Below are 72,089 nucleotides of genomic sequence, written 5' to 3' on the forward strand. Positions count from 1 at the left end.
CTATTTTCTAATGGAGGTTTTGATGATCATATATGGCATGAAACCTGTTTTTTTGTTTAATCATGTTTTTCTAAAGTTTATTGGAGTATTCCTTGGACATAGATGACAACAAGGCTTCACTCCCAGAAGAGCTCAATACCTTTTGTGTCCTGATGAAGTGTCTCGGTCCAAAATGTTGACTGTACTCCTTTCCATAGCTGCTGCCTGGCCTATGGAGTCCCTCCAGTATTCTGTGAGTTGCTTGGATTTCCAGCATTTGCAGATATCCGGTTGCTTATGCTTGCTTTAATTGTCAAAACATGGAGGCACCTTCACAACTTCCCACAGCCACTGATGACCTTGTGGGGCCGATGTGAGAGCATCCTTCAGGAGAGTGAACCCCCAGAAAGCATCTGGCCCAAACCGGGTACCGGGCCGAATACAAAAAGCCTGTGCTGATCAATTGGCTAGACTGTTGACTGGTATCTCGAACTGTTCGCTTCAGCAGTCTGAGGGACCCACCTGCTTCTGACAGGCCTAATTTGTACCATGGCCTAAGAAGAATGTTGCAATCAGCCTCAATGACTATCATCCAGAAGCACTTTCATCCACTGTGACATTGCTGATGAAGCATCTCAGCTCCTAACCTAAGAAGTGGCTTGGATCCTCTCCATTTGCTTACTGTCACAATAGGTCGACAGCAGATGCCAGTTCATTGGTTCTTCACCCAGTCCTGGACAGCAAAGATGCATATAGCAGGATCTTTTTTATTGACTACAGCTTGACATTCCATAGCATCATCGCCTCAAAACTAATCAATAAGCTTCAAGACCTTGGCCTCAGTACCTCCTTGTGCAATGGATCTTCAGTTTCCTCCCTTGCAGACCCCAGTATGTTCAGATTGGCAACAACATCTCCTCCGTGATCTCCAGTTGCACAGGTGCACCACAAGGCTGTGTGCTTAGCCCCCTGCTCTACTCACTTTATACACATGACTGTGTGGCTAGGCACAGCTCCAATGCCATATTCAAGTTTGCTGATGACACCACGTCAATGGCCGAATCAAAGGAGGTGACGAATGAGCATATAGGAGGGAGATTGCAAATCTGGATCAGCAGTGCCGCAACAACAGCATCTCATTCAGTGTCAGCAAGAATAAGGACATAATTATTGACTTCAGTAGGAGGAAATTATAGGTCCATGATCCAGTCCTCATTGTGGTATCAGAGGTGGAGAGGGTCAACAACTTCAAATTCCTCAGTGTTATCATTTCAGAGATCTGTTCTGTGTTCAGCATTTAAGTGCCATTACAAAGAAGGCATGGTTATCACTTTGACTTTCTTAGAAGTTTGCAAAGATTCAGAATGTCATCTAAAACTTTAACAAATGCTGTAGATGAGTGGCACAGAGTATATTGACTGGTTGCATCATGGCCTGGTATGGAAACACCAACACCTTGTAAGGAAAAGCTTAGAAATTTGAGGTGGATATGGCCCAGTCCATCATGTGAAAAACCCTTCCCACCATTGAACATATCTACATAGAAAAAAGCAGCAACTATATTCCAGGAACCCCACCATCCGGGCCATTCTATCTTCCTACTGCTGTCATCAAGAAGAAAATACAGGAGCCTCAGGACCCACACCTCCAGGTTCAGGAACAGTTATTCTGCCTCAGCCTATTCATCAGTCCCTTGAACCAGTGGGGATAACTTCACTCAACTTCACTCGCCCCATCACAGGACTGTTCTGACAACCTATGGACTCACTTTCAAAGACCTTTCATTTCATGGTCTCAATATTTATTGCTTATTTTATTCTTTTTATTCTCTTTCTTTTTATATAGCAGTTTGTTATTTTTTTGCACATTATTTGCTTGTCTGTCCTTTTGGGTGCAATTGATTCTATTTTCTTGTATTCACTGTGATTGCAGTAGGAAAATGCATTTCCGGGTTATATATGTTGACGTATATGTACTTTGATTATAGATTGACTTTGAACTTTGAACTGTTTTATTTCCACATCAGGGATGTTATTGTTATAAAATGTTTAAACAACTAGTTAAAGAAAGGAATAAAGATTTTTAGCTCACAAGTTTTTGTCTCTTGAACTCTGCATTATGATAGGTCCTGCAGCCTGAGCGATGACATCACTGTTGCTTGTGGCTGGAGGTCTTCTTGAGTTTGTGTCTGACAATGAGGGACAAAAGGAAAGTAAAAACCATTGCATTTTTGTGGGCAACCTCTTTTGACTGCAGGGAAGAAACAAAAGAACGTACCTATATGTAAGCTATTTGGTAGAAGAATTAGAAAGGAACCAAGGGAATTATTTTTACCCAATGAGAGACAATGATGATCATGAACTTTCTGTCTGGATGTACTGTATATTGGAAACAGAAATGCTCATGACCTTTAAAAATACTTAGATGAGTATCCAGATTGTCATTGCTGACAGGGGTATGGAGTAGCAGCTGTAAAGTGGACTTGATCTTTATGGCTCTTTTAAGATCATCATAAACATGAACATTTGAATGGGCGACTTCAATGTTATAAATTTATTTGATTCTACATCTGCAGTCAGTCTTTATGCTTCCCTGTTGACTTCAAAATCTGGACCACCGATCTACACAATCTCCCAAGGTCAAATAGAATCATAGAGTTTGCTTTCTAATTAGCAACTGCCACTTGTAAGATTAAAAACAGATGAAAATAAACTTCCAACTGACAATTTGTTTAGTTTCTTGTCATAAGCTGAATTTGATCTTCAGTTCTTAAAATATAAATGGAAAATAGTCAATTTAACGTTAAAAACACAGCATTACAAACAAGCTCTGGGGGTAATAGACTCTCTGTCAGTGAAGGCAGGTGCTAGTCATTACGTCTGCTTTATTATTGCTCAAGGTGTAGTATAAGAAAATGGGTGATTTAATTTGTGTTGTTTCCAACAGACAAGCTGACTCTTAAGTACCTTAGTTCAAGAGAGCTTGCAGAACAGATGATAAAATCATTTAGCATATAAATAACTGATGTGTTTATAGTTGGGATTTTTATGAAGTTAGCTTTACAGCATTAATTGTGGACTGTGAACATTAAGCTAAAATCTTTGTCTCCAAAAATGCTTTTAGACTCGTGTTGATATCTGAGGAAATATCAATACGTGTGAAGTCATCCAAGTGGGAAAAAAGGGTATAAATGTAGAGAGCACTTTAGGAATGGGGTAAGGGACATCAAATAACCATGAAAGAAACAAGGGTTGAACGAGAATCCATTCCTTCAGCTTCAGTTTCTGGAATGGACTTGTTCGTCTGCATTTTTGGTACGTCTTTATAGTTTATAGGAATTGTACCAGTCTTTTGGAAATCCTTTGCATTTGAGAAATCCTTTATGCTTTGTGCTTTATGTTTTATATTTAAGTAATGATTTTTTCTTTGTGCTTTGGGTTTTAGAAATGGTTTGTAATTTGGAAATAATAACTCATCTCCTTCCACCTCAGGCCACGAACTTATCAATCACCCCTGATGAGTTATTAACTTCAAACTATCTGCATAATCACTCAAACAGTTGAACTGCACGTGCATGTAACGAGGGCTGTATAACTCATCTCCTTCTACCTAAGGCCACGAACTTATCAATCACACTTTCTGGAGATCCAAGATCTGTATGCTCTACGACCGCTGGACTAAGTGTGTAAATGTAGGAGGGAACTATGTTGAAAAATAAATAAATGACTCTGTCTACCTTAGGCCACAAACTTATCAATCATCCCTCATATATTGCCTAGAACAGGCATGATATTTATTAATTTAAGTTAGATTCCTACAGTATGATTTGATGCCTGCGTAGACTTGCCTTGCACTGGGAAAGACAGCAGAGAAGGATTGACAAAGCCAGCAGCTGTATTCAAAGAGAACATATAGTAATTGTCAGCTATTACCTGAATAATATGCATTCAGGGCAATGGTCTAGAATGTATTGCAAATATTGTCGCCTTAGGTTTCAAACATTTAAAAGGTTGAATTGAACATTTGGATTAATTCATCAATCTCTAGCCTAGTTTGGGGGAAGATATGTATTCATTATTTTTATAATAATTAAAACTATCAGCTCTGTGTTTGGAGGATAAGAAAGCCTCTCGCTAGAGTCAAAGCATGTAGATGAAATTTGTTTATAGATTATCCATGATCTTACACAAGAAGAGGTGAAAGCTGCTGGAAGTAGTCAGAAGGTCATATCAATGCTTGTATCTTGTTCCTATTTTCCAAAATGGATGTCCTTTCCTGGAGGAAATGCAGCAGATCCTGTCGCTTCTATGTTCCATGGAGGAGATCTCAGGCTTCAAGACAGGACAGTTTCCAGCATGAAACACATTAACAATAACTTTCACCCCTGTACTGCATTTGCTGTTGTAAAATATCCGTAGCTGGTTCAGAGAAGTCAAAATCAAACACTATTTGATACTGAACTGCAGAAAGACATATTGAAAGGAAGTTTTCAAAGGCACCTTATACAACAACATTTTGAAGGAGGAGGGAGTTCTCAGGTTCTAAAGTCTTTAGACAACTGATATTGATGGTTCAGAAAATCATGCACAGGGCATCCAGCTTCCCTGCAACCAGCTAGAGAAAGAAAGTTTCCTACCGGGAGAGTGAACTTGATTAATGATGCTGATAATCTTGATTTAATCTATCTGTCCTCAAGCATAATATTTGCTTTTCTCAAGGAAGGTACTTCATTTCCATTTACCTCTGATCTATCAGTGTCTCGGCAGCATCCCTGAGAAGGATTATTATAATAGCTGAGTTAAAATGAAATACAATAACTAGGGTTGTTTTCCTGAAAAATTGCAAGTCCTATCCTCAAATTAAAATCAGGAGTTATTGCAGTTACGTTCCCTGTGACTTTCAGATACCAATCAAAATGTCTGCATGACTCTTTAGCTTTCTTATACATTTCTTGAAAAAGAAATAGGTTCCCTGTAGTTCAGGAATATATTTAGCATGACCGGAGAGTGTTCCCCCCCCCCACCCACATTTTTCTGAGGACGCTTTCATATTTTAATCTCATGTTGTTTGCATCAACATTATGTTTATTATGTACCCAGCACAATCTCGACTGCAATCAGACAAAGGAGACAGTCAAAGTGGCCACAAAAATCTGTGGCAATTACTTAGGCTGCTGTTCCTGGAGAGGCTGATGACCATCTGCTGGGATTAGAAGCTCAGAAGACTATTAAATGGCATTGCCCCGGCATGTTAACTCAGAACTTGGATTTCATTTGCATGCAAAGCGTTGTAGAGTAATGTCTTCGAGGAAATTGTCCACACAATCTAAATGAAAGACTTTAGCTTTTCAGCTGCATTGCTGTAATGGAGATCATCTTTCACAAAATATTCATGAATAAGCTTACTTACACATAAAGTCTTCTAATGTACTGAACATTGTGTTGCTAAGGAATGTGAAGGTTATTCTGCACCTAGTTGCTCTGTTCCTGATGTTGGTCACTGAAAACACAGTATCTGCTGGACACTTCAACACTTACATTGATGGATAGAAAAAATATGGAAAAGCACATTGTCCAATTTTTCCACTGTAAAACACTGAAATTTTATACACACACACACACACACACACACACAAAAGGTTTAAGAAGTGTATAATCTTCAAATCAGTGGTGGAAGTAGCTTCTCATGACAAAGTGGGTATGAGTTTTATTCCTGGACAGAACAATGGTGATCTTACCATTTTTCTCTATTTTAGGCAGTTGTGTGGGGCTGACCAAAGAGAATGTTAGTGCCACCTCCTTGAATTGCTGCCCAAACCTGAATGGCACCACGTGTGTTTCCAGTGTTTGTTCTGCAATGGATAAGTGGTGTCGTTTTGTTGTTTAATGTATTACTTTGCCCCTACAGGTTACAAAAGTCTCATGATCACAAACTTCGGTGCAGCAGCAAATGACTTTGGGACAAATATGAAAACTAGAGAGCTGCCATAATTTAGAAAGAAAATAATTAGAGATATGGTCTATTAGAGCAGCAACACATTGTGACTTCCAAACTGCCAGATGAGGAAAACAGTTTGGCAATTCTTTGCTGAAATAGAATATAAAAGTGTTCAGAGTAAGCAAAAGTTCTATATCTAACATCTTGGACACAAGACTAAATCCCACCATCTTATCAGATGACAATCAATTTTATCCCTTTGTCAATCCCAAGAACAAGCTGCTATTTCATATTGTCCATGGATGGAGCAAAATTCCTACCATAAGATTATTTAAATAACCACATTACATTTTAGCATCTAATCTGTAAAACCTCTTCAATATCAAACCTTTTCCTTTTCTCTATTGTCTATTTATTGTCTTGTACAGCTTTGATCTGGAATTCTGGAGGTGTTTACCTGAAACTCATATTGAGACAAGTAAGCTATTCCATTTGAAAAAAGACATGATTTTGATCAGGGTGTTGAAAATAAAGTCATTGCCTGGTCTATGGCAGCAAAATATTTGTACCATGATGTAGGTTTAGAATAAATGTCTTCAGTGCAATACAATTTAATGGATTCAATATGAAGATTTACTTAGCAAAGATTTTCATGAATTCACCTTGAAACCTTGCATTGTCTCTCATTCCTGAAAGTGGACTCCAGAATGAATTTGTTGAAATTTGGACATCTCAGTGAAGGAGCCAGGCTTGTACAACATTTTGGCTTCACCAAATGAATTGCTGAGAATATGGACATGCAGATGTACATATGATGTAGTTGATCTGTTCCTCTTGTCCAATGAGAATGGATGCTATTTAACCTTCACCATAGCTTCCCTTATAGTAGCTAATTAGGCATGCAGTCATAGATCTATGCAGCATAGAAAATGTTCCAATGGCCAAGCACATCCATAGTGAATAAGTTGCCTAATGGAGCTAGCCCATTTACTGTTGGTTGGGTTGAACACAGGGATGTAGAAAAACTAAGCTCATATAAGCTATTTTTGCTACCATTCCTGCTCCAACGTACATAAAGTCATGACTTATGTGCTATCTTAATATCACTCACCTACACTTTTCTTATTTCCCTTAGCATTTAAAAGTCAATCAATTTCAGCCTTGAATGACTGAGCCTTCAAAGTCCTGTCTGGGGAGAATTGCAAAGATTCACCACCCTCTGGGTGTAGACATTTTTTCTCATTGCTAGACTGAAGGGGCAACCCTTTATTTTGAGCTGCCTTTGTTAACTGGCCTAGAGCAGTATTGCAGTTGGAAGTACTGAATGTGATAACATCTCAGATCTCTCTTCAACGTGTCTGGTACTTCCATGGTGCTGTTGTTACCCTTGTCACCTGTGTTTCAGGTCATTTTAATCAATTGGACAACAACCAAGCAACATCACTAAGCTACTGTATATTCCAACAGATTAAAAAGGTTGAGGTATGCATGCATATTCTGTGGAGTAAGAGGATTAACGCAACGTGATCAACAACCATGTACAACAATTTAGTTGTCAAAAATGCAATTATCTATGTGCAGCTGGAATCTAATGCATTGGGCAAAATCAGATTATCAGAAGTTGCAAGAAACAACCTTTAAAAAGGCATTTCAAGCCTCCATGAATTGACTCAGTTCTCTTCAGTGAGTTTTTTTCAAACTTGTTCATGTGAATATGGCTGTTGCTGCCATGACTTGTATTTATTTCCTGTCATTACTTAGGATATAAGACCAGAAGATATAGGAGCAGAATTAGGCCATTTGGCTCATTGAGTCTGCTCCACCATTTCATCATGGCTGATCCAATTTTCTTCTCAGCCCCAATCTCCTGCTTTCTCCCTGTATCCCTTCATGCCCTGACTAATCAAGAATCTATCAACCTCTGCCTTAAACATACATAAGGACTTGGCCTCCACAGTTGTCCATGGAAAAGAATTCCATAGATTCACCACTCTCTGGCTGAAGAAATGCCTACTTGTCCTTGAGAAGGTTATGGTAGTAACTACCTTGAACCACTGGAGTCTATGTGGTGAAAGTGCTGCCAGACTGCCCCTAAACTTAGACACTGCAATGACAAAGGAGTGTTGCTGTGAGCTTAATTCTAAATATCTACTTTGTTGGAGGAAACCTTTGAGTCATGGTGCTCTCAGGCACATGCTGCCATCCAACGTTTCAGAGGTGAGCTTTTTAAAGATTTCAGGAAGTGTTGATCAGGAAGATTTGCTGAGCTTTCGTGTCCTGTGGGTCATAAACATTTCAATCACAATGCTCTGTTGACAGTAGAGAGAAAGAATATCGGAGCGTGGTTATTGAGCTGCTTATACACTCGGTGGTCATTCCCGTATGAATAAAGTGGCCACTGAGTGTGTGTTCATTGACTTCTGCTGCTTATACACTACAATGGTCACTCCTGTACCTAACAAAGCGGCCACTGAGGATATATTCACTGTCTTCTGCTGGTGTAGTCCACCCATTTCAAGGTTCAACATGGCATGTGTTCGGAGACCTTCTTCTGCACACCATGGTTGTAAGTAACATAAACACACAAAATTCTGCAGATGCTTGAAATCCAAAGCAACATACACAAAATGCTGGAAGAACCCAGCATCCATGGAAGTAAACAAATAGTCAATGTTTCGGGCTGAGACTCTTCTTCAGGACCGTTGTAGCAAGTTATTTGAGTTCCTGTTGCCCTTCTGTCAGTTTGAACCAGTCTGGCCATTCTCCTCTGACTTCTCTCATTAACAAGGTGTTTTTGAACTGCCGCTCAATGGATGTGTTTTTTTTGCACCATTCCTTACAACTCTAGAGACTGCTGTGCACGAAAATTCCAGGAGATCAGCAGTTTCCGAGATACTCAAACCTCCCTGTCTGGCACCAATAATCATCCCATGGTCAAAGACACTTAGATCACATTTCTTTCCCATTCCAATGTTTGTTCTGAGCAATAACTGAACCACTTGACCATGTCTGCATGATTTTATACATGGAGTTGCTGCCACATGATTGGCTGATGAAATATTTGCATGAACAAGCAGACATACAGGTGTATCTAAAAAAGTGGCCACTGAACACATGTTCATTTCTTTGTCCTGTATGGGATTAATCTTCTGCAATTATTGTAATTGCACCAATTTGAACATGACAATACACAAGATGACTTGAGCCATGTCAGTGTTGGAGATGATTTGGTAGATCAGCACTATTCTGGCTTACACAAAGAGACACAGCCTTTCTATTGTAGCCTTTTACTCAAGTGGTTCAACTTAATATCAGAGAATGTATACTGTGTGTGTGTGTGTGTGTGTGTGTGTGTGTGTGTGTGTGTGTGTGTGTGTTTGTGTGTGTGTGTGTGTGTGTGTGTGTTTGTGTGTGTGTGTGTGTGTTTGTGTGTGTGTGTGTGTTTGTGTGTGTTTGTGTGTGTGTGTGTGTGTGTTTGTGTGTGTGTGTGTTTGTGTGTGTGTGTTTGTGTGTGTTTGTGTGTGTGTGTGTGTGTGTGTTTGTGTGTGTTTGTGTGTGTGTGTGTGTTTGTGTGTGTGTGTGTGTGTGTTTGTGTGTGTTTGTGTGTGTGTGTGTGTGTGTGAGTGTGTGTGTGGCCTCCGTTGGTCATGGTCAGCCATGGGTACTGTGCCTCTGGTAGTCACTGGGGAGTGGCCTCTCCAGGGCGTAAGCCAGGGCAGAGTTGATATGGAGATCCATCTGTTGCCCATGCAGTGGGACCCCCCTCTACGCTGATGACAGGTCCAAAGGAATGGCGAAAGTCGATACAGTTTGGTGCCAGCAGCGTCGCAGGAGTTGCTGTGCCCGTGCTGCGTACAGCAGTCAGCCGCCTTCGGGACTCCGGATTTTCCCTCGGGGCTTACTCCCAAAGCCTTTCCCGTGAGCGGGTATAGCCGCAAGGCAGCGGAGGTTTGAAATCGGAGTTTTCCCTCTCCTAGATGAGCTACCATCCCTGGTTAATGAGCCCCATCTGCCCGGAGCAACTGGTTTTAAGGCGCAAGTGGCTCGCCTTTACCCCTTCTCCTGTCAGTGAGAACAGCTCCATCGGGCATAAGAACTATGGCACACGTGAAGGCCAGGAGTTGGACCTGGTTGTCAGAGGCTGTTTGAGACGCACGCCATGAAGAGCATTGGTTTAGCAATGGGAGCTCTTCCCCACTACCGCCCTTCGGCTATGACTACCTTTGGAGCCATTTATACAGTATACAACCTGAAATTCTTACTCTTCACAGACATCTATGAAACAAGAAACCCCACAGAATGAATGATAGAAACCTCAGAACCCCTCCCATCGCACAAGCAGCTGCAGAAGCAGAGACACTCTCCCCACTTGCGCAAGAGAAGCACAGACCCCCCAACCCCCACCATGCAAGCAGTAACAAAAGACCCCCAAAGAGACCTTGATCAAAAGAGTCCATCAAAAACTGTAGTCCACGGCCTGGCACTTTGATATCTCAGACAGGCCCTCTCTCTCTCCACTTAGGGAGAGAGAGCTTGCTCCTGCAACAATGAGAGTGGAGACCAGCTACTCATTGTTCTGATGCTACAATCTTCTGCGTCACTTCTCCAAGCACCCCATCTTGGGGCTGACAGGCTCTCACTCTGCATCAAATGAAAGAGACAGAGGGGGGGATCACTTGAGTACAGGGGCCTCCTTCAAGCAGCAGCACACACAGCCTGCTGTCTCAATGTTTCAATTGGCGAAATCAGCAAGGAACCGGGTCGTCTACGCCGCTGCTCCCTGAAGACACATGTCTTCCAGGCCATTCCTAGACATAGCAAAGCACCAGGCCGCACAGCCCATCTGAAAACTCGCTGCTTGCAAAGAACCAGAGGTTGGTGGAGAACATGGACTCCGACAAAACCCCAATCATCTTGAAAAGAAAAGGAAGTCATAAGAGAAGAAGAATAAGCTGTTCTGTGAATGAGTTGAGAGAGTTGCCTCCTCCTACAAAAACCACTGGTGTCATATTGCCTTGCTACTGGTCCAGCTAGTTTTCTCACAAAACAGTAGCTGAGAGCATCTCAATGGCAGTGAACTTGAAGGTGGTAATCCTATTAAATAGCAACGGAAGATGGTTAATCTCTCTTTGATTACTGATGGTTATTACATTGCACAAGTATGACATGAATGCTAATTTTTATTTATTAGTTTGTCCTTGAATGTTGTCTAGGTCCTGCTGCAGAGATGGGCTGCTTCATTGGCAGAGGAGTTGAGAACGGCAATCTTCAATGATCATCCCAATTCCAATGTTATGATAGAAGGAAGATTACAGATGAAGCAACTGAACAGGTTTGGTCTGAGTATACTGCTCTGAGGACCCTCAACAGTGATGAGCTAGGGATGGGAAGAAGCTTCTGAGAGGTACAACCAGCCATTAGAATATTTTTTTCCCTTGATGCCCCATGACCAATTTTGTCCAGTTTTATCCATGAATTCACACTCAGTCAAATACCAAGTGATGTTCAGGTTTCTGTATGATTAAAATACATACAGGTACGTACTCCTTAAAGGCAATGTGTATTGGAATATATATATATATATATAATCACCTCACTGTATATAATATTAATTTATAAAGTATACAGGATTAAAAATACACATGTACACTCTATCAGCAGCGAATTTCTGCAGACTGCACAATACTATGATTAAAGGTACTTGTTAAATACAGACAATGCCAACCTAATAATGATATGTTAATAATGAGATATATGTATGTTTATAGAAATTCACCCCACTCATGAACATATCAAGAAATCTTAGGATAAATCATTAACTGCAGAATTGTGAGGCGCTCCATTGATTAAGGTTGACCACGGATGTTGCATCCCACCTGTCTATGTAATATGAAAGATGGAAACCAGTACGCAGGTCAGGGCAGTACAATATAGAGAGCAAGCTGTTGCCATGTAGCCAGTTCCCCGTTCTCCACGTGGCCAATGACCCCAAAGGAACAGCAGAAACTGACACAGTTTGACACCAGCTGCATCGCAGGGGTTGCCAGTCAGTGTTGAACTCAACGTTGGACTGCCATAGGGACCCCAGCTCCAGATTTTCCCTTAGGGTTTACTCCCGAAGCCTTCCCCATGAGTGGGTAAAGCCGCAAAGCAGAGCAGGTTTGAAATCAGAGTTTTCCTTCTCCCAAATGAATTGCCAACCATGGCTGACGAGCCCAATCTGCCCAAAGTGGCTGGTTTTAGGGTGCCAGTAATCCGCCTTTGCCCCTTCTCCTGTCAGTGGAAATGTTTCCATTGGGCTTAGTAGCTGAGCCCCACACAGCAATTGTACTTACATGCTTTCTAAAGGGCAGTTACAGATGAAGCATTTAGACCAGACTTGGAGTAGGTTATATGGTACCTTCACATATACCCATGAATAAAAAAATACTTCTTTGGAGATGAATGAACAGATACAATATACCAAGAAAGTTATCTCCCCCAGCTCAGAGTGTGAGAGAACCGTGGAATCAGGTGAAACCTGGGTTTTATGCATATCCAGGATAAAGATATAGAGTTATCATATGAAGATTATAATTGCTTTGCTGATCAACCAGAGGCAGTGATCCATATGTATCAATCAGTTTCAGGATCAGCAAGCTGGGCTAAAACTTGACCCACAAGCATTAAAGTGCAGGAAAGACTGGGTGGCCAGAAATGTCCATTTGGTGTGGAAATCATACACGAAAAGAGGCCATGCTTCAGAGCTGATTTGTGTGAAAACGGTACAATAAGATAATTTTTAAAAAGTATTCTTGTCATGGGATCAAATCGATGAAAGAGGTCTTATGGAAAGAAAGTAACTACACTTGTTTTTGTGATGAAAATATGTATCCTGTTACTGAACTGACAGACACTGAGTTACAGGCAATGATATCTAGTCAAAGCAAGGTCAGTAACGTCAAGGTTACAGCACGGCACCAAGTTAGGAATGAGCCATTTATTGTCATTTTCAGGTTTGCATCGCAGTTTTAAATTTACCTGTTTTTTTCTGATAGGTTTAAAAACAACACTATTCTAAACTCAGAAACTACAACTGCTGTAAATTTTTGGCACATGATTTGGCAAATCGTGCTTTTATTTATCTTTTTTATTTATCATTAAACCTCAAGCCATTCGATCCATCTAATCTGTGCTGAGCGATTATTTTGCCTACTCCCATCTTCTTACACCTGGACCATAGCCCTTCATGCCTCTGTCATCCACGTACCTATCCAAATCCTTCTGAAGTGTTAAAATTGAACCCACATCCATCTTTTCTGCTGGCAACTTGTTTCACACACTCACCTTCCTCTGAGTGGAGAATTAACCCCCTCATGTTTCCCTTAAATATTTCACCTTTCAACCCTAAAACCATGACCTCTAGTTCTAGTCTCACCCAACCTCAGTGGAAAAAGCCTGCTTGCAATGATCTAATATAGACCCTTTATTAGGGCATTTAGCCCATTGAGTCTACTCTGTATCCATCTCAATCCCATTCTCCTGTCTTCTTTCCGTAACCTTTGATGCCCTGACTAATCAAGAACCGATCAATCTCTTCTTTAAATATACCCAGTAACTTAGTCTCCGCAGCCATCTGTGGTAATAAATTCCACAGATTCTCCGCTCTCTGGCTAAAGAAATTACCTCTCATCTCTGTTTTAATCCCTGTATTCTGAGGCTCTGCTCTTTGGTCATAGAATCCCCCACTACTGGAAGTATCTATTCCACACCCACTCTATATGGGGCCTTCAATATTCAATGGGTTTCTTCTAAACTCCAGAACCATCAAACGCTCCTCATACATTAACACGTTTGTTCCCAGAGTCATTCTTGTAAATTTCCCCTCCAACACTAACATATCTTTTCTTAGAAATGGAGCCAAAACTGCTTACAATACTCTACTCTGAGTGCAGTCTGATTAATGCCTTACAAAGCCTCAGCATTCCATCCGTGCTTTTATATTCTAGTCCTCAATACTTTTATATTCTGAGGCTCCCTACTAATTTGATTCAGAGTAACTTGTGCAATTTGTTTTCAGCTTTTTAGTCTGCAATTTGAAGAATATTTAGCTCTCAAAATATTTCATCTGGTTTGAAATTGACCAATCTTTTAAACATGGACTCTGGCTGATTCATCCCAAAATAACCTGGTGTCGGTAACATAAATTCTGCATCAAGAAATAATTCTCCATGAATTGTCCATTATTCACGAGACAAAACCTGTGATCTATTATCCGCTGGACAGCAGGAGTAATTCTGTAAGGCAAATTATATTAACCTGTAAGTGGTTATATATGGAATAAGCTCACAAGAACATATTTTAGGACTTTTCAAATCCACTCCAAAGAATGAGTCCTCCGCCATTCAGTGTCAGCCATGGATGTTGTTGTCCTAGCTGTCTGGGCAGTACAACATGAAGAGCAAGCTATTGCTCTTGTAGCAAACTCCTCTTCTCCACGCATCTGACGAACCCAAAGGAATAGCAGAGACTGATATAGTTTGGTACCAGCTTAGAAACGTAGAAAATCTACAGCATATTACAGGCCCTTCGGCCCACAATGTAACCTACTTAGAAGCTGCCTAGAACTTCCCTACCGCATAACCCTCCATTTTTCTAAGCTCCATGTACCTATCTAAGAGTCTCTTAAAAGACCCTACTGTATCTGCCTTGACCACCTTCACTGACAGTGCCCACCACTCTCTATGTGAAAAACTTACCTCTGACATCCCCCTTGTACCTACTTCCATACTTCCAAGCACCGTGAAACTATGCCCCCTTTCTATAGTTTCCACATCCTTCCTGTAGTGAGGTGACCAGAACCGAGCACAGTTCTCCAAGTGGGGTCTAACTAAGGTCTTATATAGTTGCAACATTACCTCACGGCTCTTGAACTCAATCTCACAGTTGATGAAGGCCAACACACTACACACCTTATTAACAACACAGTCAACCTGCACGGTCCCTTTGAGTGTCCTATGGACCCCAAGATCTCACTGATCCTCCACGACAGTGTCGCACGAGTTGCCAGTTAGCATTGAACTCAATGTAGGACTGCTTCAAGGACCCCAGCTCCTGATTTTTCCCTTGGGTTTTACTCCAAAAGCCTTCCCCATGAGTAGGTGTAGCTGGAAGGCAGTGAAGGATTGACATCAGAGTTTTTCTTCTCCTAGGTGAGCTGCCAGCCTCGGCTGATGAGTCCCATCTGCCTGAAGCGACTGGTTTTAAGATACCAGTAATCCCACCTCTGCCCCTTCTTCTGTCAGTAGAATTGGCTCCATCATGCTTAGTAGCTAAGCTACATGTGAAGGCCAGGAGCTGGATTTAGTTGTCAGAAGCTATTTGAGGTGCACACCTTTGGGAGCATTTAATAGGCAGTGGGAGCTTGATGCCATTTCCACCCTGGCTATTAAAACCTTAAGGAACTGAAGGCAGCCCAAAAAGCACTGTCTATTTATTTCTTCATTCATCTCCCCATGTTTCTGTATTTTAATTGGGCAGGCTGCTTTAGTTTGAAACATTTGTCATTGTTCATACCTATTTCAGTGAATCCAGTTTACTTTGAAAATGCAGATTAGAAGTTTGATGTTTTTCACGAGTGTAAATCAAGCTGTGAAAAAGGAAAGATTTCCACATTATGAAACAATTTGCAAATATGAACTCCCACCGGAGTCACAGTTCTAGCAAAGTGATATGAAATTGCTAGTATCACCACCCTAAATGGTGAACAGAGCCATGGAGGCAAGAAGCATGCAGACAAGTCAAACTGTTTTCATATTGTGCTACTGTTCCTGAAAGATTGCTTTCAATAAATTATCCTTTGACTCCTATGGATTTACTGTATCAGAAATGGATTTTCTTGCAGTCAACCAAGTATCTTAAATAAACAAAATATGTTGGATTTTGAGTATTATTTTTTATTGCTTTAGTACAGCTGACTGCCTAGTTAACTGTACTTTGTGATATAATTTGGTCTTCTGGCTTTGTGGAGGTCAATATATAACCTGTGGTCGAGGCCTAGGACACCTCATGGATTGGGCCTCCTCCACTGAATCTTCATTGGAGATGGGTGTAGAATGTTTGTGAGCGTTGGTCAGAGGGGTGGGAACTAAACCTCAGGCAGGGTAGGTGATCAGATGTTTTCAATTCATTAGTGACATATCCAGCACTTATCATCTATCCCTAAACGTTGCTGAGAGACTGATGATGAGTCACTCTCTTGAACTGCAGCAGTGACGTCCAGCGAAGGTACTCCCACACTACCCTAGAGTAGGGATGATGAAGGAACGGCAGTATGCTTCCAAGTCAGAAAAGAGCGTGACTTAGAGGGAAACCTGTAGGAGGTGATGTAGGACCATGGGTCCACACAATACCCCCAAATTTTGGTGTCATCCACAAATAGGTAGGAGGAGAGAGAGCAGTGCGCCACACGTGCGCAGCCCTCCGGTGAAAAATGATATCGTATCCGTTAAATAGGGGCCGTGGACAATTCTGATTTGATAGAGAGGAATGTGAAAGCACAGAGGAACATCTGGAGAAATTTCTGAAACGCTCGTTCGCTGCTGTCGTTACTGCGTGGTCAGGAATCTTACGGAGGGTAGGCCTCAAAATCCCCGGCTTTGCCTGCTGTTGGCGACCGAGATTGAGGTCGAATCGTTCGGACAGAGATGGCGCTCAGTACTCGGTGTCGGAGAGCTGATCAGAGCTTGCAGTTTTCGGATGACTCAGAGACGGATTGTGGTCGGGCATGGCAGAGAGAGTTTTCTTCCTTCTCCTGTCCGCATGAGATGTGGGACATTTGAGAGACTTTGAATTTTTACTGTGCTCATGGATTTCTTCATCAAGTTATGGTATTGTTGCTCTGTTGTAACTATATGTTATAATTATGTGGTTTTTTCAGTTTTTTCAGTCTTGGTCTGTCCTGTGTTTTGTGATATCACACCAGAGGAAATATTGTATCATTTCTTAATGCATGTATTACTAAATGACAATAAAAGAGGACTGCGTGTCTTCATAATCTAATATACTAACCATGCTGACTAGATTCGCAACCAAATCTTTCATATATGTGACCAGCACTGGGTCTGTTTCCCCTGATTGTAGAAGTTATGGTTTTGAGAGGCCTTGTTGGAGATGCCTAACTGAGTAATGGTAGGCATGTTTTTACACGACGAGCATTGCAGGATGAGAATGAACATTTCAGCTGGTGGACTGGGTACCAACCAAGGCCAGTGCGAATAGTTGTGGGGAGGGCAGGGTAGGGTATATTACTGGAGGGAGGACAGGGTATATGGGGAAGACAGGGCAGAGCAAAGTGTATACTTGGAGACAACAGTCACCGTCCGTGAGCAGAGCTCTGGCCTTAAATGATCACAGGAACCCTAGTTGGCCTGGAGGGTGGGATAACGCAGGGGAGATAATATTGGGCAATGAGGATGCGTGGGAGGAGTGGGAGATCTAGTTATCTGTGGGGTAGGCATATTTGCGCTGGCAGGGTTGTATAGTTGGCCCACAGGTGGAGTTATTGCTGGCCAGTGGGAAGAAGTGTGAGGCTGCAAAATGATGGGTTGTTGGTCTGAGGGGAGGAGGAGGTATCGATGGCCCCCAGAGGGATGTATGATAGGCGTGTGAGGGAGGATGCAGCTGGCATTTATGGGAGCTATCACTGGCCTGTGCAGAGGATATATGTATGTGGCTGTGGAGGGTAAATATGACTGGCCTGCAGAGTTATGTTGGATGGTCAACGGCAGGGCTGTCGTTGACCTATAGTGGGAATTAGAGTGAACATGCTGAAGGAGAAATTGCTGGTGCACAGGGAGAGTGTATGTGTCCTGTGGGGACGCAGTTGTCGACCCATGAGGAAAGGTTTAACTGGCTCATGGAAGGGGTTATTGCTTTTCTACAAGGGAAGTTGTAGCTGGCTGGCCGAGTGGTTTTGAAGACCTGTAGGAGTACATAGGGCTGGTGAAGAGGAGGTGCTTTCGCTGACCTGGGGCAGATGGTGCTGTAAACCTAGAGTGTTACTGTAGCTGGGCTGGAGTGTAGGGATGGGGATTGTGGAACTACTGCTGGCCAGTGGAGAGTATATTTGGTCACCAGGATCAGGTGGTGCGGTTGACCTTGGGATGAGGCTTGTTGCCCTAGAGATGAACACCAGTAGGAGGTGTATTGACGCTTCCGGTGGAGTTATTGGTTGTTACTGGTTTATTACTGTGGCATGTACCGAGATACATTGAAAAAGCTGGTCTTGAATACTGTTCCTACAAATCAAATCTTTACACAGTGCACTATGATAGAACAAGGTAAAACAATAATAATGCAAAGATGTAACAGCTACAGAGAAAGTGCAGTGCAGGTAAACAGTGAAGTACAAAATCATAATGAGGCCAAGAGTCCATCTTAATGTACTAGGGAACCATTGAATCATTTTGGTACTGCAGAGTAGAAGTTGTTCTTGAGCTTGGTGGTTTGTGCTTTCAGAGTTTTGTGACTTCTGCCTGATGGGTGGAGGCAAGAAGAGAAAATGCCCACAGTCGGTGAGGTATTTGATTAGGCAGCGAGAAGTATAAACGGAGTCCATGGAGAGGTGGCTGGTTTCTGAGGTCTACTGAGCCATGTCTACAGCTCTCTAGTTTCTTGTGTGGCTGGTGGTGGGAGGTATTGCTGGCCTGTTTGAGGGATGTTACAACTGGTGTACATGTGGAAGTAGCCGGCCTGCAGGTAGATGTTTTTTGGGCTGTTGGGGGAGTTACCTGGTCTGCCTGGGAAGGTACTTTTGCACTGCTTGGAGAGGGATTGCTGCCCGGCAGAAGGAAGTTTTGCTGGTTTGCTCTATCGGTTAAAGGGAAAGGGAGTGCCCATCGCTGGGGTTGGAGGCTGCTCTACAGCATTCACAGCTGAGCTCCTCTCAGCTCATGTAAAATGAAAGCTGACAGTGCTGGAGATACTCGACAGGTCACGCATCATCTGTGCAGAGACAAACGTGGTTAATGTTTCAGGTCAAAGACTTGTCGTCAGAACCATTCCGATGAAATGTCACTAACCTGAAAGGTTGACTCTATTGCACCCCGCAGAGATGATCCCTGACCCCCTGAATATTTCCAGCAGTGTCTGCTTTCATGTCAGATCTACAGCATTTGCTACTTTATGCTTCTTGTACACTCTCAGCTCCTGACTCCAGTTTGTTAGGCAGGAGGCAGGGAAGGAACCTTCAAGTTAATTGGTGGCTAGTTACAGCAAAGGATCCCCTTTCATCCTCCCAAGCACAACCAGTTTATGCTTGTACCCCACACCTCATGCCTACACTGATATAGTCACTGACCTACGGTGTTTTCATGTGCCGTGCTGCTACCTAGAAGAGTTCCTCTTGCCAAGAGTCACTTTGACGCTTTAACATTTCCTGTTAGAATCACTTTATATAATGATACTCCTGCACCTAGTGTCACTTTATGTACATAAAATCAATCTATGTATATAAATTAATCTTTTGCATGTACAGCCATGCTCAAGCAGCCACTTATCGCATTGCTTTTATATTTATAATTATGACACGTTTGTATTTTTGGGTTTTTATTGCATTTTTTATGCTTATTGTGTTTTATTTATGCTGCATCAAATCCAGAGTAACAATCATTTTGTCCTCAACAACACATACAAAATGCTGGGAGAACTCAGCAGACCAGGCAGCATCTATAGAGAAGAGTACAGTCGATGTTTCAAGCTGCGACCCTTCGGCCTGCTGAAAGATCTCAGCCCAAAATGCCAACTTTACTCTTCTCCATAGATGCTGCCTGGCCTGCTGAGGTTCCCCAGCATTTTGTGTGGGTGTTGCTTGGATTTCCGACATCTGCAGATTTCCTCTTGTTTTTGCATTTTGTTCTTCTTTACACTCGTATACTGAAGAATGACAATAAACAATCTTGAATCTTGAATCCGGAGTAAAATGCACAAAATGCTGGAGGATCTCAGCAGGTCAGGTAGCATCTATGGAAAGGGATAAACAGTCGATGTTTCGGGCCACAACCCTTCATTAGGACTGGAAAGGAAGGGGAGGGAAGGACTACAAGCTAGAAGATAATAGGTGAAGCTAGTTGGGTGGGGGAAGGGTGGATGAAGGGAGAAACTGGGAGGTGATAGGTGGAAAAGGCAAAAGGTGGAAGAAGAAGGAATCTGATTGGAGAGAAGAGTGGACCATGGGAGAAAGGAAAGTGTGATGGGCACCAGGGGAACTTGATAGGCAGGTGAGGAGAAGAGAAGAGGTAAGTGTGGAGTGAGAGTGAGGAATGGAAGAAGAAGGAAGGTAGAGGGGTAAATTACTGTAAGTTAGAGAAATCAATATTCAATGGGCTAAATCTGGAATCTTGAAACTGGAGGATGTTTGTGAATCTAACATTTGCTTTTCAAGATGTTGTAACTTAAATTTACTTAAAATATTGTTGGCACCCTGTCTTGCCACCAACATCCATGCCTTGTCCTGTCAGGCAGGAAGACAAGGATGTGCACCAAGCACTTTCAGAAAGCTATGCTGCATGAATAATTTCTTCGTTGAATCTGTGCAGTGTTCCTTTCCTGTTAGGTGGAGATACGCTGCTATTATCAAGCTTTGTTGGAGCAGGCACTATAGGTTGAAAATAATTCACGTCCATTTCAGGCTTACAGAGATGGTTCATTAAATGGAGGCTGCTATTGTCCTGGCAGTGTTTAAGTTGGCACACTCAGCATTTATGGCTTTGGCACAGAAGTATTTCATGAATTTCCCAGGAATTTAATGAAATTTATCAAAAATGCACAACATCTTGAGTGTGAAGTGTATGCAGTTTCTAATGAAGTATCAATTCTGAATCAATTATATGGGAATGTGAGTAGGATTGTCACTTCCTGTGTTTCACATAAATGGTTTATAGAAATTTAATTTTTATTATTTATTTAGTTTGAGATGTAGCATAGAAAAGTCCCTTCCAGCCCTACGAGCTGCGCTACTAGCAACCCACTGATTTAACCCTAATCTAATCATGGTACAATTTACAATGACCTATTAGCCTACCGGTGTGTCTTTAGACTGTGGGAGGAAACCAGAGCGCCCGGGGAAATCCCACACATTCCACAGGGAGGCTGGAACTGAACTCCAAACTGCGACACCCCGAGGTGTAATAGTGCCATACTAACTGCTTCACTACCATGGTGCCCCTCAAAATTGTGTGAAGCTCCAATCTGCAGAGGAAGACAAGGAATGTATTGTCAGTGGAGAGGGTAACATGGTCAATTCAAGTCATTCAGCAAAAAAAATAAAGAACTTGTGAAAAAATTCTCTGTAACACTAAAGCCATTATTAGTTATACTGAATGCAGCTCATATTCATTTTGTTAATTGACTTATTTGCAAAAATGCTTCATACTGCAGTTTGGTGTCCTTAAACAGAGTGGCCTTTCTGACAAAACTGTTGTAAACCAGAATTCAGTGTTCATATTGTCAAGTCCTCTCTAATTTAAAAATATCCCTGGTCAAGTGACGGCAAAGAATCTGACAAGGCCTGATAAATCCCAGTATTCATGTAGAAAGTCAAATCCTAATGGAGTGTGTCTAGTGGAAATAATAACCCAAATCTGTTACACCTGTAATGAAAGCATGGGTAATCTCTCATCTGCCTCTTGTTTGAATATTGAGTCACCTCTTAGTTATCTCTTTCTGTGGGCCACCATCACTTTCAGGATGATGTACCTTTTAGCTATTTCTAATTTTCAAATTTGCGTCTTTTGAACACTTGCAGGCAAAAGGTAAGTCAAATTAATCCAGTAGAGTGAAGGGAATTGAAATCTCAGTATGGAGGCCAGGATTCTTTTCAGTTTTTTTCTCAGTCGTCACTTAAGATAACTTGCAAAGGTAACCTACGGGCAATCCCTCTCCTGTATCACAAAGGAACAAAGACATATTTCCCTCACAGCACACAACAGAAGAACATGAATAGGTTCTCAGCCCTTTACTGCCAAGGGTTAGATGTCACTGAATCATTAAAGCATCAGATTTAGCCATCTTCCTCTGACTTGTCAACATGAGCAGATGCCTTGACTTCACCTAAGCATATTAAGACTGCCAGCTACATAGTCAGTAGACATTTAGATGTTAAATGTACCTTATCTGGGTGGCTCAATTGCTATTCCCATACAGCTGAATAACTTTGAAGGAAAATTCAATACATGCCCAAGATAATGTGGTTCACGGGTTGTTGCTTCTTTCCCAATTCATTTCCATAAATTAGTTGTTTTGGTTGGGGATGGATTGGGGGCAAAACTCATGCATCTGGTAAATCCTGTACTCTCCTATTAATTCCTTATTGACATAAAGGTTTCAGTCTGGTGACATATATTAGGCTAACCTTGAGGTTTCTTAGCATTGATATTGTGACAAACATGAAGCATGTTTGTTTGCAAAGGATTATTTATTGGATTCTTTTCACTGGGCCTAATAAATTCAGGATTAAAGTGAAATTCCCTCAAGGAATTGGCATTGTGAAGAGCAGAGAGATGAAATGTATTTCAGACAGATGCTGCTTGATTGCTAGTGCTTTCCCTGAATGACGAGCCATTTACTGGCCAGTCAAGGTGTTTTGGGACAAATAGGAGAGAGTCAAACCATTTGCTTCAAATGTCTCTCATGTAATTTAAATTTTGTGTTTCTTTGGAAGTATATTTATAAGGGAAACACAATGAACTCTGAGACAGCTGCCATAAGAAACAACTATGTGAAAACCATTTCTTTGGATTTTGTATTAATTGCAGTTATCTATTGTCCCAAGTTGATAGACAGTAAGATTTAAGGCTACCCAGTGGCACTGGGATAGCAGATATATAAATAGGAAGTGAACAACAACGTTTCAGTGGTCATTTTATGAGCTGCATAATGTTGATTTGACATGCTGTGCAAATAGAAAATGTTGTGCTGATGGAAAATATTAATGCATTAAGTACTCTGCATTTGCTTTTTTTAATCTTCATGTTGCCGAAGTGTTCACTTGGTTGGACAAGACGAGGGGGCAAAATTGCTTCATACATTTCTCTGTATCTAGTGGAAGCTTGGTTATCTGAGATTTTGCAGTCCGGCACACTTGAGTAACTGGCATTAATCTCCCAGGACGTTTTCCATTTTCAGTAACTGGGTTCCATAGTGGAACTGACATATAAAAGTAGCTGTTCCTGTTGAGATTACATAGGCATTTATAGTGATGCTACTGATCCTTCTTTTAGTTTCCATATACACATATGCTCTGCTGTTCTTATCACATAACCTATTTAGTTTACAGTCTGGTGCATTTACAGAGTGGTATAGCTCTTGTTTAACTGGCTTATTTGATTAACCAGCACCTGTCAACTTTGGCACACACTGGATAACAGAGCATTTACCGTACTGAGCAATTTAATGTGTACTTTGAATCTTGAGGTCCAGTTATGGTGTCATCAATGACATTCAATTTGAGAAAGATATCTAGTGTGAGACACAAAATAAACACCAAGTACCATTCAGTGTTGTTTTATTGTCAATTGAGATGTAGGAATTCTAAATGGCCATGATAGTTTAATGACAAGTTAGTTCTGCGATAATTCATTCCATTTGGCTTCACTCTGCTGAGCGTATACTCAGAGATTCTATCATCTTTGTTTAAAATAAATGCATCCGAACATATTTTCAGCTGTTAGTTAATTTTTATAAAATGTGGATGAGGATAATGTATTTACCTTCATATCCACATTTCCTTAGAGACAAATAATATTCTTAATGGTTGTGGCTAAAAATACTATATGGGAAATCAGTACTTGCTTTCAAATGCCTGACGTTTGTTTGTAGATGGATCCAGATTCCAGGGATAATAACTAGGAAAACCATACAATGGGTCTTCACCAAAAAAATGTTGAATTAGTTATGATCCTTGGATGCTAAAGATCTTAAGCTTTTAAATGTTTTAAATTTTGGTTTAAACCAAACATATGGCTGCAAAAATATGGCTTCCAGAACAAAGCAACACTAATTTGTAATAAATCATTGACTGATTGTATATCTGATCTGCTTTACAGATTCCTTACTTTGCTTATCACGGGTCAATCAAAATGTTGACAAACAAGCAGTGAAAAGACAGGTTTATGTTCTGCTACAGCTGCATTTGTTCTATTCAGTTCAGCTGTGCTGTCTTCAAAGGTTAGATTTAACATCATCAAATGCTGATGGATAATTGCATTGAGGTAGAGTGAGTACACGCTGATGTGGATATATGCTTTCTGTGTCCTCCTAATGTCATTAATTTACACTATTTTATATGCATTTGCAGTGAACACCATTTCAAAGTGCCTTCTGTTAAGACGAATCTCTCAGGGCTATATAGGATTCAATAATCTGTCAACTCAGGGAATAAATCTTTTGTACCCACAGATGGTCTAAACTGAATGTTTCAGTGGTAAGGATGGTGGGTACTTCTTTAAATCTCCAGGTAGCAATGGGAGACTGAATAAAGCTGTAGAAATTCTAATTTGCATGGATTTTGTGATGCCTTGTATAGTTATATAATATGAAGGAGTATCACGACTACACTTTCAAAATCACAAAGCCTCCTCAACCATTGCTATAATGTTTGCATTTGACTTGTTTTTGGATGTTAGGATTAACACTGATTGGACTTGATTCCTTTTTTTTAAATGTATATATGAAATGCCACAAACATGACAAAAAGTAATCAAATTGTCCTTTAAAGTCACAGACTGAACATTAGCAAATCAAGTGATGTGTTAGTGCCAGGTTCAGTCTTGGCATTCGTCAATTCAATTCATTTCCAAACTTTGTTAACTAAAATAGCAGATGATTAGAATTTCAGGATGCTGTAATCCCTAGCTCTTCCCTACTGCCTGAGACTGATGCAATTGCTGACCAGAACATGACTCGATCTGTGACCAAAAGATGCATTTTCTCCCCCGACTTTGATATTGAAGATAATTGTACAACAATTAGACCTGTTTATATAGCAGTATGAAAGAAATGTGGGTGTGACAATGAATCACAGTTCTATTTGTGTTATATAACCTGTCAACACATGCAGGATCAATTAAGTAAGACTTTTGATAATCAACTCCATAACAGAAGAACTTAACTTTCCGATTCGGAAGCATTTTAGCAGCTACAGAAATTGTGGTAGTAATCATTTGAAAACTGAATATCCATTCTATTAAACACCCACTTATGAAGTGAAAAACTAGCATTTAAAATTTTGACTAATACAGTAAGCACAAACATGGTTTTATAAGACCTATTGTTTACTTGGATCAGGATTATGTTTGTATCAGAAGTTCTGTGAAGTGAAGATAATATAAGCCAATTTGCAAATCTTTGATTAAATGAGTTGTAATACATTGATTAACATTTAGCTCTCAAAAATAACAGAATATATTTAGCCATCATAAATACATTTAGTTTCAAAGAGATTAGACTTCTAAATTATGCAGCTTTCTTTAAGTGAAACTTAGCCATTGATTGAGTTAGTTTAGGAAATTATGGAGTGCAAAGAAAAATTGGTCCATTGAAGTTAATCGGTTTAGCTGTCAATACCCACTATTCAAGTGGTGGGTCCCCTCTTCCCTACCAACGAAAAGGTGCTTCCAGCTAACAAAGTAATATAAAATACAGTTCATTTATTTCCAGTGATACATATTTAAATCCACATGTTCTTAAAACACATTTAAAACTAATGGAGGATTTCTATCTTAAAATTTCCAAATTACTTTATACTTATACTTTATACTTTATTGTTGCCAAACAATTGGTACTAGAACGTACAATCATCACAGCGATATTTGATTCTGCGCTTCACACTCCTTGGATTACAAATATTAAATATTAAAAAGATGAAAAGTAGTTAAATTAGTAAATATTAAAAACTTAAATTATAAATCATAAATAGAAAATAGAAAAATGGGAAGTAAGGTAGTTCAAAAAACCGAGATGCAGGTCCGGATATTTGGAGGGTACGGCCCAGATCCGGGTCAGGATCCGTTCAGCAGTCTTATCACAGTTGGAAAAAAGCTGTTCCCAAATCTGGCCATACGAGTCTTCAAGCTCCTGAACCTTCTCCCGGAGGGAAGAGGAACGAAAAGTGTGTTGGCTGGGTGGATCGTGTCTTTGATTATCCTGGCAGCACTGCTCCGACAGCATGCAGTGTAAAGTGAGTCCACGGACGGAAGATTGGTTTGTGTGATGTGCTACGCTGTGTTCACAATCTTCTGCAGCTTCTTTCGGTCTTGGACAGGACAACTTCCATACTAGGTTGTGATGCACCCTAGAAGAATGCTTTCTATGGTGCATCTATAAAAAATAGTGACAGTTTTAGGGGACAGGCCAAACCATTAACAAACTATTTCTAAAACTCAAAGGATTTTCTAAACATAAATCATAAAGGATTTCTAAAACTCTATGAATTTCCAAGACACAGGTACAAATCCTATTCACGAAAAAGATATCCCGTGATGCAGACAACAAATTATCCGTCACAGAAACCAAAGTTGGTGGAATGGATTCTCATTTACCCCTTGTTTCCTTCAAGGTTTCTTAATGTTCCTTACTCCATTCCTAAAAAGCCTTAACTGCTTTCTACAATTATACCCCTTGTCTCCCATTTGGGTGACTTCACAAGTATATGTGGTATTTCAGCAGATATCCTTTTAACACAAACAGATTTAGAACATTTTTGGAGACATAGATCTCATCTTAATGTTCACAGTTCACAATTAATGCTGTAAAGCTAACTTCCTTGAGCATGTAAAACTTCAATTATAAACACCATCAGTTGTTGATATGTTAAATGATATTATCCATCAGTTCTGCAAGCTTCCTTGAACTATGCAACTTAAGAGTCAGCTTGTCTGTTTGAAATTAGACAACACATTGTCTTATACTATACCTTGAACAGTAATAAAGGAGGTGTAAAAACTAGCACCTGCTTTTATGGATAAAGTTTTTTCTATCTACAGAGCTTGAATGCAAGCCTGTGTTTTTGACTTCAATCTGACTACTGCTATCTATTTACATTTTAAGAACTGAAGACTGACTTTCTTTTATGACCAGAAACTAAACAAACTGTTAGTTAGAAGTTTTTTTATAACTTTCAATGATCTTACAAGTTTCAGATGCTATGTTTAGAAAGCAAGGTTAACAAAAACCAAGACATGAATATTATCAACCTCCCACTCCCTCCCAACTTGCTAAGCGAAGATTTCTAACCAAGCTCCTTCCTACTGATATCGGCTTTGAGATCAAGACTTCTGCCTCACTTCCTTAACCTCAGCTGCACACATTTCCCAAACCTCAAAGGAAAGTCACCATTATAAATTTCCAAAAACACGTGACAGTGACATATCAATGTCCATATTATCCCATCTTTAAGACCTTCTTCCTTCCAAACAGTTTTGTCCACTTCCTTCATGCAAGATTGAATCACTGTCTCTGATGTTGTTAGCTGGCAATAAACTGCAGATAGTTAATCTCTTTTACAGGTTTGCATTGCTTTCGATGTGGTGCATGACTTTACTCAGGTTTCTTGAAAACAAGTTACTGATCCTGTACTGCTGTCTTCTTTTACTTAAGGATTAGTTATCTCACATTTTATTAATAGATAATTATATTCATCATCTACATGATTTCATAATCTAATAATATACACAAAAAATGAAACATTTGCAAGAGTAAAGAAGAGTACAGTTCTCCAGTTGAAGATTCTGCCTATACCTTTAATTCTAATCTCCCAGAAAAAAAATGTCAGAACATAGGGATTTGTGGATTTGTTATGTCTCCCCCCCATCCCCCATGGGAGTGAACATCCATTGGTATGCTGTAACTTAACATTCTGATACCAAACAGGTAGTTTGCATAAGTTTCTTCCCATTTTGGTCATTCTGAACTCTGTGTATAATTGTTCAAATCTTCCCTCTTTACTTTGTCAAGGATTGGACCTAACAGAGAAAAAAAATCTTCCCAACTTCTGAGCTTTCCCAGAAAACTTTAATCAAGCAAGGCTACACAGTGTGTTCTGTCAACCATGGGATTTTATCAACCAAATATACAAATTATTCTTGTAACAAGAAGTATAAAACAAATAGCAATATTGGTAGGCTTAGTGGTCCTACTCATTTCATCGTAGGAGTACCACATGCGCAATATATGATTATACCCAAATAGTAAGCAAATAACATTCAAATAGTTCTACTTTGTGACAACATAACACTTTGTTGACCTTGGAGGCTCTAGGATTATGCTAACATTTCTGAAGAAATCCCAGCAGAAAAGGTTATGATTTCCAGCAACAACACACGCATATTCTGGGAAAGTCTGCACACCATTGCTGACTTCAAAGCTAAACACAGTGGAGTTTCTAGCATCACTGCCTCTCTCCCAGATGAGCTAAATCTTTTTTATGCTTGATTTGATGTTGCCAACACTAAGCCCCTGAGGAGACCTACAGCTGATGTGACCTGTAGGTTGGTCAACTCTGAGGCCGAAGTATGCAGGTGTTTCCAACGAGTGGACAGTTGCAAGGCTGCGGGACTGGATAGCATCCCAGGGCAGGTAAGTGTGTTTACTGACATTTTTAATCTCTCCTTCTCCCAGTGTAGTGTGCCCTCCTGCTTCAAAACATCCACTATTGCTCCAATACCTAAAAAGAGCAAGGTAACATATCTGAACAATGTCGTCTTGTTGCGTTCACCTCAATAATAAACAAATGCTTTGAGAGGCTGGTCAAGGACTACATCTGCAGCTTGCTGCCATCCACACTGGACCCCTTACAAATCGCCTACCAACACAACTGACACAATAGACACAGCCCTACACACACCATCCTTACACATCTGGAGAAGAAGGATGCTTATGTGGGAATGCTGTTCTTGGACTACAGTTCAGCATTTAACACCATAATTACCTTCAGGCTCAACAAGAAGCTCAGAGGCCTCGGCCTTCACCCTGCCTTGTGTAGCTGGATCCTGGACTTCCTGTCAAATCGCTGGCAGGTGGTAAGAGTGGGCTCCCTCAACTCTGCCCCTCTGACCCTCAACACAGGTGTCCCTCAGGGCTGTGTACTAAGCCCCCTCATTTACTCTCTGTATACCCAATGACTGGGTCGCCACCTACAGCTCCAATCTGCTAATTAAATTTGCTGAGGACACTACACTGATTGGCCTAATCTCAAATAATAATGAGGCAACCTACAGGGAAGAAGTCATCACCCTGACACAGTGGTTTCAAGAAAACAACCTCTCCCTCAATGTCGCAAAAACAAAGGAGCTGTTTGTGAACTACAGGAGGAATGGAGACAGGCTAACCCCTATTGATATCAATGGATCTGGGGTTGAGAGGGTGAACAGCTTTAAGTTCCTTGGCATAAACATCACCGAGGATCTTACGTGGTCTGTACATCAGAATCAGGTTTATTATCACCGGCATGTGACGTGAAATTTGTTAACTTAGCAGCAGCAGTTCAATGCAATACATAATACAGAAGAGAGAGAAAAAAAATAATAAATATGTAAATCAATTATAGTATACATATGTTGAATAGATTAAAAAACATGCAAAAACAGAAATACTGTATATTAAAAAAATGTGAGGTAGTGTCCAAGGGTTCAATATCCATTAAAGAATCAGATGGCAGAGGGGAAGAAGCTGTTCCTGAATAGCTGAATGTGTGCCTTCTGGGACATCACTCCCTGAGGATGTCCTGGGTATTTTGTAGGCTAATACCTAAGATGGTGCTCACTAGATTTACAACCCTCTGCAGCTTCTTTCGGTCCTGTGCAGTAGCCCCCCGCCCCCCACCCCACCATACCAGACAGTGATGCAGCCTGTCAGAATGCTCTCCACAGTACATCTATAGAAGTTTTTGAATGTATTTGTTGACATGCCAAATCTCTTCAATCTCCTAATGAGGTATAGCCACTGCCTTGCCTTCTTTATAACTACTTTGATATGCTGGGACCAGGTTAGATCCTCAGAGATCTTGACACCCAGTAACTTGAAACTGCTCACTTCTGATCCCTCTATGAGGATTGGCATGTGTTCCTTCATCTTACCCTTTCTGAAGTCCACACTCTGTTCTTTCATGTTACTGACGTTGAGTGCCAGGTTGTTGCTGCAGCACCACTCCACTAGTTGGCATATCTCGCTCCTGTACACCCTCCCGTCACCACTTGAGATTCTACTAACAATGGTTATATCATCAGCAAATTTATAGATGGTATTTGAGCTATGCCTAGTCACACAGTCATGGGTATAGAGAGAGTAGAGCAGTGGGCTATGCACACAACCCTGAGGTGCGCCAGTGTTGATCGTCAGCGAGGAGGATATGTTATCAGCAATCCGCACAGATTGTGGTCTTCTGGTTAGGAAGTCAAGGATCCAATTGCAGAGGGAGGTACAGAGGCCCAGGTTCTGCAGCTTTTCAATCAGGACTGCGGAAATGATGGTATTAAATGCTGAGCTATAGTCGATGAACTGCATCCTGACATAGGTGTTTGTGTTTTCCAGGCGGTCTAAAGCTGAGTGGAGAGCCATTGAGATTGCATCTGCCATTGACCTATTGTGGTGGTAGGCAAATTGCAAGGGTCCAGGTCCTTGCTGAGGCAGAAGTTCAGTCTAGTTATGACCTAGCCCTCAAAGCATTTCATCGCTGTAGATGTGAGTGCTACTGGGCAATAGTCATTAAGACAGCTCATATTATTCTTCTTAGGCACCTGTATAATTGTTGCCTTTTTGAAGCAAGTGGGAACTCCTGCCCGTAGTAGTGAGAGGTTGAAAATGTCCTTAAATACTCCCACTAGTTGGTTGGCACAGGTCCATCTGGACCTTCTGCCTTGCGAGAGTTCGGTCCCTTTAAAGACAGCCTAATATCGGCCTCAGAGACAGAGATCACAGGGTCATCAGGTGCAGCAGGGTTCTTCACAGCTGTAGCTGTGTTCTCCCTTTCAAAGCGGGCATAGAAGGTGTTGACAACAGGAATTCTGCAGATGCTGGAAATTCAAGCAACACACATCAAAGTTGCTGGTGAACGCAGCAGGCCAGGCAGCATCCCTAGGAAGAGGTACAGTCGACGTTTCAGGCCGAGACCCTTCGTCCTGATGAAGGGTCTCGGCCTGAAATGTTGATTGTACCTCTTCCTAGAGATGCTGCCTGGCCTGCTGCATTCACCTGCAACTTTGATAGAAGGCGTTGAGTTCATCTGGTAGTGAAGCATCGCTGCCATTCATGCTGTTGGGTTTCGCTTTGTAGGAAGTAATGTCTTGCAAACCTTGCCAGAGTTGCTGTGCATCTGATGTTGCCTCCAACCTCACTCAAAATTGTCTCTTCGTCCTTGAAATAGCCCTCCTCAAATCATACTTGGCTTTCTGGTACAGGTCTGGGTCACCAGACTTGAATGCCACAGACCTAGCCTTCAACAGACGACGTGCCTCCTGGTTCATCCATGCCTTTTGTTTTGTGTGGTGAAAAAGGCACAACAGTGCCTCTTTCACATCAGATGGTTGAAGAAGTTTGGTATGGGCCCCAAAATCCTAAGAACTTTCTATAGGGGCACAATTGAGAGCATCCTGACTGGTTGCATGACTGCCTGGTATGGGAACAGTACTTCCCTCAATCTCAGGTCTCTGTGGAGAGTGGTACAGACAGCCCAGCGCATCTGCAGATGTGAACTTCCCACTATTCAGGACATTTACAAAGAAAGGTGTGTAAAAAGGGCCCAAAGGATCATTGGGGACCCGAGTCACCCCAACCACAAACTGTTCCAGCTGCTACCATCTGGTGAAATGGTACCACAGTATAAAAGCCAGGACCAACAGGCTCCTGTACAGCTTCTTCCACCAGGCCATCAGACTGCTTAATTCATGCTGACACAACTGTATTTCTATGTTATATTGACTATCCTGTTGTACATACTATTTATTACAACTTACTATAAATTGCACATTGCACATTTAGATGGAGATGTAAGGTAAAGATTTTTACTCCTCATATATATGAAGGATGTAAATACTAAAGTCAATTCAATTCAAAAAGGTTATCAGGAGTATAGCATTCCTCAGGGGTAGCTTTTTTTCTCCACTTTTACCATTGCATAACATAACACACAAAATACAGTAAGATAGTTGGTTTTAAAACTCAAATATGTAAACCTTCATAGTACTGCATAATGCCATCATTATCAAAGAACAATAGATTTACAAAGTACTTTATGCAAAATCTTAAGAACCATATATATAAATTTATAGAAACATAGAAAACCTACAGCACAATGCTGGTCCTTTGGCCCACAAAGCTGCGCTGAACATATCTTTACCTTAGAAATTACCTCGGCTTACCCATAGCCCTCTATTTTTCTGAGCTCCATGTACCTGTCCAGGAGTCTCTTAAAAGAGACTATCACATCCGCCTCCATCACCGTCGCTGGCAGCCCATTCCACATACTCACCACTCTCTGCGTAAAAAACTTACCCCTATCAAGTCACCTCTCATCCACTGTTGCTCCAAGGAGAAAAGACCGATTTCGCTCAACCTATTATCATAAGGCATGCTCCCCATTCCAGGCAACATCCTTGTAAATCTCCTCTGCACCTTTTCTATGGTTTCCACATCCTTCCCATAGTGAGGCAACCAGAACTGAGCACAGTACTCCAAGTGGGGTCTGACCAGGGTCCTATATAGCTGCAACATTACCTCTCGGCTCCTAAACGCAATCCTACAATTGATAAAGACCAATGTACCGTATGCTTTCTTAACTACAGAGACAACCTGCGCAGCAGCTTTGAGTGTTCTATGGACTCGGACCCTAAGATCCCTCTGATCCTCCACACTGCCAAGAATCTTATCATTAATATTACATTCTGACATCATATTTGACCCACCAGAATGAACCACCTTACACTTATCTGGGTTGAACTCCATCTGCCACTTCTCAGCCCAGTTTTGCATCCTATCAATGTCCCACTGTAACTTCTGACAGCCCTCCACACTATCCACAACACCTCCAACATTTGTGTCATCAGCAAATTTACTAACCCATCCCTCCACTTCTCCATCAAGTCATTTATAAAAATCACGAAGAGTAGGGGTCCCAGAACAGATCCCTGAGGAACACCACTGGTGACCGACCTCCATGCAGAATATGACCCGTCTATAACCACTCTTTGCCTTCTGTGGGCAGCCTGTTCTGGATCCACAAAGCAATGTTGCCTTGGATCCTTGTTAGAAAATGAAAAAATATGTTTGTCTTCTCATCTTCCCAGGGGATTGTGTTATTAGATCCATTATTTACAACAGTTATATCCCTACACCCCTCAAGATGAGGCGAGAAACATGCATACCCTTAATCAACATTAGTGATCAGGACTAGGAAAAGAAAAGGAGTAAGGATAACATGATCAGGACAGTCCCCGCTCTTCCCTCTTCCTGGGGTTAAGGATAAACCAGAAGAATAGGTAGAAGGACCAATTATAGCATAGCAGTCATGCGAGAGCTAACCCATCGTTGTGCAAGTCAGATACTGGAGTTAACAAAGTCTAAGGTATGAAACCATTATACAAAAAGCAGAAGTCACCAAACTTCCAATCCTTGCAGGTTTCAACATTTCAGCAGAAAGAACAACAGTTCCAATAGTTAAGGGAATTATCCATTTTAAAACTTGTCCACTTGTCCATTGTAACAAAAAATCTGGAACCCAACTTAAAGCAGTGCCAATCCACCAAATGTGTAACAGCTGGAAAGGTCTTAGCTATAATTTCAACTGGAGTCAGGGGCTTAGTATCAGTCTGCAAAGGAAACTTGTGAAGGAAGGTACCTTGCACATCAGATTGGGTCGGTTCAGTGATTCTCATAATGTCTAAAGAAATATTCTTTTAATTTGACTGTGTTTCTTCTAGCCATTGTTGGTGAATATTGTCCTAGACCATTCTTCGTTGCATCTATCATAAATTGCTCCTTAAAACTGGACTTGTGCTTCTGTCTTGAGATACACAACATAGATTAAATTATCAAATTACTCCAAGAGTCATCTCCTCTATAAACCTTAAAAATGAGTGATCCTCTGATAGGAGTATTTCTAAGCAACTTTTCCCCATCAGAATTTTCACCCTTCCAGTGAACCGAAGGATCACATCAGTGTTATTGTGAGAGTGAACACAGTCAAGGAGTGGCTGTACAGGCCGTTTTCTCCTAATATTTTTAAATCATGAAAGTTGCTTAGAGGCAAATTGTTTCTTCTTCTCCTGCTGATGTAAACACCATGTGACTGAATACATGGCAATTGAAGGCTTGTCGGTGTAATGTAACATTATTTATATGGGAAGCAATTTTATCTGTGTAACCCCAAAATTTAACTTTATCATTTGGTCTCTAGTAGTAAATTTTGTTATCAGCTTTTTTACCCATTATCCAACCTGTAGTAGAAGTCTATCTGAAACATAATTAAACTTGTAAGGACACCAATAGTTCTGAACTAATTTTTGTTGTAATGTATTATTCACACCATAACATGAACTATTCACGACTGTTTGATTAAGGGCAAAACAGAAAATCTGGGTAGACACAATAGCCTATGTGTCTCAAACCTCTAAAAAATTTATTGGATTTATCAGTTTCAGTTGACCAGGAAAGAAAGCATATTTGTTTTATCTTAGCTTCTGCTGTGGTGCATCTTTCCATCTGTCAAGGGTTTCTTCTATTTGTTTACTTTTAATATCTGGGTTGGAATCTTACAGTTTTGTTAGGGTGTTATTAATCATTTCTGCAAGTGAAACTTCATTCTATATTCATTTCATCTGCAATATAGTCAGCATGAATGTTTAACTGGACAGGAACAAACATTTTTCCAGAGGCAAGGATTAAGGATTTCAGCGTATTAGTTCAAATATGACCAAGAGATAAGGGTCATTTATGGATATTTAAATATGAATCGTGATTGCTTGCAGATCCTCTTAATCTACAATTCTCCAAGTCATTAAGTTTCGGGGTGTCCAAGCCTTATGTGACAAATTCCGTAGTAAATGTGACTTTGACAGCAAAAAAGCAAATGCTAAGTAGGGAAGCACTGAACAATCATAAACAGATACTGTATATTAAAAGTGAAATACAGCAAGAGCAACATTTCTTCCTGGAGTTTGAACCTGTCTTATTCTGAAAGCAGCACATTGTGGTTGTATTATCCCTGGGCAATATATTGGTGAGACCTTCCTCAAATGAACAGGTATTTTCTCACTGCCTTTTATATTTAATCATGTGTTTTATGTTTTCAGTACATCTAACCACTCCTCCCCTCTAACTGTCGGGATGTAGGGGTTCCATGGTGAACCCAAGTACTGGTCTAATTGGGGCAAGTCTGATGTTACCTAGGGAGTCAGTTTTACTTCCAGTCCCCTGCACTCCCAGTCTCGATTACCACAGTCCTATCATTGATAACTTGGGTAATGAGACAGTGAGGATTCCATCTAGGATGGAAACTAAGGGCAGAAGGATTTTTATGAAATTTCTTTTCTTGGACCTGATCCCCTTTCTGTTGTCTTCAAAATGTCTTGTCAGGTTCTTTTTGTTCTCTCTTGAATTCTCATAAACTCTCTATGAGGAGAATTGTATCAGGTGTAAGGAATGGTTGGTTTTGTTTGACTTCTAGGAGGTGGTCTTGTGACTGCTTCTTCATTACAGATTCTTTACAAATTGCAATGACTTGCTTACAATCACTCAACATGTGAGGCCGCCAGTACAACATGGCTAATTTTGCACGAGTCATTTATCTAACACCATGATTGTGTCCAAATCCTTTGTGGGCTTCTTAATTCGGTGCTTCTTACTTGTGGCAGCAGGTGTTTGCTTCTTATCTTCTTTAGCACAGCATACCCAAACTTTACCTTCAACATCAACTACATATCTGTACTGTGCTGGAAATCCTTTGGAATTGGGTTCAGTATTACCTAAGAGAATTCTTAAAGAATCAGCCTGATTATTTTTTACTTATTGCTTGAATACTAAAGCCCTGGCCTCCCTTACCAAAGTGAAGTCCATCCAGGCAGCTTGTTTTGCTTGATCATCGGCTAATCTATTACCACAGCTGTGTGAGAGGCCTGCAGCAAATCCTGGCACTTGGAACTCCTGTACTATTGGTTGAGAAAATAATAATTCATAAATATTCTTCCACATGGACAAATATAGAAACTGTGTGTTCTCCATCTACTAGTTGACCAGATGGGAATATCTCTTTCTATCGCATTGCTTACATACAGTAATTAAAGTCAGTACATATCAAAACTGGTTCTGTTCTATTTATTTGTTTTAGACATAGTTCTAGGGTTTTAGCTGGTTCAAATTCAGTTTCTGACAAAAAAAAATCCCTTTATAATCAGAAACCGGGATTAGTATTGAGTCGATCCATCTTTCTGTATTTTAATTCCTGATCCATCCCAGTACCATATGTGAGAATAGTACTCTAAAGGATGTCATTCAACATGCGGTCATAGAGAAGATGGTTCTGCATCCTTCATGAAAGAGAGGGATTGTAAATCACAGCTTTCAGGATTTATTCAACTTTAGAGTGTTGTCTTGTAAAAGTATTTGCCATTTCCTATATCCAATTATAGAAACATAGAAACATAGAAAATAGGTGCAGGAGTACGCCATTCAGCCCTTCGAGCCTGCACCGCCATTTATTATGATCATGGCTGATCATCCAACTCAGAACCCCGCCCCAGCCTTCCCTCGGTATACCCCTGATCCCCATAGCCACAAGGGCCATATCTAACTCCCTCTTAAATATAGCCAATGAACTGGCCTCAACTGCTTCCTGTGGCAGAGAATTCCACAGATTCACCACTCTCTGTGTGAAGAAGTTTTTCCTAATCTCGGTCCTAAAAGGCTTCCCCTTTATCCTCAAACTGTGGCCCCTTGTTCTGGAATTCCCCAACATCGGGAACAATCTTCCTGCATCTAGCCTGTCCAATCCCTTTAGGATTTTATACGTTTCAATCAGATCCCCCCTCAATCTTCTAAATTCCAACGAGTACAAGCCCAGTTCATCCAGTCTTTCTTCATATGAAAGTCCTGCCATCCCAGGAATCAATCTGGTGAACCTTCTTTGTACTCCCTCTATGGCAAGGATGTCTTTCCTCAGATTAGGGGACCAAAACTGCACACAATACTCCAGGTGTGGTCTCACCAAGGCCTTGTACAACTGCAGTAGTACCACCCTGCTCCTGTACTCGAATCCTCTCGCTATAAATGCCAGCATACCATTCGCCTTTTTCACCGCCTGAGTTATGGTAGCCTCCTGTTCACTTGTTGGTAATTTGCTATCATTTCTTAAAGTCACAAGCTCTGGTTGTATAATAATTGGTTTGCAGAGGTCTTACTGCAGTAAGTGTATAGAATACAATAGCAAGGCATCATTCTAAAGCAATAAACTTCTGTTCTGTTGGGGTGAAATTATATGAGGCATACTGTTTGATGACTTATGTTTCTTTTCCCTCTTAGTAGCAGATGTCTACAGCAGTTTTTGGAGAAGCACAGGTTCGCAGAGCAAGAGATTTTGTTAGGTCTCTTGTTCAGAGGTCTATTACTTGCTGAACTGCATTCATCAATTTCTCTAATGTCTCGTCATCTCCTGGGGTAAAAACAAAAGGCTTTTCATTTTTCAATTTACATCTGTCACATAACCTTTTTAAAATTTCAGCAGTCAAGTATGAAAGCTCAAGCATAATTCAATAAGTCTAAGGCTAATCGTAAGGATTTTTGGGTCTTGGATACTCTGCTTGAGTGACTTTCTAAATTCAATGGTTAACCGGCATCCCTGATTGGCAATTGTCATGCCTAGGAAATATACAACAGTACAACAGAGTTGAGACTTTTTAATGTTAATTACAAAGCTTCTGACCGTTACTTTCAAGAAGTGGGTGTGACCAGAAGCCATTGGCCAGATTTATGCAAGGGCTATACTGTTATGAGCCAACCCTTGCAACATATGTTATAATGCCTGTTGCTGTATTAAAATGGTGAATTTTGCCTATGAAAATGCCTGTAACCTCCTCATCTGATGGAGTATTTTGATTTCAGTTGTTACTAAAATTCTCCTGAAATGTTTTTTATTACATTAATGTTAGCCTTCTTTTTTACATGCAACACACATCAAAGTTGCTGGTGAACGCAGCAGGCCAGGCAGCATCTCTAGGAAGAGGTACAGTCGACGTTTCGGGCCGAGACCCTACGTCGACTGTACCTCTTCCTAGAGATGCTGCCTGGCCTGCTGCATTCACCAGCAACTTTGATGTGTGTTGCTTGAATTTCCAGCATCTGCAGAATTCCTCGTGTTTACTTCTTCTTTACATGTTGTTTTCCCTGAACTGCAGGGAAAGGAGTTAACATTTGGGATGGACTCTGACCCTTTGTATAATTAGCAGGTGAAGCATGAGGTGGGCCTCATGGCATGTGCTCAGTTTCATACTCTTCTCCATAATATCGATGGGGCCTCTGAATGTTCCCTTTGTCCTGGAAGGGGTATCTTGGTCTAAGGCTTTCTTCTGCAAAGAACGGGTGTGGAGCTAAAGGTCATATCCTACATCTCGTGTCTAACCATCTAGGTTGTGGGTGAATATCTCTTCCTAAGGCAGGTGGTCTCCAGGGAACTCGTTCTGTTTATGGTTTACGTCTTCTCTGTTTAGGGGCTAGTGTAGGAGAAAGCTGTGAATGCAATTAACCCAAGGAATGAGGTTGGTTTGATGTCTTGTTACTAACCTACTTGTCCTTTTGAGGGTAAAGGAGAGGACATCATTGCCCTTGTGTGGGAACAAGCAGTAATCCTGCTCTAACCATGTTGGTGCATAGGATCTCTTCAACAATCTGAAATTATTAATGCACTGGGTGTCGATTTTGGACTATACCATACTTAGTTCGGAGGTTTTCACTAGAATAAAGGGGAAACATTATAGAATGAATTGGGTACCAGTCTGTCCTTTTGCCATTTGTTCTCTGATCCTATAAACTGGTATTAAGCCCTGGCTTTTGACTAGTTTACTTAATACAGTACCAAGTCCTCTGCATACATCTCCGCCATTCATTTGTTTATAAATCCACGTATGTATCTGATATTGACTTCCATACTCGTGTGGAGGGGGTACTAAGATGACAGGAAATGACATTAATTAAAATTGCTGAATATGTTGGGGAGTGTGACTGGCCAGAAAGGTCTGCAACCTCCCAGCATTCAGAAGTAGCTAGAGGCATGGCACAAACTGTCTGCAAATTCTGAATAGTCTAAGGTCCAAAAACTTGATAAGACTGTAAGAACATAAGAGCATAGAAGAAGAATTAGGCCACTTGACCCATTGAGTCTGCTCTGTCATTCTATCATGGTGGATTTATTATCTCTCTCAATCCCATTCTTCTGCCTTTTTTATAACCTTTGACATTCTGAGTAACCAAGAATCTATCATTCTCTGCTTTTAATATACTCAATGACTTAGCCTCCACGGCCATCCATGACAATGAATTCCACAGATTCACTACTCTCTGGCTAAAGAAATTCCTTCTCCTCTCCATTCTAAATGGACATGCCTCTATTCTGAGGTTGTGCCCTGTGCTCCTAGACTCACCCACTATAAGAAACATCCCCTCCACATCCACTCTATCTAGGCCTTTCAATATTCAATAGGTTTCAGTGAGATCCCCCCACCTTCCTCTAAACTCCAATGAGTACAGGCCTAGAGCTATCAAATGCTCCTCAAAAAGTTAACCCTTTCATTCCTGAAATAATCCTCGTGAAACTTCTGTGGATATTCTCCAATGCCAACACATATTTTCTTAGATAAGGGGACCAAAGCTACTTATAATACTCCAAGTGTGGTCTGATCAATGCCTCATATAGCATCAGCATTACATCCTTGCTCTTCTATGCCTGTTATTTCCTCAAAGAATTCCAACAGAATTATCGGGCAAGATTTCCCATTAAGGAAACCATGCTGACATTGGCCTACTTTATCATGCAGCTCCAAGTACCCTGAAACCTCATCTTTAATCATGGATTCTATCAGCTTTCCTACCACTGAAGTCAGGCTAACTGGCCTATAAGTACTTTTTTTCTGCCTCCCTCCTTTCTTAATTGGTGAAGTGACAATTGCAGTTTTCACATCCTCCGGAACCATTCCAGAATCTAGTAACCCTTGAAATATCATGACTAATGCCTCCACAGTCTCTTCAGTTGCCTCTTTCAGCACCCTCGGGTGTAGTCCATCTGGTTCATGTATCTTATCTACTTCTGAAGCTTCCCAAACACACTCTCCTTAGTAATAGCAACTATACTCACTCCTACCCCCTGACATTCACAAATTTCTGGTATACTGCTAGTGTATTCCACAGTGAAGACTGATGCAAACCATTTATAGGTTTGTCTGCCATTTCTTTACCCCCCATTACAACCTCTCCAGCATCATTTTCCAAGTGGTCCGATATCCACTCTTGCCTCTCTTTCACTCTTAATATATCTGAAAAATACTTTTGGTATTCTCTTTGATATTATTGACTGGCTTACCTTCCGATTTCATCTTTTCTTTCCTTTTTCTTTAGTTGTACTCTGATGGTTTTTAAAAGCTTCTCAATCTTCTAATTTCCCACTAATTTTTGCTATATTATATGCCCTGTTTTGCTTCAATCCTGTCTTTGACTTCCTTTCTCAGCCACAGTTGCCTCATCCTCCCTTTAGAATACTTAAGAATATACCTTTGGAATATATCCAAATTGCCCCTAGAAACTCCAGCCATTTCTGTTCTGTTGCCATCTCTGATAGTGTTCCCTTCCAATAAACTTTGACCAGCTCCTCTTTCATGCTTCCATAATTCCCTTTACTCCACTGTAATATTGATACATCTGACTTTAGCTTCTTCCTCTCAACCTGCAGGGTAAATTCTATCATATTATTATTTATTTTCAGTGATACATGTTTAAATCCAAACAACATTCTTAAAACACATTTAACACTCACAGTGGACGACTATCTTAAATGTTTCCAAATTACAAACTATTTCTAAGGCACAACAGATTTCCAAAACACGAGTACAATTCCTATGAATGTAAGAAGACATACCACCATCAAATAATGAATTGTCTGTTGCAGAAACCAAAGCCGGAGGAAAGGATTCTCTTTCACCCCTTGCCTCCTTCATGGCTTCTTTATGTTCCTTACCCTATTCCTAACAAACCTGAACTGCTCTTTTTCTCCCTCATGGGTGACATTACAAGCATGTGATATTTCCTCATACATCCTTTTAGCACAAGAATTATTAGAAGTATTTCTATTGACATAGATTCCAGCTTAATATTCACAATTAACAATTAATGCTATAAAGCTAACTTACTTTAACACATAAAATCTCAACTATAAACACATCAATTATTGATCTGTTAAATGATATTGTCCATCTCTTTTGCAAACTTTCTTGAAATAAGTAACTTAAGAATCAGCTTGTCTATTTGAAACAACCCAAATTAAGCAACCCATTTTCTTATACTACACCTTGAGCAATAACAAAGCAGCTGCAATGACTAGAATCTGCTTTCCAGACAAAGTATCTTCTATCTATAGAGGTTATTTGCAAATCTGTGTTTTAACTTCAAGCTGATTACTATTTTCCACTTACGTTTTAAGAATTGAAGACTGACTTCCTTTTATGACCAGAAACTAAGCAAACTGTTCATTGGAAGTTTACTTACAACTATCTGTGATCTTATGAGCATCAGGTGCTTTGTTTAGAAAGGAAGGTTAGCAAAAAAAAAACAAGAAGTGACTATGTATTACACTACTGTGCAAGCCTTAGGCACATATGTATATTGCTAATATGCCTAAGACTTTCGCACAGTACTGTAGTAATTTAATATATGTACTTCTGCTGCAAAAAATAATACAAATTTCATGCCATATATTAGTGGCGACAAACCTAATTCTGATCTCAGTCTCTATTGTAGACTGAAAGTGGGAAGGGAACAAGAAGAGGGAAATCATGGTTGGGAAAAGGGGAAGTGATAGAGGAGGGAGTGGGAAACACCAGAGGGGCATTCTGTAATAATAAATAAACCAGTTGTTCAGAATTAAATGATCTTGTCTGGTGTCTCGAGACTGGGTGTATTTACATCCGTGCCAATCTCCACCCCTGGCACTTCTTCTCTACCACCTGCCCCACACCCTTCCCACCACACTCCACTCTCACCATTCCCAACATCCTTTGCTCCTGCCTGATTTACAAACTCACACTCCACTCCATGTCGACAAGTATAGTACTGTGCAAAAGTCTTAGGCACCCGAGCTATATATACATGTGTGTGTGCATCTTATACTTTTACGCGGTACTGTACCTACCCAAGTTTCTCTTCAATTTTGAAATCAAACCACATACACCACTTCTGTTGGCAGCTCATTTCACACTGTCATCACCTTCTGTGTGAATAAGTTCCCCCTCACATTCTCCCAGACGTTTCACTTTTCACCCTTAACCATGACTTCTAGTTCTTGTTTCACCCAACATCAGCGGAAAAAGCCTGCTTGCATTTACCCTATCTATTATCATCATTATTATGTACCGTGTCATATGACGTAGGCGATCATGGACTTTGACAATGATTATTCTTGGCAAATTTTTCTGCAGAAGTGGTTTGCCATGGTCTTCTTCTGGGCAGTGTCTTTTCAAGATGGATGACACCAGCCATTATCAATACTCTTCGGAGATTGTCTGCCTCGCGTTAGTGGTCACATAACCAGGACTAGTGATATGCACCAGCTGCTCATACAACCATCCACTGCCTTCTGCCTTGGCTTCACGTGATTGGGGGGCTAAGCAGGTACCACACCTTGCCCAAGGGTGACCTGCAGGCTAGTGAAGGCAAGGAGCACCTTATATCTCCTTTAGTAGAGACGTATCTGCACCCTGCAACTCACCCTATCTGTACCCCTCATTCTTCTATCAAATCTCCCCTCATTCTCCTATGCTCTAGGGTATATTGTCACAACCTATTCAATCTTTCTCCTTAACTCAGGTCCACAACCCTGACCTTTTTTTGTGGTTCTATGTAAAAGACTTTGCGTCAATATGCTTTGAAGTGCCTTGAAATGCTTTACCATGTTAAAGAACTAATATAAATTCATGTTGTTGTTGGAACTGATTTTGTATTTAGATTCCAAACAGATTTATTTGTATTCTTCCTATGATAAAATATAATAGAATGGAAAGAAGTTGGCTTGTTACTCACCTTATGGAAAAAGTAATTCAAGGCCCTGTCTGTTCTCTCAAAGAGATGTTAATGGTCATGTGGCATTACTTGGAAGAACAGCAGTGAACTTTTCCCTGATGTCCTAATCAATATCTGTCCTTCAGCCAAAGAGACTAAAATAGAATATTTGGTTATTATGAAGAAGCCAGAAAATGAGTTGAACATTTTAGCAGCCACTTGCACTGTTAGGAATCTTTGACAGATCTTAAATGATGCTAGATGCTCACGCTTGAGTGAGAGGCTCCTTAGAGAGCCATACATAGATTTAACAAAATACCTGTAGAAGCGAAAAGCTGCTTATCTCTCTAGGGGCCACACTAAATCCATAGGAATCTCTGTCAACGGCGTGCAGACTAAAACAGAAAATGAAATAGTAGATGACACTCTCTAACAAGTAAGTGCAACTTTGTCTATCAGTACCAGCACTGCAGTATAAGTTGTGTGTGTGTGTGTGTGTGTGCTGGGGAGGGAGAAAGCACACTTTATAGGAATATAAAGCCACACAGCCCAGTGTCAGGCCTTTCAGCCCATTCTGTCGATATAAACCATCAACCACCCATCTATACTATTTCCATTTGCTAGCGTTATGTCCATAACTTTCTTTGTCTTGATGATTTAAGTACTGTTTTAGATACTCCTTAACATTGTGAGTGTACCATCTTCTCAAGCAGTGAAATCCAAACCTCAGCCAACCTCTGGAGACAATACATTCCTATTCTCTCCAAACCTCTGACTCCTTACCTTAAATTTATATGCTCTTGATACAGATACCTCTGCCACAGGGCAATGTTTGTGTCTGTCCATCCTATGTATGCACCTCATAATTTTTGTATATCTCTGTAATGTCCTCCCTCAGCCTCCTATGCTCCAGATTAAAATTAATTCAGTCTATCTGGTCTGTCCCTGTAGCTGAGACAGCACATCCCAGTTAGCTTCGTTGTGAATCTTCTCTGCATCTTTTCCACAGAGTTCACAGCTGTTCTACAATGTGGTGCAAATATTTACAGATTTGGCCTAACAAATATCTTATGAAGTTTTACCACATCTGGCTGATACTTACATGGTGTGCTCTGTCCCATGAAGGGGAGAATCCCGTGTGTCTTCTCCACCATGCTATATATTCATGCTGTCATCTTTAGGGGTCCTTGGATTTATTTCTCAAATCTCCCTAGGGCCATACAATTCACTGTGTATGTCCTAACCTTATTTGACTTCTGAAGTGTATCACTTTACATTAGAATTAAATTCTGTCTGCCATTGTACTGCCAAATTTACTTAAGGAACAATATCTTTCTTTAGCCTGAGATCATCCTCCTAAATTTCCACAACCTCGCCTTTCTTTTTTGTCTTCTGTAAACATACTAATTATGCCTCCTACAAGCAATACAGTCTCAGTACTGATCCCTATAGTACAATACAGGTCACATGCTTCCAATCACAAAAGGAAATGTCCAACATCACCTTCTCTCCTATTGCCAAGGCAACTTTGATCCAATTTTCTAAATTGCTTTTCGGACCAGCCTTCCATTTGGGTCCTTGTTCAAAAACCTTACTAATGTGGATGTAGAGCACGTTAACCACACTGCCTTCATCTTTATACAAAGTTACATCTTTGAAAAACTCAGTCAGAGAATAGTCAAATTGTTTGCTGGATTACTGGATTAGCAGAAGGCGATGCTGAAGCAGTACACTACAATCAACAGGAAGATCTAGGTATGCAGACTTCTCTCTGAGAATAAAATATCTTAAATTAGCATTCACATCTATGGATGTTATAGCACATAGTTGTGTTAATGGGAAGGTGCTAGATAAGTAGGCTGAAGATCTGAGTTCAAATTTCACAATTTTTTTAAGTAATTCCAGAATTTAAAAAAAAATACCGTATCTGTGATGACAAATATAAAATTACCGGACTGCTATAAATTCAAACTATGTTGCTATGTATTCAAATCTAGACACTAAGAAATGCTGTAGATATTTAACTCTTAGCTGAAATTGTCTGCAAAGCCACTCAGTTGTGTTAAACCATGACAAAAATATGTCAGAAGTTTAAAAACAGAAAAGCTCCTTGGCGTCAATCTTGGCATAGAATTCATCCCCAAGAAAGGGATATTTAATCCAACCGACCATTTTAACTTCTGGGAACTAGCACTAAATTTAGGAAAGTTAGACTGCAGATTACTTTAACAACAAATTGACATGATAATGCACACAATATCATACCTATTGGTGCAAGTCTTAGAAATCTTTTCTGGATACAAGTTATCACATTGCCTCAGAATAGAGTGACCCGGAAATCCTTAAAATTGACTTTAATATCCATTGAAATGCGTGGTCTCAGTCTAAGCTCAGAAAATCTCCTGATTGTGCTACCTGTTTTCTTCTCATCTCAATGATGTTGCCAGACTATAGTGAGGGAATGAACGTGACTGTAAGCCTGCATGACTAATCTCTGAATCTGTTAGCTGTGGTCTACTGGCAACTGTCCATGATGCAGTTGGTTGAAGTACTGGTGAAGTTGAAGCCTCAGCTTCAAACGATCCGTTGTGTTGCAATGGGCGGGGTTTAAAGAGATTTTGCATCAAAAATCACCTGCAGCACCTGATTTCAGCATAACCTACAATTCAGACCCTACATGACGTCATACTGCATTATGGACATCCAGACAATGGGGAGTGGAGAAGAATGTGCGCCCAATCTGCCTGAAACTGAGTTGTTGATTAACCTAAAACATGCACATAACGTACAAGGAGAAACATGCTGTAGTTAGAGATTAGCAAACCCACAACCAATGAATCAGATTAAAGCTTTACAATATTTTCACATCCTGAGATAATAACACTGAGAATCCAAAAGCAGTTCAGTCCTCAGTGACAGCAAAGCCCAGCACAAGTAGGGGAAAGAAAATGATGAAGCATTCACGATTATTTTCATCTGGAAATGCTGAGTGAATGTTCTGTTTGGCTTCCCACTGAGGTCACAGATGTTACTATTTAGTCTATTTGCATCACTTCATGTGTTATCAAGAAACAGGCAAGGCTGTGCTCGGCAGTAGCAACCAGCTGTACTGCTGAAGAATTGCACTCCAGATCAAGTTGTGCCCCTAAATGAGCTGTTTTGGCAGAGTTAGCACTGGTGTCCGCCGCACAAAGTGGACTATTGCTCAGGTATGTCCTGTCCCTCCCCCCCACCAAAAAAAATGATAAATGCGATTAGCTCCCCTCCACTTTTCAGCAATGTGTCTGAAAGTGATATCAGCAGTGCAGTCAACCAATGACTACTCATCAACAGTCTGTTCACTGATACTCAGTGTGAGTTATGTAGGAACATTCAGCTCCAAATGTCCTCATTTTGGCTTAACCATAATCAGAGCAGCTGAAACCCAGCAGTGACGTGGAAGTGACAGGCCTTGATATTGAGGCAGTGTTTGATGAATTGAGGGGTACTAATGAGTTAGTACCCTACAATTCATCAAACTCTACCTCAATATCAAGACCTGTCATAGGATCATAGATTCACACATGTTTGAAAGCATCAGAAAGGGCAATATTTCATCTGACTATAATCAAATCTGTACTGAAGCCGTTGCTTTGGAGGCCACTCAATTCAAGCAAGATGTTTGCTCAGGATATTGCGCTGTAGTATCACCAACAGTTCCATCAATTGCCATCACTAATTAAAGACCAGAAGTTGCTGCAGGAAAAAATCCAGTTAGCTGTTACTGACTTGTCGACTCCTGGTCACAGAAAATTGATGGAATGCCTTATCAACAGAGTTATCAAGCAGCTCTGCTCTGCTGATGTTTCTCTTGCACCATTCTGCTCTAGCTCTTGTTACAGTGTTGGTATGATTCTGGAAATGGCATGGTTGGAGACTGCCCCTGTTATAGTTTAGCATTTGTTCATATTGTGATATCAAAAACCACAGTAAGATTGAAAACAGCAGGAATTAAATAGGAAACTCTTCACTGGCTGGACATACCTAGCACTAAGGCAGTACTGAATGTTTGAGGCTTAGCATTTCAGTGACACAATGCCGCACCAGAGGTTCTTCAGAACAGTGTCTTGGCTTGATCATGTTCATAAAGCTAAAAAGTGCAATATTGATGGCAGAGTGCTTGATTTCCATTTCTGAAAATATGCACGTGCAGCAAGATCTAGAAAAGAAAATGGTGGAATTACTCAATAGCTCAGGCTGCATCAATGGAGAGAGAAGGATTCTGATGAAGACTCACAGAAACAACTTGACCTTCTGAATACTTCTATCACTTTTGGTTTTTAGTTTAGATTTGCAGCATTTCCAAGTTTTTCTTTGAATTTCAAGACCTGGACAATGTTCAGAAATGAATTGATTAGTAACATTTGTACCTCTCAAGTTCCTGGTATAAATCAGCATCAACTGGAGAGAGTTTAAAAACTTAACCTAACATTCCATCACACTCTGCTGCCAAATCATCTAACAGTAATAGTGACAGGGTTTACCATTGGTCAGAATCACAACTGAATAAGCATAGAAACACAGAATATGGACAGAGTCTGTGCATCCAGAAGCAAGTTCATCACCTCTTTAGACTCCAATGCTCCTTCATCATCCACAAGACAGGACTATGGTGGAATACTTTCCACTTGCCTGGCGAAGTTCAGATGGAACTAAGAGCTTGTTGTCAAAGTAACTAGACTGACTAGCAGCACACTACAATCATATCCCTTTTACCATCAAGCAGATCATGTGTAGCAGGCACTCACTATCCTATTAACCTATCTGAGATTTTGATTTTTATACTTTCACTCCTCCCCACTTTATCCTAAATAGGTCTTGCTATTAATCTGCTGACTCAAATATTTAAACTCAAATATTTTAATTGATTAGCACAGCATTATTCAGCTCTAAACATTCAAAGTAAATTTTATTATTAAAATGCATATATGTCACCATATACAACCCTGAGATTCATTCTCTTATGGGCATACTCAATAAATTTATAGAATAATAACCATAAAAGAATCAAAGAAAAACTGCCCAACTAGGAAGTTCACACAGAGTGCAGAAGACCACAAACTGTGCAAATACAAAAAGAATAATAATAAATAAATAAGCAATAAATATTGAGAACATGAGATGAAGTGTCCTTGAAAGTGAGTCTAGAGAGTTGTGGGAACATTTCAGTGATGGGGCAAGTGAAGTTATGCCCTTTGGTTCAAGAGCCTGATGGTTGAGGGGTATTAACTGCTCCTGAACCTGGTGGTGTGAGTCCTGAAGCTCCCATACCTGCTTCCTGATGGCAGCAGTGAGAAGAGAGCATGTCATGAGTGGTGGGATGTCCCTGGTGATGGATGCAGCTTTCCTGTGACACCAGTTCATGCAGATGTGCTCAGTGGTTTGGAGGGTTTTACACGTGATGGACCAGTCCATCTTGGGTTCCCTTCCTCTACCACCAGCGCAACAGTACTCTCCATCTGCAAGGTGCAGTCTAGTAATTCAGTAAGGTTCATTATTAGAACCTCCCAACCCCTGACCTTTACAACCTAAAAAGACAAAAGAAACTGGTGAGTTGTGGGCAGCGCAGTGGCACAGCAGATGTTGCTGCAATCTCATGGCTCAAAGGACTTGGTCTGGTCCTGACCCTAGGATGTTGCCTGCATGTACTCCAGTGTCTCCTTTCATCGCAATTATGTGCTGGGAGTTTGATTGGCTGTGTAACTTATTCCCCGGTGCAAGTGAAGTAGAAAAATAGTTAAAGGCGAATGGAATACACACAAATTGTTGGAGAAACTCAGCAGGTCAGGAAGCATCTCTGAAGGCAAAAACAGATGATGTTTTGGGCCAAGAACCTTCATCAGGACTGGAGGATGGGACATGGGCACTTTCAGATGGTGAACGGCAGGTAGGTGGGCTTTTGGAGATGAGAGTGTAGGTAAATAAGGAGAAGGAAATGGGACTAACGGCATTGATCTCCTGTGAGCTGGCATGGGCTTTATATGCCATAATCAATATGTTATCATACACAATTCTGACTTGATATATATCACTTTTTCTTAATCATCACTGGGTCAAAATCCTCGATTCTCTACCAAACTGTACAGGAAAGGTTCCTTCACTGTGCAGAATGGAATAATTCCAGATGGCAGTCAGGTTAAATGATAAATGCTGACATTAGACCATAAGACATAGGAGCAGAATTAGGCTATTCAACCCATCAAGTCTGCCCTGCCATTTGCTCATGGCTGATTTATTATCCATTCTCCTGCCTATCAACCTTTGCTTTATATATACCCAATGACTTGGCCGCCACAGCTGTTTGTGGTAATGAATTCCACAGATTCACCAACCTTTGGCTAAAGAGATTCTTCTTCATGTCTGCCCTAAAAGAAAATCCTTCTATTTTGAGGCTGTGCCCTCTGGTCCTAGATTCTATCATTATTGGAAGCATCCTCTCAACATCCACCCTAAGTAGGCCTTTTCAGTATGTTTTAGTTTTCAGTGAGATCTCTCCTCAAACTTCTAAACTCCAAGCCCAGAGACATCGAACTTTCCTCATCCTTTTCATTCCTCGGATCATTCTCGTGAACCTCCTCTGTACTCTCTCCAATGCCAACACATTGTTACTTAGATATGGGGCCCAAGACTACTCATAATAGTCCGAATGTGGTCTGACCAATGCCTTATTAAGTCACATTAGTAGTGACCTCATCCTGTGAAGGTAAAAGTGGAAGACCATTTCATATGTGGATCAGAAAATAAGCATTGGAAACTATGTTGAACTGGGAGATGCTAGAGTGAGTAACGTGGATGCATGAAACATGGTAAGATGAAGACCTCTTCTGATCCTCACCGCCACATTCAGATTCACATCTATATTGGTAACTCTCACAGAAGTTGAGGTGCAACTTGTAATGTGGTACCAGCATAGCAATTGGGAGCTCTGAGGCTCTTCAGGAGACATAATAGGCTCTGACAATGTATAATACAACCAGAGGATTTAGTGATTTGATTAAATGCCATTAGTCTCTGGAACCAACCACAACGGATTAACTAGTAGAAGTACCCAATATCTTTTATGGAGTGTGCAGCCTGTAGCCTGAGAAAAAAAAAATCTGAAAGTTAAAGGACTTTGTCACTAAATTTTTGTAGAGACCTAATAAATTTTGTAAGGAAACGGAGTTGCTTAATTTGTTACTAGTGAATGAAAGGGGATCTGAAAATTGCTCCAGAAGTGGTCTTCTGTCAATCAAGCCTAACTAGCTGAATATCAAGTATTTGCTCTCTGTAAAACTCAATCGCTAACCATATCCATGTTTTGTATATTTTTTTTCCTAAGCACCATTTCTCTAAATGTGTTGCTCTAAGAAGCAATTGCAGTAAACAGGCTAAAAGAACTTAAAAATATGATGTTCAGCGTTCATCAAGTCGTTTATCATAATGTGGTGTTTTGCAGAAATTTTGCTATTTTTATACGCTGTACCCAATCACCATGTACTGTATGTTAAAATAAATCCATTACTTTAGATAATCCTTGATCAGGCTAATCCTGTTCTCTCCTGTCTGACATAGAGTAGATATGATTTTGACTTTTTCAAAATAAATCTATTATTTGAGGTGACATAAATCTGTTTATAACACTTTTATTAAAGCTAAAATTATTAACTGAGTACAATTTGCTCAGTTGGTCATAGAGAACATCAGGGTTATACAGTTAGTTCAATTTGGATAAAATGGTTCAGCAGATGCACTGCTCCAAAGACCGCTATATGAGGTCATTCTTACCCTCGACCATTAGATTCAATAATGAGTCACCTATAGCCGGGGAAGTGATGACCTCCTGTTAGACTATTTGAGGTAACTTTTAAAAAAATTTTTCTTACTTCTCTTCTAATATCTGTATATTTGTATATCTGTGCACTCGTAATGTTACTGTGACACTGTAATTTCCTTTGGGATCAATGGAGTATCCATCTATCTATCTTGCAGTTGACCTCTTCAGATAAACATACCCAATCCTTCCTTGCTCAACAGATGATTGTTACCTTTCCTGATGACATTATCATATTCCTCAAGTGAAAATAATGTGCACATCCTCTATACTAATTCATGTTCTCCTTTTATGGGTTCCTCGCCTATTTTTCTTTGCTTTCTATTCAAGTTTCCTCAGCCTAGTGCCAAGATCCCAAATTTACGTCTTCCGCCACATAAAAAGTTACAAACAGTTGGAGCATTGGAATGACACTGCCTATATGTTCCCCTCCATGTATCAAGGGCAGTTAGGGGTGATTAATAAATACGGCTTTGCTAGCAACATCCACATTCTATAAATGAATAATAAAAAGATTCTCATAGTCCTGGGTGTTCTAGTTATACTAAAGTCCAATCCTTCATTAAGCTTTAACAATCTATCTGAGACAACACAACAATTTATGAAAGGTAGTAAATGTATAGTACAAGCATATCTGACCAGGACATTGAAACCAACACATTAACAAGCTGGAGGAACTCAACGAGTCAGGTAGCATCTGTGGAGTTAAGTGGACTGTCTCCAGAACATCTAAATTATCTTGTTTCATTAACAGATGAGCAGTTTGAGAGTACTATACCATCTTAAACAGGTAATTTAAATTCATTAAGCATTGTCTCCTGAAAATTATTATCCAACCTTCCTTCACCCCTGTTTTTTTTTCTCAAGGATGCTAACATAGCTTCATGTTTTGAGCCTTGTAAGAACGCACAAATCCATACCTTGAAGGCTAGAAACACGAGAAAACCATTTGCTCTTGCACTCACTAATTTGTTAACATGCCAACCAAGTCATCTAAATCTATATTTCAAGCAAAGTTCTCTGGTACAAAGACATTGTGCAGAAAATAAAATTATAGAATTGACAAGTTGTGGGCTTTAGCGGATTATTCAACTCAGCTAAGAACCACATCCATACTTTGCATTAACTTTCTTACTTTTACTTCCAGCATTAATTTTTTTCAAGCCTTCAGTTGTCTTAGTTCTACTTTTGCAATTTCTTAAGCAAATTCTAACAGTGTGCATAAAATTATGAGATGCATTATTAGGGTAGATGGTCAGAGTCTTTTCCCCACAGTGGAGATGTCAAATATTGGAGGGCTTAGCTTTAAGGTGAGAGGTGGAATATGTAAAAGAGACTTATGAATCAGGAGGAGAAGATGGCGGCACGACGGCAGCGCGTGCGGCCTCTCCGGTGAATGATATCTGTAATCTGTCAAGTAGGGGACCGTGCACAATTCTGAATTGATGGAGATGGACGTGAGAGTACAGAGGAACATCTGGAAAACTTCTGAAATGCCCGCTTCGCTGCCGCTGCTACTGTGTGGTAACCGGAATCTCCGGAGCAGAAGGCTCTGAATCCTCGGCTTTGCTTGTTTCAGCGGCCGGGGTGAGGTCGAAGGCGTTTGGCAGAGGATGGCGCTCGGAAGGCTCTATTGGAGGGGCTGGTCGGAGGCTCGAAGTTTTCGGACAGACGGACTCAGTGTTGGCTGTGGTTGGCCGCTTCCAAGGCATCGGCAAGTTGACGGTGCCTGGAGGCTTATGGCAGGGAGTTTCTCCCTTTTGCCACCTGCTATCGGGGACTTGGGAGTCGATCGACTCGGGGTCTTTGAGACTTTTTTTACTGTGTTCTTCATCAAACTATGGTATTGCTTTGCACTGCTGTAACTATATGTTTTAATTATGTGGTTCTGTCAGTGTTAGTCTTTGGTTTGTCCTGTTTTCTGTGATATCACTCCAGAGAAACATTGTTTCATTTCTTAATGCATGTATGCATTTCTAAATGACAATAAAAGAGGACTGAGTGTTCTCATGATGTAAAAAATTTACAGGGGAATGGTTGCAGATGCTGGAAATCCAAAGAAACACACACAAAATGAGGGAGGAACTCAGCAGGTCAGGCAGCATCTATGGAAATAAGTAAATAGTCGACATTTCAGGCTGTAACCCTTCTTCAGGACTTAGAAGGAAGGGTGAAGATGTCAGAATAAAAAGATAGGGGGAGACGAAGGAGGCCAGCTGGAAGGTAATAGATGAAGCCAAGTGAGTCAAGGGCTGGAGAAGAAGGAATCTGATGGGAGAGTAGAGTAGACCATGGGAGAAAGGTAAAGAGGAGGGGACCCAGGGGGAAGTAATAGGCAAGTTAGAAGTAAAAGGTCAGAGTGGGGAATGGGGTGAGAGGAGGAATCTGTTTACTGGAATGAGAAATCGATATCCATGCTGTCCAGATAGAGGGTACCCAGATGAAATGTAAGGTGTAGCTCCCTCGCTCCGAGGGTGGCCTCATCGTGGCATCATTTATTTTTCACAGCAACTGGTAGGTGCCCAGAATTTGCTGCCAGAGGAAGTAGATACAATCACAACATTCAAGAGATGTACGGACAGACAGGGAACAGAGGAATATAAACCACGTGCAAGCGGATAGGAATTAATGTCGACAAGCATGATGCTCGGCACAGATATTATGGACCAAAAGGGCACTCCTGTCCTGATCTGCTCAGTGTTCGATATTCTAATTCTACCCTGATTGTTTCAGTTACTTTCTTAGGGCATGGGCGTGGGGTATTGCTGGTTTGAAAATCTGCTTCCATTCCTAAGCCAAGTTAAATATTTCACATATTATCAAATAACGGTGAATATTTAAGACCTGTTGCTCAATAGAAAATTATTATCCATTTTTGAAAGTTAGTTGCTATTATGTTTTGTAACTCTAGAAACTGCACAGGACTGCAAGAAGCTGCAGAAGGTTTTACATCTAGTCAGCTCCACCTTGGGCACTAGCCTACAAAGTACCCAGGACATCTTTAGGGAGCGGTGTCTCAGAAAGGCAGCATGCATTATTAAGGACCTCCAGCACTCAGGGCATGCCCTTTTCTCACTGTTACCACCAGGTAGGAGGTACAGAATCCTGAAGGCACACACTCAGCGATTCAGGAACAGCTTCTTCCCCTCTGCCATCCAATTCCTAAATGGACATTGAAATGTGACACTACCTCACTTTTTTTAAATATACAGTATTTCTGTTGTTGCACATTTTAAAAAATCTATTCAATATAATCTCACCCTAACCATGGACTTTTTACTCTCCTCCCATCTGGTAGGCACTACAGGAGCCTCCGCTCCCGCACCAGCAGGCACAGGAAGAGCTTCTTCCCTGAGGCTGTGACCCTGCTGAACCTCACATCACAGTGTTAAGCAGTATTGCACCCATATTGTACTGTCTCAGTACTTTTATATTTGTGTGCTGTAGCATTTACTTTTTATTCGCAGTTATTTTGTAAATAACATTATTCTTTGCATTTCTGGTGAGATGCTAGCTGCATTTCATTGGCTTTGTATCTGTACTCGGCACAATGACAATAAAGTTGAATCTAATCTAATGTAAATCTAATCTAATACGTAATTTATTTATTTATTTATTTATTTATTATTATGGTTTATTTTATTTTATTTATTATTATTATTATTATTTTCTCCCTCTCTGCTAGATTATGTATTGCATTGAACTGAACAAATTTCATGTCACATGATCAGTGATAATAAACCGGATCCTTATTCTGATAATCGAAAGTAAAAATCAAAGGAACTGCGATCTGCTTTGTTTTTCTTTAGCGAGACGCTCATATATGACACGGTGGTATAATGTTGTATAGAAACACCAGTGTCTTTGAACAGAAAATCCTACAAAAGGTAGTGAATTTGGCCCAGTGCATCACAGGTAAAGCCCTTCCAAGAGTTGGGCAAATCTATATGAAAGGCTTCCTTAGGAAAGTAGCATCCATCATCAGGAGATCCTCACCACCCAGGTCATGCTCTTTTCTCGCTGCTGCCATTAGGTAGAAGGTACAAGAGCCTCAGGACTTGCACCACCAGGTTCAGAAACAGTTACTACCCCTTAACCATCAGGCTCTTGAACAAAGTGGGATAATTACATTCACTTGACCATCCATTGAGATGTTCCCACAACCAATGACCTCACTTTAAGGACTCTTTACCTTGTTATTTCACGTTCTTGTTATTTATTGCTATTTATTTATATTTGCATTTGCACAGTTTGTTGTCTTCTACACTCTTGTTGATCTTTCACTGATCCTGTTATAGTTACTATTCTATAGATTTGCTGAATATGCCCACAGGAAAATGAATCTCACGGTTGTATGTGGTGACATATTTGTACTCTGATAATAAAATTTACTTTGAACTTTGAATATTCATGTACTTCTTACATATAACCCATAATAATGAATTATGTAAACAAAGAATGTTTAATTTTACAATATATTTACAATATTACTCAAATATTACTGAAATGTTAAATGCACTAGTTGCCTTACATTGTTCATTGTACCGATGAAAATTAAACTAGTCTATCTAATTTCTCCTCATAGCCAAACTTTCCTTGTTCCATCATCATTCCTACTGCAATGTTCTACACCCTCCGGATGCAATCATATCATTAACTACATTTGTAATGAGAATCATTCAAATAAACTTTGGTTATCAACTTAGATTGAGGTAAAATATTAAAACATTCTATCAATTTTAATTTCAGAAACAAATGTTGCCTAGGTTTGGTGGTTCTACATGTTTGCAGTTATTTTGGAAGCAATCTCTTTGGGTGGTGTGGAAGACTTGGACCTCCCACTTTTAGACTGCCCTGCTTTGAAAGGTCACTAATGTTCCTGAATAGGTTAAGACCAAAAATTTGAAAGGCTAAGCCCTTGGTTTAAATTGTCAACATACAGTGACATTTATCATCTGTTACTGTTTGTTGATAAATACGTTAATTTTTAAAACTATGTGATCTTCTGTTGTGCCATCAATAGTGGTGTAGATGGGCAGCTATGCTTGGAGAAATCACATACTCTTTCATTTGTTGTCTCAGCAGAAATCACTGTTAAAGATTTGTTTAAATAGATGAATGTAGTGAAGAAAAATTAATTCTCTCATTGAAAGAATAAAAAGATGCAATATTTGCAGATGCTTTTAAAGCGATCATGATTGAAGATTAAAAAAAAACTCAAGCAATTTGTTTCAGTAGAACAGATTTTTTTTCTTTTTCCTCCTTTATTCCATGCTTGGCTAAATTGGTGGCTGTGTTTTTCCTTCAGTGGAATTTACAATGTATGTAAATAAAAACAAACAACTTACAACAGGATTTCTCCCACCAACCAATAAAATGTGACTGATAAGAATGCCACCTTAACCTCACATTCCAGTCTATCCGGTAACCTGTCACTCTTTTCTCATCAAGAATCTATCTGACACAGATTTTAAAATATTTTCAAAGATTCTATTTTACTGCACTTTGAGGTGAGTTTCAGGGACTCTTGTCTCTTTATGATTCTTACCCACTGAAGATGTAGATGGAGATAGATAACCAGAAGTTTCACTGCCCTGATAAAGGTCACAACCCAATATATCAGCCATTCCTCTGTCTCTGCAGCTGCTGCCTGATCAGCTGGGTCCCTTCGATAATTTGTATTTTATTCCAGATTACAGCTTTTGCAGTCTCATGTGTTCCTTACCAGAATATCAGTTGTTATACCTGTGGGAATTAAAATAAGAAAATGATATAAATATTCAAATTGATTCCTAAAGAGACTACACATTTTTTGGTTTAAACTACATGATGCAAAGCCAATTGTTAACTGTAATCCCATTAAAACATGAGTTCAATTGATTATAAACCAAGATGCCGTTTGGTAACTTGTAATTCTCCAAAGCTTAACCTTATCTTTGCTAAAACAGAACTCATTGGTACTTTGAACAATAGGAAGAGTAATCTTTAGTTAAAATAAATCCACAGCAGCAACTTTAATTTAAAATCTAATTACATTTTTCCCAATATTTGGAGCACAATCTTAAATACTTAGCCACTATATTCATACTTAAATACAACTTTTAAACTTTGACCCCCATAACAGGCTCTGAATACAAATTTCATGTGATGCTTCCAGAATGCATGCCAAAAAGTACCCAGTTAAAGTATTCAAAATCAAAGAATAGGAATTGTATCTTTGAAGTAATATTGGTGTATATACCTGCATTGAAAAGCAATTAGTAAACCCAAAACAGAACTGACTGGGTAGAAGATATTCATTAAAATACTTAATATACCCAAAAACAAGACAACAAGGGGTTACTACCTGGTACCTCTTTGAATAGAATGTGATTTTGGCAATAAAAACAATCAATAATTCAGGCACTTTTAAAAAAACAGATCAACGAACAAAATGATTGCTGCAAGTTCTTAAACATTCATAATCAACACTTACACAGACTTCCATGCAAGCTGAAATTCCAGAAGCCCCTTGATTTTCTCTTGCTTGACCATACTTGTGTTCATCTTTCATCTTCCGCTTTAGTGTTGGTTTCAACTTTAAGCTTCTTCTCTGTTGCCTTTTGATCCAAGTCTTCTGGACTGATCAAAATCAACAGTAACACACAAGTTCTTGTACCTCTTATCACTTGCCAGATTATTTGCTTTATCTGACCTGTGCTTCTCATTTATCTCTATCGAGATCAATTCTTGTGCCTCACAAAGAGATGCTTCATTTTCTCTGTTCTGCACAGCACTTTGCTTGAAGATGACTCTTAACCGCAACCGTCCTTTTTCCATTGGTGGATACACACACCATTCCCTACTCATTTGTGGCTCCTTCTTTAATACAAAAGCTGGCGAGACAGTTGGACCATGACATTCCATTAATTACAACATAATCACAATCCTGCTGTGATCATTGCTTCAGTGAGATTCTCCATTTTTCAAAGTAAAGGAATACTTTAAAGTCAAAGTCAATTTAATATCAAAGTACGTAAAGTATATGTCACCATATGCTACCTTGAGGTAATTTTCTTGCAGGTACTTACAGCAAATAATAAAGTACAGTAGAATTTATGAAGAACTGTACAAAAAACCGGACTGACAAATAACCAATGTGCAAAAGAAGACAAAATGTCCAAATAAAATAAAATATCAAGGAATTGAGAAAATTAATTGTAGAGTTCTTGAAATCACTTTGGAGTTGAGGTTAGTGAAGTTATCCATACTAGTTCAGGATCATGATGGTTGTGGAGTAGTAATAGTTTCTGAACCTGGTGGTGTGGGACCTAAGGCTCTTGTACCTCCTGCCCAACGGCAGTAGCAAGAAGAGAACATAACCTAAATGGTGGGGGTCCTTGATGATGGATGATACTTTCTTGAGGCAGCACTCCTTGTAACTGGGGAGGGCTTTCCCTGTGATGGACTGAGCTGTAACCATCACTTTCTGTAGACTTTTCTGTTCCTGGGCATCTGTGTTTCTGTACCAAGCCTGTCATGGTCCGGTCCATGAAGTCTAGATTCCAGTTCATGGTCCAGTCCTTTATTCCTTACTCCAGATTTTTTGGATTTCCCTTTTTTCTGTTGGGTGCTCTAATTGAGGCAGCTGATTCTCATTTTGGGCTGGCTACATAAGTAGCTCCTTGGTTCAGCTTCATTTGGGGCTGAATGGCTTGACTGGGAGCTGGCAGTGTTTTGCTTGATGTGTGAATGTGGTTTGGAACCTGTTGAGGGAAAGAGAGTGGGGAAGGAATGGAAATTGCTGGGAGGGGGTTGTGTGGGTCTGGTAATGGTGGACAAGATAAGAGGCAGGGTTGAGGGAAAGAAAGTGGAGAAGGAGAGGGATAGAGACTTGGGACCAGAGGTAGGCAGCTGGGGAGAGGTGGATTATTGTGAAGGGAGAAATAAAGGGAATGAGGAGGTAGTGAGGGGTTGGATGAATAAAAACCAAGACAAAGGGAATAAAAGAAGAAGAAATGATAGTGGAGAAAGCTCTGAAAGTGAGGAAGATGAACAAGCTCAGAGAGGAGGTGTTGTCATAATTAGGTTTAATGAGAAGGCTCAGGGACATATGAAGAAAATTAACCTGTTTGTGCTAACAACAACTCTGACAAATAAGATAGGGGAAATAGTATTTGCAAAAGTCCTTAATGATGCAACTTATTGGTAAGATGTGCGAATGAGGAACAACTTGAGAAAGCACTCAAGCTAAAAGAGATAGGAAAATGCAGGGTGGAATACACTGGGAGGGTGGGAGCACAAAACTGGTTGTAAAGGGGTGATCATGGGGATACCAATGAGTATAAATATGGAGGAGGTAAAGAGGAATATCAAAGGAGGGAAAGTAATGAATGTTCAAAGACTGAAAACAACAAAGGAGGGAGTGAAAAAGGAAAGTGAATCAGTATTGATTGAATTTGAAGAAGAAAGAGTGCTAAGGAAGGTGTTCCTGGGTTTCATGAGTTACCCAGTAAGGGTGTATGTGCCAAAGCCACTGAGGTGCTATAATTGTCAAAGGTTTGGACACGTGGCTAAAAACTGTAAAAGGCAGAGGAGATTTGCTAGATGTGGGGGTGATCATGAATATGGAAAGTGCGGAACAGGAGTTCAACCAAAATGCTGCAATTGTGGAGGAGCTCATAATGTTGCATATAGTGGGTGTGAGGTTGTCGGATGGGAGACCAAAGTTCAAGAAATAAGAGTGAAAAGAAAGATCACTTATGCAGAAGCTATAAGAATGTCAAGAAAACAGAATAATGCTCCTAATGAACAGGGAGCAATAGGGATACGAGAGATGCAACAAAGAACAAATGACAGGATTTATGTAGACAAAAAGGCTCTAGTAACATTCATTGCAGGAGTGATTAATAGTACGGCTGAGGTAAAGTCAAAAAGTGACAAAATTCAGCTGGTGGTAAAAGCAGCAGTGTAAACCATTTAGGGTTAGTAGGACTGACATGGGAGGAAGTGAGGGAGAACCTCAGTAATCAGTCAAGCCAGGAAGTGTCATGTGTTCGTTAATACTAATTATGGTGATTCTTTTACAATGGAATGCAAGGAGCTTACTGGCCAATAGCCAGGAATTCAAGCACTTTATTAAAGAAATGGTTGTAAAACCGGATGTAGTGTGTATTCAGGAAACTTGGTTGAAACCAACTTTAGACTTTGTGGTATATGGGTATACAATGATAAGGAAAGATAGAAATCTAGGGGGAGGAGGGGGTTGTGCTATGTTAATCAAGCAAGGTATACCATATAGGGTACTGGGAAAAGGAGATGATCAGGAATACATAGTGGTGAAAGTGTGGGAGAGAGGGGAGGGAGTGGTTATAATTAACTACTACAATCCATGTAAAAGGTTGGATTTGGACAGCCTATTAAAGATACAAGGACAAAACACATAAAGTAGTATGGTGTGCAGATTTCAATGCTCACAGCACAATGTGGGGGGATCAGATTACAGATCCAAATGGAAGGGTAATTGAAGATTTGATGGAAGAAAGGGATTTGGTGTGTATGAATGATGGTAGTGACACAAGGATAGATATAACAACAGGAACTGAGTCAGTGTTAGATATTACGTTAGTGTCTAATACCTTGGCTGGCATTAGTAACTGGGGAGTTTGGATTGCTTCAACAGTAGGCAGTGATCACTACCCAGTTTTGTGTTCAGTGGGTGAAAGAGTTGAAGTAAGACCAGGTGGTGGAACCCCAAAGTGGGTGTTTGAAAAAGCTGATTGGGTTAAGTTCTAGAAGTTGAGTGAAGAAGGGTTGACAAAGATTGATATTTCTGGAAATGTAGATGAATTAAACAGTCAGGTGACTTCAGCAATTATCATGGCAGCAGAAGGATCTATACCTAGGAGTAAAAATAGGATGAATAGAAAACTGGTACCATGGTGGACAGAGGAATGTTGTCAGGCTGTAAAAAAACAGAAATAGAGCATTCAGGCTAGTTAAAAGAACCCATAATATGCAGCATTTGGTTCAATATAAGAAAGCACAGGCAGTGGTGAGAAGAACTATACGTCAAGCTAAAAGGGCAAGTTGGAGGAGTTTTTGCAACAAGGTAGGAAGAACAACACCTGTGGGAGAGATATGGGGAATAATTAAGAGGATGGGAGGAGATAGAAGGGAATGGGAATATCCAGTAATGATATCTGAGGAGGAAACTGCAGTCTCCAGTAGGGATAAGGCTGAGGTCATGGCCAAGTCATTTGTACTGATACACAGTTCAGAAAATTTGTCTGAAGAAGGGAGAAGAAGAAGGGAAAGAATAATGAGCCAACACCCAGGTGTGTTAAGCAGGAGGGAAGGAACAGATGATATAATTGATGATCCATTTACATTAGCAGAAATGGTGAGAGCAATAAGGAGATCGAGACCAACCTCCCCAGGGAAAGATCTGATATGCTCTGTGATGCAAAAAAATCTAGGAGAAGGAGCACTCTTGAAGTTGCTGCATTTTTATAACAGAGTGTGGGAGGAGGGAAGATTACCAAGTGCATGGAAAGAAGCAGTAGTAATTCCAATAAGGAAGCCTGGCAAGGATCTGTCAAAACCCACTAGCTACAGACCAATTGCATTAACATCAAGTATATGTAAGATAATGGAAAGGATGATAACAGAAAGGTTATCATATGAGCTTGAGAAAAGGGGAATGCTGGCAAGTTATCAGAGTGGTATTAGAAAGGGAAGGAATTCCATGGACTCAGTGATTATGTTAGAGACTGAAATAAGGAAGGCCCAGGCAAATAGAGAGTCAGTAGTGGCAGTGTTCTTTGACATTGAAAAAGCCTATGATATGATGTGGAAGGAAGGATTATTAATTAAACTGCACAAGATGGCGGATGGTGGGAGAGTTTTTAATTGGATTAAAGATTTTTTGTTTGGTAGAAAAATTCAAGTTCGGATTGGATCAGAATTATCAAAACAGTACATAGTGGAAAATGGCACACCTCAAGGTAGTGTGATTAGCCCGTTACTTTTCATCATTATGATCAATGATGTCTTCACAAAGGTACCAGTGGATATAGGTAGGTCACTGTTTGCAGATGATGGGGTCTTGTGGAAAAGAGACAGGAACATGGACCATATAATCAGGAAACTACAAGAAGCAATTGATGAAGTGGTGGAGTGGGGTTATGATTGGGGATGTAGATTTTCAATAGATAAAACTCAAACTGCATTTTTTACCAGGAAAAGGGTTGAGGTAGGGAAGAAGTTAAGGATGTATGGGGTTGAATTAGAAAGGGTTGCATCATTTAAATTTCTGGGAGTTATATTTGATTCACGATTAACATGGGCAGACCATATCAGGAAAGTTGAGGAGAAATGTAAAAAAGTAATAAATGTGATGAGATGTTTGACTGGTAGGGAATGGGGAGCAAGTTGTTCAGCTTTGAAGAGAATGTATGTGGCTTTAGTAAGATCTGTATTAGATTATGGAAATATAGTATATGGGTCAGCAGCTAGGTCTCTTATAAGGAAACTGGATGTGATTCAGGCTCAGGCCTTGAGAGTGTGCAGTGGGGCTTTTAAAATGTCACCAGTGTCAGCCCTACAGGTAGAAATGGGAATAATGCCTTTGGAACTAAGAAGGATGTAACTGATGGCAATCTACTGGGCTAACTTGCAGGGGCACAATGATTCTCACCCTACTAAAGGAGTGTTGCAGGAGTGCTGGGAAAATGGGAGGTGTCAGAGGGATACCTTTAGTCGGGTAGGGAATGATATCGCGAAAGAATGTGGAGTATTTGATCTGAGGATAAGTCCTTCAGTAGTTTATCCGGTTGTAGCTCCATGGAAGCTTGTATGGCCTGACATAGACTGGCATTTGTTAGAGGTAAAAAGGAAAGAAAGATATAAAACAGATTTGGTAAATGCATTTAACTGTCATGTGATGGAAAAGTATAGTGATTATACTCACATTTATACGGATGGTGCGAAGGAACCTGAAACAGGAGTGACAGGGCTTGGGGTGGTAATACCAGCAAAAGAAATTGGAATCAGCAGAAGAACATCTAATAAGTTAGGGGTGTTTACAGTGGAGATGATGGCAGTGTTGGTTGCGTTGCAATGGGTGCAGAAAGCCAGACAAATCAAAGCATTGATATGTTCAGATTCATCCTCAGTTCTAGCAAGTTTAAGGTCTTTTCACACAAACAGTCGGCAAGATGTACTTTATGAAGTCCTTCAGTTAGTTACAAGAATTGCAAATCAGGGAGGTCAGGTAAAATTTCTATGGGTTCCAGCACATGTAGGGGTGAAGGGGAATGAGAGGGTGGATGAGTTGGCAAAGAGGGCGTTAAAGAAAGAAAATGTGAAAATGCACATTAGTATCAGTAAAGCAGAAGTTAAGTGTGTAATCTGGGAAAAAGTCAACCGAATGTGGCAAGAAAGATGGGACAGGGAGGGGAAAGGGAGGCATTTATATCAAATACAATAGAGTGTTGCAGTTACTAGGGTAGGTAATGGAAACAGAAGAGAGGAAATTGTGTGGACTAGGTTAAGGCTGGGGCACTGTGCATTAAACAAAACATTGAAAATGATAGGGAAACACCAGACAGGATTGTGTGAGGAATGTCAGGAAGAGGAGTCAGTACAACATGTACTTCTGAGTTGCAGGAAGTATGGGATACAGAGAGAGATGATGAGAAATAAATTAAGGGAGTTGAGGATGCAGGAAATCACATTAAAAGGGTTGCTGGGCATGGGTGAGAGAGCACAAGTCCGGGTATTTTTCGTGTTTTTAAGGGGTGCAGGGGTTTTTTTTATAGAATATGACAAATAAACAGGAATAGGATACTAGAATGGTCAAAGATGGGAGGGTGAAGTGTAGGTTTGTGTATATGTGTGTGTGTGCGCGCGCGATTGGGTGAAGGGATTTAGAATGTACGTCTAGTGCACATTCTGGAGCAGAGGGTGGCGGTAATGCACCATTAAGCTGGATGCCAACCGCAGTAAAACAAGATACGGACAGACAGACAGCTTCATTTGGGCTGGATGGTGGTGTTAGTTGGAATTGCTGTGGTGACTGGAAAATGGTGGAGAGAGAGAATATCAAGGAAAGAGCCAAGCTGTTGAAGGAAGTTTTTGGCGAGAGTGGAAGTGAACTAGAGATGGAGGTTGGTGGGAAAGAGGAATGGAATGGAAGGAGGAAGAAAAGAAAGCAGAGGTATGGGATATCAAACTCTGAGGAGTCAGTGGATGATCAAAACAGGACAGCAAAACAATGGAAAGAAGATAAGATTAAAGCAATTATAAAACTAAGAGAAGATGGGGTGTCTTTTGGTGATTGGAACCTGATTTGTTTGATGAAGGTGCTCTACAAAATTATAGGTGAGATTAAAAGAGCAAAGATTTTACGAAATGGATTGCTATTAGTGATTTGTTGGGATAGTGCTTAGCAAGGCAAAGTGATAAGATTAAGTAAAATAGACGGCAAAGAAGTACAATGCTCAAAACCCAACAATAGAAAGTGGACTAGAGGAGTTATTTTGGGGATACCAACAAAAGTTACTATGGATGAGATTAAACAGAACATAAAAGGAGCAAAACATATTGAGGCCAAATGTTTGAAAGTTACAAGAAATGGGAAAAAGTGTGATGGTTTATCGGTAATGATTAACTTTGATGACGAGAGATTGCTGACTAATGTAAATTTAGGGTGTATGTGTTATGCAGTTAGAATATATATTCCACTGCCTTTAAGATGCTATAAATGTCTGAAATTTGGGCACATTGGAAAACAAAGATGTGGGAGGTGCGCTGGAGAACATGAATACGGGAAACGTGAAGCGGGAGCTAGGCTGAAATGCTGCAATTGTGACGAGGAACACAGCGCAGCTTATCGAGGGTGCATTTATAGCAAGAAAGCAGCTGAGATACAATATGTAAAAGTAACTCAAGGAATCGGTTATAAACAGGCAGTGAAAGAATTTGATGAAAAAAAGGCTGTCAAGCAAACAAATGCAGGGAATAATAAACTGGTGAATTGTGAGGGCTGTAATATGAAAAATAAGATACACTATTAATGAGTAGAAAGGATTTTGTGCTTTTTATGGTGGATGCAATTAATTGTTCAGCGCAAACAAGCAAAAGAACTGAGAAAATTAAAACTATTATCAAGTCTGCCAAAAAGTATCTTGGTATTAAAGGGATTAGGTGGGAAGAAGTCAAAGAAATGCTGAATGGAGTATCCAACAGTTCACAGGCAGGGGAGATGGAATCTTAATGGCAGTATATTTATCGCAAATGGTCAAGAATTTAAGATATGTTTCAGAACTTAAGGAAAATCCTCAGATTTTATGGTTGAAGCCCAGGGTAAATGTGCAGAACTCCAACAACAAATAAAGTACCCGACTAGAACAATGGTGAGTTGGAATGAGATTGGAAAATGGAGGAAATTATTACAAGGATACAAAAGGAACAGGCATTTGTTGCAAAGTGAATTATCTACATTTAGATTATAAAATGAAAACATGGAAGCAAATGAAGAAGAACTCCAAGGTCTCAGTAAACAACTGCAGGCTACAATCCAAGAAAAGGAAAACCTGAAAAAGCAGATAGACTTGGAAAAACAGCAATTTTAAAAGTATAACGTGCCATAATTACTATTCTTTAACAAGACGATTTTAATCTTACAAGTGATGTGGATGAAATCAATGTAATTGAGGTAATGCAACTACACGAAAACGTGACAAAATTAGGGAAGAATAGCAGTTTGCGGCATTATCTAATGAGCACATTAAGCATTCACGAGGAATTGCAACTACAGAGTGATGCTAATAGAGAGCTGCAGGCTGAACTAAATTGTCTAAAGTAGAGAACTCCAGGACATATTTGGTTGGAACACAAGAAGTCTAGCAGGTGGCGGTATTGCGCTGAAAACCGGTTGCCAACCACCATAAAACAAAAAAGAAGAAGAAGCAGCTTCAGTTGCTGGATTGTTCCCATCAAAACCCCCAGTCTGAATCCCTTCTTGGCCCCTTCCTTCTGAAGCCTTGCCCTGCAACCAGTGTCTGTAGCCTTGCCTTGCCTACAACCTTTGCCTGCACCACTGTCAAGTTCAACTGTCGGAGCAAGACCGGAGTTTTGCTGTGTCAGGATAAGAAACTGTCTGTTGTTGTTTGGAACTGTCTCTCTGTGTCCGCACCTTCGCAAGGTAGGTCTGGCTGTTTGCCGCTACCTAGTGTTGGGAACTGTATCTGTGTCCATGCCTTCGCTAGGTAGGTCTGGCCATTTGCCGCTGCCTACTGTTGGGAACTGTCTGTGTCCATGCCTTTACTAGATAGGTCTGGCTGTTTGCTGTTACCTTGTGTTGGGAACCATCTCTGTGTCCACGCCTTTGCTAGGTAAGTCTGGCTGTTTGCTGCTACCTTGTGTTGGGAACTGTCTATCTGTGTTCTGTGTACGAGTCCTGGCCCTACATCCTGCTCCCTAGGAGGGGTCCTGACTCTGTAGAGCCCCGGCCCCAAGTCCTGTTCCCAAGGAGGGGCCCTGGTTCTGTGTTCCATGTCTCTGCATTCCCTTCCTCCCTCGACCAAGGCTGTGCGTTCTCGTCCTTCCTCGACCAAGTCAAGGCTTTGTGTTCTTGTCCTGTGCTGGAGTTCCCTCGTCTTGCCCAGGAGTCTCTCATTCTGTCCTGTAGCCTTGCCTCGTCCTGTCTCCCAAGACCACATCATGTCTTCGCCTAGTTCCGGAGTCTGAGCCCAAGTCAAGACCCAGGTTCTGGGTCCTTGTCCAGTCTCTGGCTTGGAGTCTGAAACCAAGCCTTGAGGAATCCAAGCCATGTCCAGTCCTGTAGCCACATCATGACCTCGTCTAGTTCCGGGGTCCGAGCCCGAGTCAAGACCCAAGTTTTGGGTCCTTGTCCAGTCTCCGGCTCGGAGTCCAAGCCCAGGCTCCTAGTTCCCAGTTCCTTGTCCTGGTCCTGCTTGCCTAGCCAATGTCCTAGCCCAAGTCTGTTTTCTTGTCCTAGCTCCTAGTCTGCATCCAGTCACGTCACTAACTCTAGTCTCTAGTCCTTTCCTGTTACTAGTACTTCAGTGTCTGTGTCTTGCATTTGGGTCTGCTCCCAGCCGCCCCCTTATGACAAAGCCATGATGCAACCAGTTAGGATATTGTGCATCTAATGAAGTTTGTCGAAGTTTTAGACCTGACATGTCTAATCAATGAAAAGTTTTAAGAAAGTAGAGGTGTTGCCATGCTTTCTTTTTTTGATGACACTTGTGAACTGGTCCCAGGATAGATCCGCTGATATGGTAACTCTTAGAAAATTAAATTTACTGACACTTTTCATCTTCAATCCTCGGATAGGACAGACTGATGGACCTCTGGTTTCTTCCTCTTGTCATCAATTATCAACCCTTTGGTATTCATGATTTTGAGAGGTTGTTTATTTATTTATTTATTTTATTGAGGAAACAGTGTGGAATAGGCCCCTCTGGGCTTTCAAGCCACGCAGTCCAGCAGCCCCCAATTTAACTCAAGCCTTATCTCAGGATAATTTAAAATAACCAATTAACCTCCCAACCGGTATGTCTTTAGACTGTGGGAGGAAACTAGAGCATCCAGAGAAAACCCACATGGTCACAGAGAGACCGTACAAACTCGTTACAGACTGGTGGAAAACAAACCCAGCTTGCTGACATTGTAAAGCATTGTGCCAACCACTACTCGACCTGTTGTGGCACATTCAACCAGATTTTCAATTTCCCTGCAATATGCCGATTTGCCACCAACTATGATTCGGTCAACAGCAGTGGTATTGTCAGCAAACTTAAATATGTCATTGGAGCTGTACTTAACCACACAAAGTGAGTAGAGCAGGGGCTAGCATACAGCCTTGGGGTGCCCCTGTACTGATGATTGTAGAGGAGATATTGTTGCCAGTCCATACTTATTGAGGTCTGGAAGTGAGGAGATCACAGATCCAGTTGTACAGCGGTAGCGAGGCAAAGGTTTTGGAGCTTAATAATTACTTCCAAGAAGATGATAGTGTCAAGGTAGTGCTGATCAAATTAAAATTGATCATTTGTTTGAATCTTTGGAAACAGCTCTATATCCATCTTTAATATCTTTATTTTTCCCTTTCAGGGTCCTTTTGAAGACCCTGACCTGAAGTTACACGCTGACTACGGTTCTTTGCAGGAATGGGACCTGCTCTCAGGGTTTCATAATCGGCCATTGTTCAGTACGCCAGGGGCTCGGCCTAAGAGTTCAGCTCAGTTTTGGAGGCCTAAGGTCTTGGGGCTCTGAAAATGGTCGGATCGAAGGTCAGTGTCAAGGCAGGAGACCTGTATGGCATCGGGGGTGTCGGAATATCTATAGCTGTGTGCCCAGAGACTCAAAATACTTTATACTTTAGACTTTATTGTCGCCAAACAATTGATACTAGAACGTACCACATATACTAGGCAAGCATCAAAAAGGGCCACTTTTCAACATAATTGTATAAGGGCTAAGAGAGTTGTAAAAGCAAGCCTGAAGGCTTTGTGTGTCAATGCAAGGAGCATTCGTAACAAGGTGGATGAATTAAAAGTGCAGATTGTTATTAATGAATATGATATAGTTGGGATCACAGAGACATGGTTCCAGGGTGACCAAGGATGGGAGCTCAACATTCAGGGATATTCAATATTCAGGAGGGATAGACATGAAAGAAAAGGAGATGGGGTGGCTTTGCTGGTTAGAGAGGAGATTAACGCAATAGAAAGGAAGGACATAAGCCAGGAGGATGTGGAATCGATATGGGTAGAGCTGCATAACACTAAGGGGCAGAAGACGCTGGTGGGAGTTGTGTACAGGCCACCTAACAGTAGTAATGAGGTTTGGGATGGCATTAAACAGGAAATTAGAAATGTGTGCAATAAAGGAACAGCAGTTATAATGGGTGACTTCAATCTACATGTAGATTGGATGAACCAAATTGGTAAGGGTGCTGAGGAAGAGGATTTCTTGGAATGTATGCTGGATGGTTTTTTGAACCAACATGTCGAGGAACCAACTAGAGAGCAGGCTATTCTAGACTGGGTATTGAGCAATGAGGAAGGGTTAATTAGCAATCTTGTCGTGAGAGGCCCCTTGGGTAAGAGTGACCATAATATGGTGGAATTCTTCATTAAGATGGAGAGTGACATAGTTAATTCAGTTCTGAACTTAAAGAAGGGTAACTTTGAAGGTATGAGACGTGAATTGGCTAAGATAGACTGGCAAATGACACTTAAAGGGTTGATGGTGGATATGCAATGGCAAGCATTTAAAGATCGCATGGATGAACTACAACAATTGTTCATCCCAGTTTGGCAAAATAATAAATCAAGGAAGGTAGTGCACCCATGGCTGACAAGGGAAATTAGGGATAGTATCAATTCCAAAGAAGAAGCATACAAATTAGCCAGAAAAAGTGGCTCACCTGAGGACTGGGAGAAATTCAGAGTTCAGCAGAGGAGGACAATGGGCTTAATTAGGAAGGGGAAAAAAGATTGAGAGAAAACTGGCAGGGAACATAAAAACTGACTGTAAAAGCTTTTATAGATATGTGAAAAGAAAAAGATTGGTTAAGACAATTGTAGGTCCCCTACAGATAGAAACAGGTGAATTGATTATGGGGAGCAAGGACATGACAGACCAATTAAATAATGACTTTGGTTCTGTCTTCACTAAGGAGGACATAAATAATCTTCTGGAAATAGTAGGGGACAGAGGGTCCAGTCAGATGGAGGAACTGAGGGAAATACATGTTAGTAGGGAAGTGGTGTTAGGTAAATTGAAGGGATTAAAGGCAGATAAATCCCCAGGGCCAGATGGTCTGCATCCCAGAGTGCTTAAGGAAGTAGCCCAAGAAATAGTGGATGCATTAGTGATAATTTTTCAAGACTCTTTAGATTCAGGACTAGTTCCTGAGGATTGGAGGGTGGCTAATGTAACCCCACTTTTTAAAAAAGGAGGGAGAGAGAAACCAGGGAATTATAGACCGGTTAGCCTAACATCGGTGGTGGGGAAACTGCTAGAGTCAGTTATCAAAGATGTGATAACAGCACATTTGGAAAGCGGTGAAATCATCGGACAAAGTCAGCATGGATTTGTGAAAGGAAAATCATCTCTGACGAATCTCATAGAATTTTTTGAGGATGTAACTAGTAGAGTGGATAGGGGAGTACCAGTGGATGTGGTATATTTGGATTTTCAAAAGGCTTTTGACAAGGTCCCACACAGGAGATTAGTGTGCAAACTTAAAGCACACGGTATTGGGGGTAAGATATTGATGTGGATAGAGAATTGGTTGGCAGACAGGAAGCAAAGAGTGGGAATAAACGGGACCTTTTCAGAATGGCAGGCATTGACTAGTGGGGTACTGCAAGGCTCAGTGCTGGGACCCCAGTTGTTTACAATATACATTAATGACTTGGATGAGGGAATTAAATGCAGTATCTCCAAGATTGCGGATGACACGAAGCTGGGCGGCAGTGTTAGTTGTGAGGAGGATGCTAAGAGGATACAGGGTGACTTGGATAGATTAGGTGAGTGGGCAAATTCATGGCAGATGCAATTTAATGTGGATAAATGTGAAGTTATCCACTTTGGTGGCAAAAACAGGAAAACATTATCTGAATGTTGGCCGATTAGGAAAAGGGGAGGTGCAACGAGACCTGGGTGTCATTGTACACCAGTCATTGAAAGTGGGCATGCAGGTACAGCAAGCGGTGAAAAAGGCGAATGGTATGCTGGCATTTATAGCAAGAGGATTCAAGTACAGGAACAGGGAGGTACTACTGCAGTTGTACAAGGCCTTGGTGAGACCACACCTGGAGTATTGTGTGCAGTTTTGGTCCCCTAATCTGAGGAAAGACATCCTTGCCATAGAGGGAGTACAAAGAAGTTTCACCAGATTGATTCCTGGGATGGCAGGACTTTCATATGATGAAAGACTGGATCAACTAGGCTTATACTCATTGGAATTTAGAAGATTGAGGGGGATCTTATTGAAACGTATAAAATCCTAAAGATTGTTCCCGATGTTGGGAAGTCCAGAATGAGGGGTCACAGTTTGAGGATAAAGGGGAAGCCTTTTGGGACCGAGATTAGGAAAAACCTCTTCACACAGAGTGGTGAATCTGGAATTCTCTACCACAGGAAACAGTTGAGGCCAGTTCATTGACTATATTTAAGAGATAATTAGATATGGCCCTTGTGGCTAAAGGGATCAGGGGGTATGGAGGGAAGGCTGGCACAGGGTTCTGAGTTGGATGATCAGCTATGATCATACTGAATGGCGGTGCAGGCTCGAAGGGCCAAACGGCCGACTCCTGCACCTGTTTACTATGTTTCTATGTACAATCATCACAGCAATATTTGATTCTGTGCTTCCCACTCCCTAGATTACAAATATTAAATATTAAAAATATTAAAGATAATGACAATTAGTAAATATTAAAAATTTAAATTATAAATCATAAGTATAAAATAGAAAAATGGAAAGTAAGGTAGTGCAAAAAAAAACTGAGAGGCTTGTCCGGATATTTGGAGGGTACGGCCTAGATTCGGGTCAGGATCTGTTCAGCAGTCTTATCACAGTTGGAAAGAAGCTGTTCCCAAATCTGGCCGTACGAGTCTTCAAGATCCTGAGCCTTCTCCCGGAGGGAAGAGGGACGAAAAGTGTGTTGGCTGGGTGGATTGCTTCCTTGATTATCCTGGCAGTACTGCTCCGACAGCGTGCGGTGTAAAGTGAGTCCAAGGATGGAAGATTGGTTTGTGTGATGTGCTGTGTCATGTTCACGATCTTCTGCAGCTTCTTCCGGTCTTGGACAGGACAACTTCCATACCAGGTTGTGATGCACCCTAGAAGAATGCTTTCTACGGTGCATCTGTAAAACTTAGTGAGGATTTTTGGAGACAGGCCAAATTTCTTTAGTTTTCTCAGAAAGTAAAGTCACTGGTGGGCTGCCTTGGCAGTGAAATCTGCTTGGTTGGACCAAGTCAGCTCATTTGTGATATTGACCACGAGGAACTTAAAGCT

Source organism: Mobula hypostoma, chromosome 22, assembly GCF_963921235.1.
Source record: "Mobula hypostoma chromosome 22, sMobHyp1.1, whole genome shotgun sequence".
NCBI lineage: Eukaryota > Metazoa > Chordata > Chondrichthyes > Myliobatiformes > Myliobatidae > Mobula > Mobula hypostoma.